Consider the following 72,002-nt stretch of genomic DNA (forward strand, 5'->3'; position numbering starts at 1 on the left):
TTGTACACAGTAAAAACAAATTCAATAGGATGTTTTGAATAAAAATGAGTGGGATAAAAGAGACTAGAGAACTGTAAATACATGTCTAGATCTCAACCTCATTTACTCTATTTTAGTTCTGTATTATTGGGATTATCACTCGTTAGCACAGACGGGATATTAACATGTTAGATTAGTGTACATCACAAATAGTCCTAGACTAAAGGATTTAGTTTTTTCATTCACCAGAAGGATATTAAGAGAGGAATTCAGGAAGGGAGAAGAATGAATCTTTGCCATTTAGGGTTGTATTTTTTAAAGACAACAGACTAGAAGTCTTTGACAGATTAACTAAACATGAGAGTAGAAGACCCCTTTATGAGAGGAATTATTCCTTTGATTAGAGAATTAGAGATTACTTCAATCATTTTTAAATGATTTAATAGACCAACATTATTTAATCTCTGCAGCAATATTTCATGATCGACTGTGTCAAGCCTTTGATAAATTGATAAAAAGGGGAGTGCAGTAATCACCTTTATCTAGAGATTACGCAATATTGTTTAAGACTTTCAAAACCTCTGTTGTGGTGATGTTTCTTATGAAACTTTAATTACTAGAAAAGATTTGTTTGCAATCTGATAACATGTCAACGGTTCACTGATAAGGATTTCTAACATTTTTGATAGGACACAAAGCTTTGGAATTGGACTGTAATTATCTAATATAGTGGAATTTCCCTCTTTTAATAAAGGAACAACAAAAGCCAATTCACAAATTTCTGGTATAACACCAGTGTCTAGTGAAAGATTAAAAAGATAAGTTAAAGGAGATGAAATAATATCAGCTGCTAATTTCAGGAATACAGATTCCACACAATCAGGGCCTTGTGATTTGTTTATATCGAGCAATTTGAATGCTCTATAAACATCAGAACTCTTAATGTGTTAAAAACTGAACTCCTCATCTTGAATGGCTTTCTGCATTATTAAAATCAGTGTCTAGTAAATCTAATGATAATTATTCACCTTTTTTACTAGGCCTTGATCTGATGCATAAATTGAACATTTAATGATGGGTTTTGCAGTTGTGTGTGCCCAGTTGTCTGTCTCCAGTTTCCAAATCGGACAGTGATGGTGGCATCCCTCATCCTGAACTCGCTAACATACCTGGCACATTATGGGCTACATAAGGTTGAAGCACGAGAAGTAACATGTACACTGTATTAAGCTAAAGTGAAGTATAGTCATCCTGTGTTCTGCAAAACAATACCCTCTGTCCTCAGAAAAGAATGAAGGGACATGCCCAATTATTCTAGCATTATTACAGCAAGCTGTGATAAAAACTGTGATAAGTTCTGCAATACAACACACCCAGTAACCAATGTTTAAGGCTGGAAGAGGATGGCATTTTACACAAAATTTGCAAAATCAACGAACTAGTAATCCCAGTAACTGCATTAGTGCCTGATGTCCCTACTGTAACCTCTTCCATTCCACATGATAATTATTATTTTTCTGTTGTTGTCCTGCGTTCAGCTCTTTTTCCAGTGGGCCTGCATGTGAGAGTTCTCAAGGCCGTTACTCCCCTTAACATTCCAAGATCAGTAGTACACCTGGGTGCGTCTCCCTCAGGGGCTGCGGACTCCCTGCAGTGTACTCCTCTGTGGTCAGAGACTCCCTCGCACGCTCCCAAGGCCGACAGGACATGAGTGGGGTCATCCTCTGCCCCATAAAGCACAACAAATGTTAAGCTTCCTGGACGTTATCAAGTATGGTCTTCAGTAGATCACTGTTTGCTCTCTTCATGACAAAATCCTGAGATCTGGGTGTTCTAACCTCTCCCCAAGGGTCATCCCCACGATACGCAAAGTATCTGGGTCGAAGACAAACATTGTTAACACACCCCCTGAGAAAGGATGTGTTGGAGTTTTTATTTTTTGCTTTTTCCATTTTTCTATTTTTAAATTTTTACATTTTCTATTACAATATAAAGTGTGATTAAGAGACAGGGTGATCACTGTCATGATTAATCAAACTGAGAAAATTGTTTTGTATTCATGTTTATTAGTCTATACTTGTATCAGCTATATGTGCTTAATCAGCTGTGTACTCTACATCACAATGACAACCACAAGCAAGTGCTGAACCAAACGCATGCTCACGCTTACAAACAATGTCTTGATTTTTGTGGTTAGGGAAAGAGACAGAATCTTTTACTCCTTTCTAGCCAATGGGAGAGGAGATGTTTGTTTCTGGTCTCCAGAGAGAGTGGTTTCAGGATTTGGTCATTGGTAGAAGGCTGACGTGGTCATACATTGATCACTAGTTAGTGTAAATGAAGGGACTGGATTGTGAGATTACTCTCCCTAGCTAGATGGGGCTTAGTAAGCCCCAGAGGGGGAGAATATATGGAAAATATCTGAAGTGCAAACAATATGTGTAACTGATATTTGGATATGTTAATGAAGTGAATTCAATATGTAACCAACATTTAGAATTATTACTTGAGCATTATCGTATAATCAATATTGGTTAAAAAACATCATCTATATGTACAATCAACGGTTAGAAGCATAATCTAAATCCATAGAACAATGTTTGATCAGGTTCTATTCTGAGTGGATTTGAGTGGAATGAACTCTGTGTTTCAGTGCACAACAATTGTTCTTCTGTATTAGCTGTCTCCTGTCTCCACAGCAATAAAAACTGGCAGTAGATATTCGCATGCGTGAGTAAATAACTTTGAGGCAGATACAAATTAGGGAGTTAGGAGAGGGCCTGGGGAAAGGAGGTAGATATCAGCGGGGATAACCGATAGAGACAGACAGATGCTCATTGAGGCCTAAGAAGGGAGTCAAGGTCAAGACACACAAGCCTGTGTGAAACCTTTTTTTGTAAAAGAAACCTTGTCCTCATGAAACCTTTTCAAGAAAAACAACTAACTGTGCATGTTCCACAAATTTAACATAACACATAGACATGAATATTTAATTGTGGCAAAAGAAGATTGGTCTATTTCAACGAGGAAAGGCAAAACCCCACCTACAGAGACTATGCTTTGGAGATAGGTATATAAAGACATGTTTGTGTTTGCATAATCCGGACACTCTGCAGACTGTCACACTTTATTGATTTTCAATAAAGTTTATTTCCTTTTTGACATCTACTAAACTCTCTGTCTCTGAAGTTTTTGACCTAGGCTAAAAGGCTGATTTTATTCACGACACTCGCAGGCCACAATGGGTTCTAAAATTTGACAGAGGGGCCGGGCCAGGAACAGACGGATGGAGTGTTTGTGTGAACTAATATAAATGACATGTAAAAGCCATTACATGAAAGGATTTGGCCTTTAACAGGTAGCAAAGCATGAATATGCAAGGCTCATTGTACCAATTGTTTCCCAAATGCATTAATTTGAGAACACAGTAGAGAAACTCACGTCCAGTTTCAGTGGGAACAGTGTTGTTGATCTCCCTTTTTTGCAGTGCATCAAACTCTGGAGTTAGTTTTGTTGTGGCAATTCTCAGGAGAGATCCGAGGTGTTGGTCAGTTACCTGGATCTGTGAGGGGCTTTGTCGATGTTCATGACGCTGAATGTCTGCTCACATACGTAGGTCGAGCCAAACCACGTCAGCATCTTCTGTGCCGTCCTCTGGAGGTTTGGAAACGTCTCTTCATTAAGTGAAGCATAAAAGTCATTCAGTTTAAGAGAGTTGAACTTCTCCTTTAAGATGGAGTCAGACTGAAGATCGCTCAGTTCCAATTGCAGCTCCTGTGGTGCTGTTTCAGGGTCTTGTGACAGGGGACAGGACACCAGCTGAACCGAGGGCAGAATTCTCTGTGCAGGTCGCCCAGTGATCTGTATTTCTTCACGTTTCGGGACGCCTCTTTCTGCATGGCTAGTGTGGGGAAATGAGAGAGAGATTTGTTTGAAATTTGACTGGAGAATAAAGTCAGCTTGGATTTGAAGGCTCTAACATTTGTGTACATGTCGTGCACAAACTGCTCTTTCCCCTGTAGCTTGACGTTCAGCTCGTTCGTGTGTGAAAATATGTCCACAGCAAACACAAAGTCACAAAGCCAGTTGTTGTCGCTTAACTCAGGAAATTCGTCGGATTTCCCCGTTAACTCCAAAAATGCGATAATTTCCTCTTTGAGCTCCCACACTTGTTGAAGCACTTTGCCCAAACTTAACCAGCGGACCCGATAGTGGTAGAGGAGTCCTGGTGATCCGCATCAGTTTCCTCCAGGAACGTAAGAAACTGACAATGCTGAAGTCCCCTTGCTCGTATAAAGTTAACAAGTTTTACGACTGGATTCACGACATGATTAAGCTGCAATATAGACTTACACAGAGATTCCTGATGAATGAGGCAGTGAAGGAAAATAACATCCTGCTCAGGGTTTTCCTCCTTCACTTTGTCCTGGATTCTTTTCAACAGCCCAATGTTTTTTCCAGTTAAATTTGCGGATCCATCCGTGGTGACATTGGCAAGTTTACTCCAAGGTATCTTCATAATCTCGAGGATAGCAGACACCTGGTTATACAAGTCCTCTCCCCGCCTTTTTCCTTTCAGGGACTCCATGGTCAAAAACTCCTCCATTATCTCAAAACTGTCGTTAATCCCTCGGATAAAATTAGGAGCTGAGCAGTGTTTTATGTCGTTACTTTCATCCAGTGCTAGTGAATATAACTTAAAGGACTCCGCCTTTTTGTTTAATTCACTGGCGCTATCCTCGTCAATTAGTTCCACACGGCGAGTCACAGCCCTGTGTCCTGTGTGATGAACTGATTTTTTCAAAATGTCCTTTGCCTATTTGACTATTATATTTGTTTGAGGCAGCTGCATTGTGGTCGTGAAACCAGCTAACGTTACGCTCCATGTAATGTTAGAGATAGACTGCAACGTGTTAGCATCGTTATCAAATACCTGTGTTATAAACTACCTCCTAATGGACCACCATGCATCGCCATTCAGCCCGTGTCCTGTCAGCTAAATGTAGCCTCATGTCACTAATAATTATTCACATGTTCATGCTTTTAATAAATCTTTTTATCCTGCCACCAGATCAGTGAATTTAAACTAATGCTTGCATTCAGAGTATAAGGGGTGTGTGTGCGTTTAGGAGTGCACCTCAGCACTTGTTATTAGCACTGTTTTATTAGTCCTTGTCAGACAGTGTTTGATAACTAAAATATCAGTCCGTAGTCAAGAAGCAAGCGAGGGTCAGGCGATCATGCAAACAAAACAAACGGGGCAAGACAGAAATCGTGGTCGGGGACGTAAGCAAAGGTCAAAGTCATTTATCGAATAAACACAGCAGGTAACGCTTGGAGAACGACAGAGAAACTAGTCTGCTGAACATTTACTTCTCAAAGTGTCTCTGTATCCGTGGTGAGTGGATAAGGTGATTGGCTGCAGGTGTGTGAGATCAGAACTCCGGGGAGGTGAGCACATGCGTGTGTGGGAAGTGTAGTCCTCAGCGGCCACGTTAGAAGTGGATGTTTCTTCTCGGGAAACCGAGTCCTGGCTGGGCTGAGATATGACAATAAGTTGGGTTGTCATACCTGTCTACTGGGTAAACTTCCAAACAAAGGCTTCTCCTCATCTACCAATAATCTCTCTGTACAAAATACAAGCACAGAAAAACAACAAATGTATATCAATGTTCTTTACCAAAAAGTAAAACATTTTTACTAACTACCCCTTAACACAGGTCAGTGAATATTGCAAATCTTATATATGAATTCTTAGTCTGTAAGAAATGGGTGCAGACTGACCTATAGACTGGATGGTGTAAGAACAGCTGCCCCAGCACATGATAGGCACACGGGGGTCCTGCTCATTAGGGTGCACCTTAAGGCCAACTTTATAAGTTGCGGTCCCAAATGTCATCAGCATCTCCCTTATGGAGCTTGAATAAGGGTTGCTATCAAAACACATCACAGGTCAGTGTTAAAGACACGCTCAGATACGCAGTTGTGAAAGGAAACCGTGGGTATGCTTACACTGGTGTGTGGTCCAGCCTGAAACTCTCAGGAGGAGGAGAGTCCTCCACAGTCTCTGTCTCACCAGTCTCATCTAAAAGACAAACACCACAATATGACTGCATGTGCACGCATACACACACAAATAAGGAGCACACGCACTATATATGATGAGACTCACTTGTTGGCTTGGCTCTCTTATGAGCAGAGTGCAAGGCTCTGATCTGCTGGCATGTTGTATTCAGCCAATGAGCCAGACCTGGCTGCTCACTATTGCTGTAACTACAAACATGCATGCATTTTACTATTTAACCAGAGAAAATGTCACCTCAATGGGACAACAGGCAAATTTACTGTAATAAACTGAGTCAGTGTGACTAAATATCTTGCAACAGCAGTGGATTAGCCATCTTACATAAGCAGAAACTCTATACTCTGATCTCAACATGGCAAGACATGCAATTCAGCTACAGATGATATCAATTCCCTTGCTATAAAATATATAAATAAATAAGAGGAATAATGGAATGGGGTATGCACTGTTACAGTGTCATTCTGTACCCTTCCATGGCATTTCATAGGCAAGTTTGCATTGGTTACAGAGCCACTACAACTAATTCGCCAATGCAATGGTTAAAATATTAAGCGGTCCGGATTCAGAGCAACTCCACTTAGAATAATCACAAGCACAAGTTTGTATGCGAGTACCTGCAGGTGGTCTCAGTGAGGGGCAGGAGAGGAATGAGTGTTACTGCGACACTTACAGAGTGGACACAAGTACTCCCCATTCTCTACATCGTAACTGGTTTGCTCATGCAGCCACTGCGCATCCTGACTCTGGAGTGTCTCAAAGTATCTGTAAGAGAAAATAACTGCAAGATTAAGAGACCATTATTTGACAACCTGTCAAATTTCCATGAGCTTTATATGTACCGTGCAATCACAGAAATGACCGAACTGGTCACATCTATTAAGCAGTGACAAGCAAACGGATCCACTGAGCTGTTAAGCTTGACATGGATGTAGGATTGACGTGGGAACACCATATACTGCTTGTAAAGCTCTCCGAGGTAACCTTATTCTTCAGGAGTGTAAACTGTTGGACAGCACTCCCCTCCATTGAAGAACGGGAACATATGAAAAGTATTTTTGATTGGGAAGCGCACAGCACACGGCGGAATCTGACGTCCTCAACAACCGAGCATTGCTGATTACCAAGCGTAACAAGTTCCATCACCTGATTTCTTTAGCTTTTGATACTCTCTGGCTGCTCCTAAGGCCATACAGACTTCATATGAATCCATAATGAACTTTTTCACACTATCTGTTGTTACCCAGATGAGGATGGGTTCCTTCTGAGTCGGGTTCCTCTCAAGGTTTCTTCCTCTTAAAACATCTTAGGGAGTTTTTCCTCACCACCGTCGCCACTCAATGGCTTGCTCAGTTGGGATAAATTCACACCTTTAATATCTGTATACCGTGTTGATATTTCTGTAAAGCTGCTTTGAGACAATGTCTATTGTAAAAAGCGCTATACAAATAAAATTGAATTGAACTGTACTTACTCCTAAGGTCAGATCAGGTTAACGTTCTTTGCTTCCCCATGAGGCACAATAAGTTTACAGACTTTGAAAGTAACACTGGCTTGATCTAAGACAGTGAAAAATAGTCAAGTGCACATAGCAAGCTTTGTTTCATGCTTTGTGTCGATGATCAGCTCACTGTATTGGGTCAAAAAAATATATATATCTGCAGATCGCATATTTAAGCCAAACACATCCAATTTGGATCTACATCTTATCGATCACCACACATCCATGAAGACTTTCCTGTACATCACAGATTAGGTTTTTGACTTTTCGGTCACAAAACATCCCGACTGATTGATTAATATTAGCTAATTTATTGTGATTGCTCATATAGAGGTCATATTATTTTCTAGACAAACTATTTACTGTTAGCTGCTGATTCTATTGCCTATATCCACAAACATTTGAAAGCAGCAAAACTTTTTATTTGGTTTTAAGTAGAAGGCTGTCTAGAAGTAACATTTTGCCCAACTCCTCAGCTCTGCCAGCAGTGAGAGTGCATGATGTGGCCACAGATGCCAATATGGCTACCAAAGGACAGGTCAGGGTGCATGAAGAGGGGATCATAGCTCTCTGTAACACACATGTATCCTCCAGAAATAAGCACACTGGCTACTCAAACCTATCCACTTACTTAACTTGAACACTGTAAACCATAACCTTACCTGGATTGTGAGGGGGTCTTTTGCGGTTCTTGGACATGACCGTAGAGCGTTGGACAAAGGCAGCGAGCACCATGGCAGTGCCATCCGGTAGGATCTCCTGCGCTTCGTGACACAGGACACACATCTCCATCTGCCTCCTCTCTCCTCCTCTGGCACGCCAACGACGAGGTCCCACACACACCAGAGCACCGTCACATGAACTGGGGCTGTACCAAGCAGAGACGGATGGTTACAAGTACACTATAACCTTAATTTTATGTTAAGGTCCCTCTGAATTTGTTAAAATAATCAGTGTTGAATAAATGGATTCATCTTTTTTTACTCACCAGGAAATTGCTAAAAATGGCCTAGGATCCTCTCTACTCATTTACCCCAACAGAAAATGCTCGAAATGAATATGCAAGATAAAGAGTTTAAGGATGGGAATTTACTTATGTTATGTGAAGACCACCATTATATGCAAGAACTTTTAGGACAAAGAACAGACAACTGCTCAGCAAAGTCAAGGAACTGTTGATGCATGCATTTACTGACATAAATGTACTGACTGGATATTGAGAATACAATACAAGTTGACTTATTAAGAACGCTGCGTCACTACGAGCATGCTTAGGTACCTATGCTCTGCTGATGTAGAGGCTGAGGCGTCCAGATCCTCTGAATCCTGCGTGAGCAGATCTATGTACTTATTGATAAAATGACTCTGGCTCTCTAATGTTTGAGCCATGGTCTTTTTCCAGCACAGTTCAGCTTTCCTTTTTCTCTATGCTTTGTCTTTGTCCCACACAGTCTGCAACACACACACACACACACACACACACACACACACACACACACACACACACACACACACACACACACACACACACACACACACACACACACACACACACACACACACACACACACACACACACACACACGTAGATTTAAGCTCTTCAACACTTTAAAGGGTAATGGTTAATATGTCAGTGGAATAGAAAGTTGCTCAAAGTGTGACCTCCTTGTGACAGTGCCCTGTTCCTTCACAGGGAGGTGCAGCAGCTGTGCACTCACGCATCGTTTTAATGCTAACCACCATCTGTGTAGAAAAAGATACATAATTTAGGAAAATACTTTTACAAGAAAACGATACAGCAGTGCAGTTAGAACTACATGCACACACAAAGTCAGCAAAACTAAGCAGATGTTCAATAGAACACATTTGTGCACTAAGAAGTATACACACACACCATACCATTAAATACTGAAGATGCATTACAATTTTACTAACATTTAATTTGCCTGTTTCTCTTCAAAGTACATACTGCAATACATCATTAGCCTTGGCCTACACCATGGCCTTCATATGTACATGTTCTGCCTGGTGCAGGTGTCCTGACAGTTTTCACTATATGGAAAATAAAATGCACACATCACAGTGCATGGAAGTTCAGTTTGTGTAGTAAGCAATCCTTACATGTCATTTAAATATTCATGTTGACATACAGCTTTTAAGTAACACGCACAATAATCCACATCAACAAACCCCTAGGGCCACCGACAGATGATCAGCAGCAAAACCGCTTTGTGACAGTGAAGCATTTGTGCTTCACCGTGGTGAGAGGTGCTGCTTTGCCTACCGGCCACACCACCTTGAGCGGTGTTGCACTGCTTGGATTTCAAACAGGTCTCGATGATGCAGCACTGCTTTAAACTTCATGGTAAAAACGCTCATCTTTTGTATGTTGCGCCTACCTTCAGTGAGCGAATTGTAAAACATGCTAGGCTGCCACCTGGTGGACATATTAGGTGCACGCATAGAGAGAGTAAGGCAAATTGCAAACATAATCAAGATGTAATTTCACTTTAAGGATCCAGCGAATCATGTCTTTGTGCACTTCCAAGTGAGGCGCGCGCTGCAAGGCCTCTAACAGAGCCAGGATGCTTGGAGTGTTGCCGGGGGCTTCACCGGGACCTGTGATACAAGAACCACAGATCTAACTACAGGCTTGAGGTTTTGAGATTGTGTGAGATGATGTACAAAACTTACGGGAGATTTTGAGGGTGAAGTTGAAAGTAACTTCATCGTCATCCCCAATGTTCTCTAGCTGTTGCTGCTCCTCCAGCAGAGCCATGCCTAACAAGTGCAGCACCTGTAGCAACACACACATACAGAACTGTGAACACTACTCAGTCATTAAAAAGTGATGCTCATGAACACAGCATAGCAAGTGGAATTTTGTTGAATTTACTACACTATCATGTCATTTTAACAAAACATCCAAACATTTACCCTCTGCAGCATGGACTCAGACCAGTGTCCTCCCTGGGCTCCATAGCCCACTGCAGCACAGCTCCCAGCATGCCAAGCAGCACGTCACACTGCAGAATGTTTCCCAAGCTGGCAAACAGTGGGCAGAATGGAGGCAGGGCTACGACACACACAGACACTCACACTTCAGCAATCTGCATTCAACTGACCAATCATTTTCAGATATGACTACAATCACTGAAGAAATAGCTTACCTGGGTCCTCTCCATTCTGTCTCTTAAGCTTTCGCTGAGCTTCCTCTGCCTGTATCCAAAATAAACTACATCAAAATTTAGAAAAACCATTAGTGCTCATGTGACTAAAGAGAATTACTAAATCTGCCAAAAGCAGCACATCACCTTAAGGACATCCTCAGCACTAACAGCCAAATCAAATGCAAATGGATAAGTGCATATATTGAGCTTCCAAAGAGCATTTCCTCATTAGACCACTAGGCACTCAAACTGGTCATTTATGTGCTTTTCTTTATCAATCACACAATCTGACAGAGGCTCTACACTTAAGAGAAGGAACTAAAGAATGAAGTAATATGTGAGTTGCAGACAGTTTTAGTTACTGCATAGCAGGAGCTCGGGTACATGCTTTAAGTAGTGAATTATTATTTACAAAAACTGTTTTCAGAATTGTAATGCTGTTCTCTCCAGGGAAGGGGTCACAATGTTAACTGATGTCTGCCCCAGAGACAATAACAGCACCGAGACTCTTCCCATAATGTCTAACCTGAAATCTTCCTGTAATGCTGCAGACCGAGGGGTCCTGGTCCATGCCACCATGGAGGACATTTTAAGCTCATTGTAAAACACTGATTTTGAGTTTCTTGAAGCATTTGTGTGTTCATTTGGAAGTATGCTTGGCTCTTTATCTTGTTGAAAGCCAAGTCTGAACCTCCTGGCAAGGGCAAGCTAAAGGTTCTGGGCTAAAATGTGATTGCTCCTCCCTCCCTCCCTCTCCCTCTCCCCCTCCCTCTGCTTCAGCAGTTCAACCCCAGATACCAGGCAAAAATTACTTCATGTATACAGAGATCCCCAAACTATACACTGAAACCAGACCTCATTTCAGAACATCTCGAAGAAAAAACATTTTATGCCTACATATTTATTATATATCTATTTTGTAATTGCTTTTTTTATATTATGTGACTGTTTTTTATAATGCTCATGTTTAAATAAAGGATTTAAAAGTATTATTTATTTATACACAAAGTGGTATCGAGTATCGTGTATTTTTGCTGGTATCGACTACTAGATTTTTGGTATCGTGACATCCCAGGATTGGACATTCTATGTTTGAGTTATAACAACTTCCTTTTTCATGGTGAAACTTCTAAATTTGTGAGAGCGCCACGCCCACGGCAAGCAGCAAAAATTCAAAAGCTTCGCAATTTAGCATCGTCAATGCCTGTAGATGAGACTGACCGAACGTGATGCCGATCTGATGAAAGCTCTAGGAGGAGTACGTTATAGTACGAGGCCTGGAAATGGCAAAAAAACGGAGGAAAAAATTAAGAGAAAAATCAAAATGCTGACTTCCTGTTGAGTTTAGGGTATGGGCTCAAGAGACCAGGGAGTCAGCCATTTTAAGTGTTGTCTCAATTGCAAAATCCTTCCAGTGCACTGGAACGTTCACTCCCTAAAAAATCCCCACAACGCACCACAAAAACCAGGGAGTATCGATACTCACTGTGTTCCCTTACTGGAAATGACCTCATGTCTCTCAGCTAATGTCCCTCTCTAGTGTCTGGTTTAGACACTAGAGCTATACTGAGAGCTATTGTAAATGCACTGTAGCACTTGTCTGTCCTGCAGACTTCATAGTTGAAAATGTGAACTGCTTGCTCCCAAAACTTCTTTAGTGCAGATTAGGGCTGCACAATTAATCGAATATCGATCGCGATTACGATTTTGACTGCCCACGATTAAATGAACATGATCGACTGCGATATTGACATTTAAATTCCGTCCTCCGCTCACAGAAAACTCCACTGCAGATCAAATCAAGCGGCTCCTACACTACAGCCAATCACCATAGAGTGGCGCAGGGATGACGTAATTTTGTAGTGCCAAAACCCCGAAACGGAATTAGCATTTCAGCCCTCGAGTTGCTAGCTTCGCTTCGAGCTCCAGAGCGAGGGGAAATCATGAAATTAGCACGATGCTAAATAGCACTTCAGAGGTTGTCGGGGACATTAAACCTAATCACGCTGAGTGGGAAAAAAAAACTTTGCAGATAAACTCAGGGCTCTATGGTGCAACCATTTCACTCGCATTGTGACTGAAAAGTACTTTGTGTGACTGTGAATAAATATTTATTCACACCGGTGTGAGTGACCTGTTCGGAGTTGTATAATACAATCGGAATAAAAACTACAGGTTGTCCAAAATACATCTACACCGCGCAACAGTTCCTTTCACACTGCTTTTCATCTCCTCAGTCCACTGTACAAGTGTGGAAATACTGCAAAGAAGCCATTATGATGAAGTGAGTAACTCTACATCATCTGCTTCTCTCAACTCTCCGATCTCACAACCGCCATCTTTTATTGATCCCGCAAAATGACCTGAACTTTCACCTGCTCGTGTAGACACAGCGGCTTCGGGCGGAGTAAATTAATAATAACATTACAAGGTGGGTTCAAATCAAACTTCTTTATTAAATAATTCCTCACCAATCACAATCAAGAGTAGAACTGTTCCGTCTGTAAACATACAGTACACTGCAGCTCTCCTTCACTAACTCTAATTCACTCCATTTAAACTCACGGTTGCCAGATATCACTAGAAAAGTCAACTCCAGTTTCTATGTTTTGATTTATCCCCCCAAAACACAATATTATCAGCATACATGGACACTGTACTGGGGAACCGATCTAAAACTGAAACAAAAATAAAACTACTAAAATGTAAAGACAGAAAATGTGCTTAGTTATAAATAAATCATTTAATATATAAAAAAATAGATATTATAATAACTTCATAAAATATAAATAAAATGAGAAATGAAATAATGTTTAATTACTATGGGTTGCATTTAATATCAATTTGACCTTAACCTTAGATCACTACTTCCTTAGAAAGCTATCAGCCTTTTTCCTAATATGGATCATTTTTGTTAGTCTACTCTTAATTAGGACTCTTTATTGTTCAAGATATTTTAAAATAAATATTTTATGCTGTATATTTATCAATTAATCAACAGTATTTCTCATTGCTATTATTTTATTCAGTTAACAGTGACCATGAGCAGAGAGATTACATTTACCTGTTTATCTGGATCAGTTTCAGCTGTAAAAATCCTGATCGGAGCATCAGTAATGAACACCATTAAACTAAAGCGCTTTGCTTCGCTTAACAAATTGTTAGTGCTGCCAAGCTGCTGTGGTGCAAGTGGAATAAAACACTTTGGGATGTGCTGTTAACTCCACGTTGAGCTGAAGAACATGCCACCCCATCAGTAAATATATTTTCCTAGAACAACTCTGTGGTGTTTTATTCAGTTGTTGATTTTGTTTGTGTGTTGATTTTGATGTATGTTTTGGATCGTTGTCCTGCTGGAAGATCCAACCACGGCCCATTTTAATCTTACTGGCAGAGTCAGTCAGGTTTTCATTTAATATCTGTTGATATTTGATAGAGTCCATGATGCCAGGAAGTGATGGACTTTTAACAGCTTGACCACACCACATCATGGCTCATGTGAAAGTAGACACTTAAGACTTTAAGAATTAGCAGTTATTTCAAGTATTTCTTCTTTGACCTAGACTACCTGGGGCAATACATTCAGAATTATTATTTTTTTAAATTATCTAAACTTTTTTTTTTAACTTTTAACACAAATGTTATCTCTTCACAGCAAATGTTGATATAAACCCCACTCCTGGTCTCAAAGATGCCCAGAGTACTTGTCCATGAACACCGAAAATATGAGGAAGTTATCTCTAACTACTACAATGGTGTGTAAGGTTATCCAAACACAGGTAAAAACCTCTCCAAATGGCGCCAAATCTCTCCAAATGGCACAAAGCTTATAAAAATGGCACAAAGCCTTTAAATATTGCAGACTTCTAGAAATAGAAGGAAAAAAAATGTTAAAGGCACAAAATAACCTCCAAGTGGCACCAAATGTCTCCAAACCAAAGAAAAGAAGAGCCACTCAGAAATAACTACCCCAGAAGCTGTGACACATCCGGGCTTTTTCGGGAGCACGCGGCCGCTATAAGACACCAATAAATCACATGCTGAGTGAAAACCAGTAGACAACTAGCGATCAGAAAAAAACTGCCAAACACGCAAAAACCTGCCTGCTGTATAAAGTTTTGCAGGAAGGCCGCTAGAGCAGAGAAGCCATTTCCTGATAGTTTCTCTGCACGGCCCTGTAGCGCTGTGCTGATTGGCCTGTACCGCTGACACACAACTCAAGACGCACACGTAAAGGGTTGTGCTGAAGACACATCTGATTTTCTCAGCCTCTGAGTGGTCAATCATGTCGAGTTTGGGCTTGTTTGAAAGCTAGAAGAATCTACAATTGGTCCAAGTGGGTGTTAATCAAGTTAGAATGCCCGATTATAATTTAGGAGGCGGGTTGTTCAGCATAGCCAAAGCAGATTAGCTTCTTTTAGATGGTGTCTCAGTTCAGTTTATGGCTAATAACTAAATTGCAGAGGTGTGGGATATCAAAACACTTAATCCATTTTGAAGAGGACATTTGTGACTAAATCTGGAACTTTGCATTTGCTTTCGTCAATAAATGCACAGTTCCATATTTAGTCACAAATGTAGTAAACACAAGTAACGTTGTTTTACTGTCAAAAAAGCTTTATTCCTGCTCTCCGATTTATCTCTGTCTCAATGTTTTCATGGAGAGGTGTGAATTGTTTGCCCAGCAGGGAGTTCAAACTCCGCCCCTTTCCCATACCCCTGCTCACTAGCAGTTAAGCACAAAGTCATGAAACTGCACACACAAAAAGCCACCAGTGTCCTGACTAATCTTATACCAGAACTGCGGTGATACAATAATTCATTTATCTATACTAATTGAAAATGTCCGATAAGTTGTTTTCCATTCCGCCGGTGGAATGAACGCTAGTGTCGGGGCGAAAGGGGTTAATATCTGTTGATATTTGATAGTCCATGATGCCAGGAAGTGATGGACTTTTGACAGCTTGACCACACGGCATCGCTCTTATGCCAGTTGACTTTTGCAGATGAAGCTTTTCCATAACATTCCAGAGCGTATTTTACCACCTTAACATCACCTCTAATTAAAACTGTGATATCATCCGCATATGCAGATAATTTGGTGGGTTGTTGACAGTTTAGAGTGTCGATTTGTAGACCTGTTAATTCTTTCCTAAGCTTAAAGAAATGGAGAGAGAGAGAGAGAGAGAGAGACTTGTTTCTGTCAGGCTCTCATAGTGACTCAGGCCTCAGCTGGTGTCCTTCGTGCTGAAATCAGTCACCAGCGTGCAGTTCACTGAATCTTCCTTACAGCATAAACATGATACACCATGTAACCAAAAGTATATGGACGCCTGACCATAACACCCACATGTGCTTCTTCCCTGAACTGTTGCCACACAGCTGAAATCACACAGCTGTATAGAACATCTCTGTACGCTGTAGCGTTACAATTTCCCTTCACGGGAACTAATAGACCCAAACCGGTTCCAGCATCACAACACCCCTGTACACAAACCCAGCTCCATGAAGACACAGTGTGTTACGGTTCATGCAGAAGAACTTTACTGGCCAGAAGAGTGGACTCTATTGTAAGAGCAAAGGGGAAATACATCTGGAAGGGGATGTTCAACACGCGTATACTGTACGGGTGTGATGGTCAGGTGTCCACAAACTTTTAGCCATATAGTGTGTTCTTGAAGAAAAAGGAAGCTGGGTTCCAATGTTCAGACTTGATGACAGAATTTTAATAGAGCTGTGATGGTTTAGCCCGAGACGGGACTGAAAACACTCAATCCACCCTCGCACAGAAAGTGATTTGGGTTAAAAGAAAAAAAAAAGACACTTCCAGCAGGGTTTACTGACTGTTTGGTAAACAGCTCCCCAGTACAATACGTTATAATAATGCAGATACAATGAGGGCCTCAGAAACCATAAACTAGGCTTTTATCACAAAACACAGCACTGAAGCACTAAATCTCGATTCGAACCCCAGACCCCAACTCCAGAGAAGCGAGGTCAACATGATAACCACTAACCCACCACGCCCCTATAACAATAACAGGTGGTCATGGTAACACGTCACACAACCCCATCCTTGATTATCGGCTACTATAGGAACGATAACATATTAGAACAAGTGCATTTACATACGAGGGTGAATCAAAGAAATGAAAACCTTATAAAAACCATATATAAAATTTATATATAATATATATTTTTATGTATATATATATATATATATATATATATATATATATATATATATATATATATATATATATATATATATATTTTTTTTTTTCTTTACAAACTTTTCTCAGCACTATAACTCTATAACTCTGACTTTCCACCAGATCTCTTCCCTTTAGCACACAAACACTTTGTACTCGATCAGCCTGACTCCCCTGGAGGTGTCCATCATGGAACATCCTGCCAGACCTGAACGTCAGCACGTCTCAGAGCCACGGACGGGAGAAAAGGAAAGACACATGACGGTGTGGAGAGAAGACGAAACGCTGAGTGACTCAGAGAGAGCCTCATCGATCCACTGATCACGTCATACCACTTATTATTATTATTACTGATGTGCCGAAGCTCGGTTTCCATTTTTAATCCCTTATAAGATTAGAGGTATAATCTGCTTATAATCACGTATACGATCTGATCATAATATACATCATGCATGTTATTGTTTTACACACACACCCCTTCGTTGCCAGAGATCTAATTAAAGACTGAGATTGAACGTGTCCCTCCTTCTGATAGCGTAAAATTACATGTTACAGATTTGGAATTGCATTCTCGCTGTGATGTCTCTCACTCTTTACTGGTAGGAAGAGCGAGAGAGAGAGAGAGAGAGAGAGAGAGTGTGTGTCAGAGAGCGAGCGAGTCAGAGTCAGAGATAGAGAGAGCAAATTTAATAATAATAATAATAATAATTATTATTATTATTATTATTATTATTATTATTATTATTAATAATAATAATAATTTAAAAAACGGAGCAGATCCAATAGGGCTTCGCAGCAGCAGTGCTTTACCTCAAAGTGATTTGTAACACACACATGGTGGAAATGGTGTAGCAAAAGTCATGCAACCATTGTGGGGGTAGGGGGGGCTCTGAATTTGTACCTGATGCATCATCTTTTATAATTGTGATTAATGGTCCATTAGAGAAGAAAAAATTCAGTTCCATTCTTTGATTACTTATTTGGCATCCAGTGAATATTCACAGTTTAAGGCCATGTGGAACAATTTCCAAAATGCATTTAAATGGGGTAAATTGTGTACATTGAACCGAGAGTACTAGACATGTTTGCTAAAAGCAACACAAAGGCTTTATTCACACTGCAGGAATTTTATATTGTGTGTTTAGATTTTTTCTTTTAGACAGACTGTTCAACTGCAAATTTGTTCTGGTGAATGACAGGCATTCAAAATCTTTCTGCAGAACTCTGTTGAAGATTCTGTACATCAGAGTTTCATCTGAACTTCAACAAAACATTTCACATGTATAGAGTTTTGTCTACGTTCATCAAGTAATCACATTTATAAGTTTATTTATTAATCACGACAGTTCTACTGTGCACGTCTATTACACAACTATCAGTGCTGTTCTGCTGGATATCGGCTCATTTCTGGAGCAGAACAAACTAAAGTTCATTAGACTTACCTCTGATCAATGCGGGTCATCACATGTTGGATTTCGGGTATTTCACTGCCTCTCGGTGTTGTACAACTGCAGGAGCCGTGGGAGGTGTTGATCAAGCCCTTCAAACAATGCCTTCTTTAAGTCAGGTGACACAAGCCTGCACAACTCGAACATAACCTGTTGAAGAGAACCAAATTTAAAATAGTCAAGAGACAAATCTCCACCATTCTGAAGGCATAAAGTACGTATTCATGTGTAAGCAAACATTTGTTTTATCTATGGAAAATAAATGAACATTAGAACAGATTTACTTGTCTCTGACTGAACAAAGCAGGCCATATTAAACTGGGTTAAATATACAAATCCACACAGTTCACCAGTCCAATAGAATCTGTACAACACATTAGCAATACTTCTGCTCTGTTTAGACCCAGAAAATATAAAATACTTACTTTAGTATGAAATTTCTGTCGAGTGTCTACCATGGGGTCGGGATTTACGGTCTGTGAACACGTGCAGGAAAAGCAACCCACACGTGCAACCCTGACCGAGTGAGAACGACTCAAACGATTCAAGAAGAGGATTCTGAATCGGCTCATTTAAAGAATCATTACCAAAGCAGCTTATCCTACTTCGATGGTTTGATAACAACAGCCCGTCTTACAGAGTGCTGCAGGAATGAGTCGTGAAACCCAGAAACGAGTCAGCATATTAGCACTTCCGTCAATGGGGTTTTGGGTTAAATGCCGGAAATAAGGTCTGTGGTGAACACAAACTCAAGATGTTTTTACGTTTATCTCGACACACAGCCTAGTGAGAGACTTTTATTATTTTAAGGTACATTTCCTGAAGAAAATGTGAGTGGTGCTTGCCGTGGCAAAATTCGGATCGGGTGCCAATACTTTTGAGAACTGCCCGTGAAGGGCGCCAATAGTTTTGAGAGCCCGACGCATAGGGCGCCAATAGATTTGACAGCCGGACGCATAGGGCGCCAATAGATTTGAGAGCCAGCCGCGTAGGGTGCCAACAGATTTGAGAGCTGGACGCGTAGGGTGCCGATAGATTTGAGAGGCGGAGATCTAAAAATAGTAGTGCTACACAAGCTTGATCGCAGTCGTGTTGATTAAGGAAAGCTACAAGGTTACAGATGTGAGGTTCTGACCTTTACGGTACAGTGAGGATGAGCAGAACATCTACACAGCATGGAACTGTGAATAGACTCAGTGTCTGTGGACTCGTGTACACACAGTTTGGTGAGATTATGCTACAGGAACAGTCAAAATACACCATGGCCTTGAATGTTTTGGCCCCGTCGTAAACACTGAACAATCACAACTACTCTGTTGAGAGCGAGAAATGACCTCACAAAGTGGTGTGTGTTGACGTCCATTTTATATAGTTACTGTTTCTGATAGAAAATCAATCTCCCTCGTGCTCTCAATACTGCACTGTAACAGTGTGGGACAGAGACCCAAACAGCAAGGTGAAAATGATCTCTCTGCAAAACATGCGTAAAAGTCGTTTAAACAGATTACACAGTGTCTCTTTCTCCTGCAAGGGGTATGTCAACTTCAGACCAGAACTATATACCCACCCAGCTACCAACACACACGCACACACGCGTGCACACACACTAATTCAGCCACTTAAAAACAGCAAGGACTTTTATAAACAATTAAAAATAGACTATAATATGAACATTTTAACAAATTAATAATAGCGCAAAAACACACCAGTTAAAACAGTGTAAATACCCTCCTTTATCAAAAGTCTGCTCTTGCGCCCACACTCTCGATCTGATGCCAGCTGGAGCCGTCTCTTCATGGTCCCCTCGACCTCCATCTCTGCAGCTTTAGCCGTGAAGAGGTTTCTATGAACTGCAGCTTTGGAATAAAGCAACACATATCGTAAGGTCATTATGAATCTTAAGCATTAATTACACTTATACCATGGTCAGTGTGAATACTGGATCCTGATTGGCTGGAAGGTGTGCATTATAACTGTTTATTATTATTAAAGTCCATGGGTGTTGATTTTTTGTTCTTCTGTTTTTCTTTCGTCTTTGTAATTCACTCACAATCTGTTTAAAGACCCTCTCAGCGGGGATATGACACTGATTATTAATCAATTTACACCTTGTTTTCCAGATTTTATAGTTAGCGGTGCATATAACAAACCAGTAAGAGTATTTTATTTTTTTTTGGATAAAAAAAAAAAAAACACTGTCCTTATAAAACCTTTCTAAAAAGCAACTAACTGCGCATGCTCCACAAATCTAAGATATCATATAGACATGAATAATTAATTGCGGCAAAGAAGACTGGTCTGTTTTTAATGAGAAAAGGTAAAATCCCACCTAAAATGAGTTCGCTGTGAAGAAAGGTATAAAAGGGGCTTGTGTGTGTTTGTATATTTTAGAGTTTCTGCAGAGTGAATCACTTTATTGTTTCAATAAAGTTTGATAATTTTTTGGCATCTACAAACCCTCTGTCTCTGAAGTTTTATTTTAACTTAGGCCGGAAAGATTGTTTCCATGACATTCTGAGGGCTGAAAAGTGCTTCTTCTAGCCAGAGACCCCAGTAATTGTAAGGATATATTCCACAACCCCCCTACAGGCCATAAGACAATAGTCATTCTAGTTAAAGTATATGAAACAGACCAGCCTTATAGCATACACACATCACCTATTGATGATGTGAAAAGATCTAGGGAGAGGTTTCAGACAGCACTAGACTGCTCAGTGAGGCGATATAACAGCTGCACTGCTGCCACCTAGTGGATACTAATGTCCACCAACTCATTTAAAATGTCAATAAACTATCATTTGTACGTTTATAATTACATAAACTGTTCACATACCACTGAACATAAGTATTAGTACTTAGTGTGTATGTAGTCTACTATAACTGTACCATACATTTCTGTCTAAAAAAAACATTCGGAGTACACTCCACTTTGCCCACTTTTTAGTGGATTTTAGGATTATGTTCTTAAAACAGCTTTGCCTTTCATTAATAATAATAATAATAATAATAATAATAATAATAATAATAATAATAAAATAAATAGGCTTGTTTTTAAGCATGACGCTTCCAAATTCACTCTGTTTAAATAATTACTTTAAATAGAAAACTTATTTTCCCTGTACTTTAGAGACATTGTACTGTTCGTGAAGAACAAACACGATCTCATGATGGAAATCATCAACTTTTGCATTGAGATTATACGAGGGGAGATCTTATATAATGATTTTTTTTTAATCGCATGTATTTTAGAAAAAAAAAAAAGTTGTGTGTGTGTAATTTAATTATTTACAGCCAAAGCCTCTGAGAAAATACGTTCCAAACACATATGTGGTGCCGACAGAGAAGAAGTGCTATGATTTAACGTGGGAAATCCAACATGACTTGACAAACAGCATCATTCCTGCAAAAATAACCTACATGAAACATGACATAAGCAAATGACTTTAACGTCCATGTCACGTGAATTTTTAAGATTTTTATCTAACAATGCAGGTAGGCTGCATGATTATGGCCAAAATGATAATCACGATTATTTTGATCAATATTGAGATCTCGATTATTGATCTCGATTATTGATTGATTTTAGGGACAACATATTTTTATTGCACTTTCACATTTAAATAAACAGACCGCTGCTTTCACCTCCATGTTGTGCTACATTCCTGATCATTTACAAATCTGTAACAGTGTTTACAGGAGGAGAGACGCAAGACAACTTCTTTTAGGAGCACTTGTGATCCTAATTACAAAAATTTAGGAGCACAGTTGAAGTTTAGGGGTTTTTTTGTTTGTTTTTTAAACATTTTTTTTTTTTTAGAGATAGTAACATTAATGTGCCACAATATAAGTAAGCATGAGAAAACTTGAGCTGGTCAATTATGACAGAATTTAGGAACATAGTGTGATCCATGACACATTAATTTACCTTCTGATAAACTAAATCTAATATTTTCAGTTCATTTTACAGACTGTATGCACAAAACAACCGTTAACCTGTTCCACCTTGTAAACAAATACAATACACCTCAATGTTCAGTGTTTGAAGTCCGCTCCTCTTAAATATATTTAAAGCTGCACTATTAGACATTTCCACTGTCATGGTTCTGGCCTGGAGTCAGCTCTCGAACCGCTCTGTGTGTATTGTGTATTTATCTGAATAATCTCATATAGGATGTGATTGGGTGAGTTCATTTACCCGTCAGATGCAGAGCGCTTTAGTTTAATGGTGTTCATTACTGATGCTCCGATAAGGATATTTACAGCCGATACCGGTCCAGATACCGATTTTTTCTTGTTTAAGCTTTAAATCAGGAAGTCATAAACAGTTAAATGTTATCTCTCTGCTCATGGTCACTGTTAACTGAATTAAAATAATAGCAATGAGAAATACTGTTGGTTAATTGATAAATAAACAAACATAAAATATTTATTTTTAAATATCTTAAACAATAAAGAGTCCTAATTAAGAGTAGACTAACACAAAAATGATCCATATTAGGAAAAAGGCTGATCGCTTTCTAAGGAAATAGCAAACCAAGATTAATGTCAAACAGGATAGCTCAATACACACACACTTTTATTTCACATTATTTAAAAGGAATTTAAGTGTTATTTACCATAATTATGAACACAAGTTGTTGAGTTGACAATCATTTTAAAATTCCGTTGCTCCATTTAGATTTTCTCCAGTAGAATACAGCCTTTTAAACCAGGAAAAATTACTCATTTTAAGTCGTATAACATTTGTAATAAGTAAAAACCGGTGTAATTACCAGTCTTTCCTCCCCTCAAGGGAGTTTTAGGAAACTATCAGCTTTTAATCGTCTGTAGGTTACTGTATTTGTCTGTGTTTGAGAGCCATCTGGAGGAAGATGCCATTTTGAATTGAAACTCATGCTATCTTCTAAATGTCAAAGAGGAAAATGTAGCGCCGATGTTCATCTCACTACCCAAACTGAACTGGTATTCTTCTACTGAAAATAGTACCGTGTCTTATGTTGAAAATTTTTATTGTACTTTTATTTGACTTTTGTTTTTTAAACTATATCAGTCCATATAATATGAAATAATATAATTTACATTTTAAGATAAACGTGTGCGCGGGTTGATACAGCGCGAGGGAGGTTTTTTCAAACTGCGCTTTCCTCAGGAGTATACAGTCACAGTAAGGATGTTTAAGCAAAATCTGATATTTATTTTTATAGTTCTTTTTAGAATTGTGTTCTTGTTTTTAAACTAATGCTAGTTAAATAGTTTGTAATAAGTAACGAGCAAATGCCAGCCGGATTTAGTCAGATAATTAGCCTTATCTAAATTATAATAATCGAATTGTTCAACAAGTTTTGTACATGAAAAAAGAATTAAAAGTGCTTTGAGTATGGAAATATTTATTTATTTATTTAGCCCCCCACCATGCTTAACATGATGGTTCTACATAATGTTTTTTTTTTTTGGTCTTAACACACACAAAATTTGTATTCAATCTTCTTAATGTATTCCCAAGACGAGCTTAACTCTTCTTGATGCAAAAAAGCAAAACAAAAACTATTTAATCGACACGTTTTTGTTAACATGAAAAAGCGCTAACCGTCACTGCACGAGGCAGTCAGCACTGTGTGATGCGTGCTTATGTTTGACCTTCACAAATTGGGACAAGTTTGCATTCATTGTTGTTATTTTAGTGTATATATATTCATAGATAAACTTTTGTGTTCACTTATAGTTTTGTGGGAAAAAAAATTAAATGACCATGTCCGGACGTCGGTCCAGATCCAGATCCCGTGCGCAAGGACCGCCTCCGCAAGAACCACCTGCGCAGGACCCGATCAAGCAACTCCTAAATAACGCCACTGTTTTGTTCGGGTAACATCTGAACTTATTCACTCTTATTCTCTGTCTCTCTCGCATTCATTACGCACCTGTTTGACTGACTGTGTTTAACGTGCAGCGCAGCACAAACAGTAAGACAACTAACTCAAGCACGCTTAGCTGCGCTGAATGCTCCAGCAGATGACCAAGATTAGAGTGGAGGGAGCCAAAGTGACTCTTGAGCAGAATGTACTACACTGAAATACTTCAAGCTGCTTTCACACCTTACCAGCCCCTGCCCCGGTCAGAGTAACTCTTCTGCACTGTAGCTTTGTAGATAGAAGTTGTTTTAGTTTGAGATGGCGTCGTAACCCTCAGGTTCGAGTTTAAAGCAGAAGAAGCGTTACAGGAACTTGTCATTAATCTCTCACTAGCTGCGTTTACATGGACAACAATAATCCACTCTTGATCCGATTAAGACCATACTCTAATTAAGAAACTACCATGTAAACAGCAATTTTTTACCTTAATCTAATTAAGGTCATAATCGAAGTAAGCAATAATCTAATTAAGACAGGTGGAGTATTCCTGTTTTAGTCGCATTATGGACGTGTAGTAGTGACATATAAACACCTTAATCACACTATGAACGTTGTGTGAGAGTTTTCAACGCATTTTGCGACAGGACACGATCACACACGGCAGTTTTACGGCAAACAAGAGAGCTCGGCTGTGTCCCAAATCACATACTTTCCTACTACAGGCCTGTAGTGGGGAAAAATACATGTATCTCGGCTACTATATAGACAGTAAATATGCGATTTGGGACGCAGCCCACGGCTTCAAGCAGTTGTGTATTAGCAGGTACAGCATGACAAATAATTAACTGCACTTAAAGCGTTCGTAAAAAAATTAAAAATTAAATAAAAACATGCAAAACTGTATACGGTTCCATAACGAAGACGAACTGTGTGTTGATACGTGAAATTCTGGAGGGACGTCGGACGGCGTGGCGCGGTGACGTAATGATGCGGGCTGTTAATCTAATTATGTTCTAAAACATGTAAAACAGGAACATGACAGGAGTATTCTAAAAGCGACGCATGTAAACACCTTAATCACATTATTATCTTACTCAGAGTAAGGTCAATAATTAGATTACTGCTGTCCATGTAAACGTAGTCACTGTGACCCGAAAGCTACTTGTTGGATGTTTAATGTAAGATTAGAAAGTTCAGCTGGTTTATCTCCTCTCAGGTATGTGTAAAACAGAACCTTGCTGTGTCCTTGCAGCGTGTGATTTCTATTTCGTCTGTGTCTTTTCAGATGAAGGACGTGGAAGACGTCACCAAGTTGTGTGAAGAGCTTGTGATGTTTGTTTGTGTTTCTTGATATTGCTGTACTGAATGAATTAAAAGACTTTTACTCTGTAACACTGACTTCTTGACTGACTGTGCCGATGATGCCAAACACGCCACGCTGAACTCCTGAGCCTGAACGAACACACACACACACACTCCCCTCAGTATATACGCTTCTGGTGCACACTATTTTGGATTAACTACGTGTTGTTGGAGATTAAGTGTTTAATGTTTACAGCCTAAATTGTTGCCATGGAGACAATACCTGAAATACAGAGCTTGCCGGTCAGCAGGAAGTTCCAGAGAGAGTTACATGGCACCTTGGAAGTGTTTCCAAAGTCCACAAAGAACACCTGTACACACACACACACACACACGTACACTCAATGTGCAGTTTTCCTGTAACCACTCCATTCTCCATAACGGAGGCGCTTTAATAGTGTGTGTGTACAGATGTTACCTCCACATTACTCCCCATGACATGCAGTATTTTGGCTCTGTAGTAGTTCCCAGGTTTGGTGTGAGTTTCAGAGAAAGGGGCGAGACACAGAAGATTTGGATAAAGTGAGACAGGAAGTGGGCAGAGCGCCCGTGTATTAACGGCCACTGTCAGCCACCTCTGTTTCTCCAGACTCCAGACTTTCTCCACACACACACACACACACACACACACACACACACACACACACACACACACACACACACACAGGAGCCACTGCTTTTTTTTTTTATTTGTGCACTGAAAGTGAAAGAGGCGGAACAGACACCTCGGTGATATTGACGGTGAAGACAGGGTTAGACGGAAGATTCTCCAACTCAATGGAGCTGCTCAGAACCCCGACAGGACTCACTGACTGATTCTGAAAATCCACATTCACCCTGAGAGAGAGACACACACACACAGTGAGTGAGAGAGACACAGAGAGAGAGACCTGTAACAGAACAGCACTAATGTACAGAACATCATCTAAACATCACACTGTCTAGGGGATGTGGTCACATGACTACTCTCACTTAAAATGTAACTATCTTAAAATGTAAACATCTGATGATGCTCGCTGCAGTGTGTGTACCGTGTATATCTGAGGTGTGAGATACACTACCCCCCTGCCCAAGTCTCCACCTCTCCAGCGGGTTAAACGTTGAGATGGAGAGGAAGTCTCTGCTGCGTGAGGAGGAGAGACAGAGAGACCTCTGGGAGAACGCCAGAACCTCTCATTGACGAGCGGTAGAACTCTACATAGGCCCTGATACACACAGACCCACAATACATATTTATAGAAAATCACAATTAAACACACACACACACACACACACACCTGGAGCTGTCAAAGGAGATGGATTTGACTTAACCACAGTGTCTAAAGAGAGACTGGAGCTGTCTATAGTAGAGGAATGCAAATGGAGGGAGATTACACACCTGAGAGAGAGAGAGAAATATTCATAATAATAATAATATTAATAATATTAATAATAATAATAATTCCCTAGTTAAATGGAAGCTGACTGAATACCACTACGGTGGTCCTGGGGTCGTTTCCATAGAGTTCCTTGGAGGCGAGCTCCTCGTCCACAGTTCCCTGGAGGAAGCAGTTCGGATAAAATGCGCCTGCAATCGCCACCTGAACAACGGAAACATCACTGATACTTAATAATAATTATTATTTATTTTCTGCAGGAGTAAGTTACACTTCTTGGACTTTGTCGTCATGGTGACAATTTTAAACTCTGCATTTGCAATTTTACTTTGGATGCTTGTGCTTCTAAGGCTGTGAATTATGACTAATATTTATATTTACTGTATATCAGGGGCGCCCACACTTTTTTGACTTGCGAGCTACTTTTAACATGACCAATCAAAAAGATCTACCTACACTAAAAATGCGAAACATATTTATTTATATAAACACACTGCGTATACTTATATATATATATATATATATATATATATATATATATATATATATATATATATATATATATATACACACACACACACACACACACACACACACTATATGTTCATGTATCTTGCATAACTGCATGAACCCTTATGGCGCGATACAATTCAGTACATTTTTGGTCATTACCTTACTCTGACGACGTGCACTGAATAGAATCAGCCAGGGTTGCATAGTCCGGACAGTAGCTGCTGGTAGCCAGCCTCAAGCAGGCCTCCAAATGATGATCAGTCATTGTGGAACGGTAATTGGACATAATGATCTTCATGAGGGAAAAGGCTGACTCACATAAATAAGTAGAGCCAAATAATGCAGTCAAGGAGGTGGCACATTTCCTCATGTTTGGGTAATTTTCCCCTGTGAGTAAGTTCTAGAACTGTCCATGAGCCCTGGACTTCGGCTGAATGTCAGTCTGTAGTTTCAAAATCTCATCCTCCACTTCAGACGAGTTCAGGTGAAACAGCGCTGCAATTTTCGATGTGAGTGAATCAACCTCAACATTGTCCCTAAACGGGTAGCACATGAATGTGGCGAATGCCTCCAGTAAAGCAAAGTCTTGAAAGCGTCTGTCAAACTCTGACCGACAGCTGTCAATCTGCTCCGTGTAGCGTGCAATGTTAAACTGCGCACAAGCCGCAATTCCGCTGCGTCTCCAGATCTGACGCGAGGTTTTGGAAGTTCCCAAAAACATGGTGCTGCAGCTTTGAAAACAGAAGTTGCATTTTCCGTTTAAAGGCATTGACTGCCTTTAATTTTTGTCTTTTCCTTGCAGCTCCAAATTAAGTTGGTCAGATCGGTTAAAAATGCTCGGTTAAAAAAAGTCCAGCAGCCACTGATCATCATTGACCTGGGTGTATTCTGCATGTTTAACAGCAAAAAGAAACTCGCTTATCTCCGGACAGAGCTCTCGAAATCTCTGCAGGAATTTACCCCTACTAAGCCATCTCACATCAGTGTGTAGCAGGAGCTGATTGGTCGCAGTGTGCCTTCTCCAGATGCGCACGGAACAGCCGTCTTTGAAGTGATCCAGCACGTATAGAACAGGCGATCTTTGTTGCCACATCCATGATCTCTTTCATGTTTAGCATTCTTGCGCATAAGGCTTGTTGGTGTATTATGCAGTGGTAGTTAAGGAAGTCAGGGAAAGCATCATCTTCCCTGCACTTGGCAATGAATCCATTTGCGCTGCTCAACCATTGACTGATATCAATTTGCACACTGGTAGCTGGGTTTTGTCAATGAAGTCTTTAAAAGACTGAAAAATGTCCTCTCCCCGCGATTTCGCTCGCTAGCCTTTAGCACTGGCGCGCTTGATCGCACACGCGTGGTGAGAGAAAAGACGAGATCTCAGACTGGCTGCCCTGTACGGCAACTAACATCTTTTTTTTTAATGGCAATCTACCTGCACTTGGGCACCCCTGCTGTATATATTTTGACCTGAAGAAAAAAGCCTCTTTATACACATATGCTGTTAAACTACACCTGCTCTACTCGTGTGTGTGTGTGTGTGTGTGTGTTACCTGCACTATGAATTTCTGTGCGTGCGTGCTGGTGTAGTCAGAGGGAGAAGTTTCGCTGAATTGTGACACTCAATTCTTCAGATCCTCAAAACAACTCGGCCACCTCTAACACACACCCACCAGAAATGATAGTTAGGGATCTGTGTCGAGAAGTGTGTGTATAGATGTGTGCGAGTGAGTGAGCGAGTGAGTGAGTGAGCGAGTGAGTGAGTGAGCGAGTGAGTGAGTGAGCGAGTGAGTGAGTGAGCGAGCGAGTGAGTGAGCGAGCGAGTGAGTGAGCGAGCGAGTGAGTGAGTGAGTGAGTGAGTGAGTGAGAGTCATAACCTCTTGTATCCGTTTGATCTGAATGCAGTTCTCTTTGCCCCACTCCAGCTCATCCTAAAACACACATCAGTACCACTTTATTTATTTCTATAATCCAACACGTTATAATTTAACATAACTGTCACGATCTCCTGCCTCCCATACGCCGTGTACCAGTTTAATCTATTTCCTTATTTGGTCAGTGCTTCCTGTTCTTATTACGATGTCCTCTCTCTGACTGGTTCCTATTTCTTAAATTGTGCACTCTATCTGTACACTACACACTTGACCATCGAACATCTGGATATTTGAAGAGCACACACACACACGCGCGCGCACACACACACACACCCTGCGTGAAGTTGGCCCCCCCCCACCAACACAAAACATCGGCAGAATAGCTTGTGCCGTAAAAATTTTCGTTTGTGCTGCTTCAGTTCTGGAGATATTAAAAGAATATTTATAGGTCATTCTGGGGTTACTTAAACCCCCACATGCTCCAAATTCACCCCAAATGGTCTCAATAATAATAATAATAATAATAATAATAATAATAATAATAATAATAATAATAATAATAATAAATAATGATAGAGAAACTCTATAAAAAACAGAATAGTAGCATATGCAGGACAGTAGAACTGTAATGATATTAAGAAGTTGGAAGTACAGTAAACCGCTTTTCAAGTAGTATAAATATATATAAACTAAGAAACATAGTGCAAATATGAAAATAAATTATAAACGAGAAATACAGGAAAAAAAAGGAAAATATAACTTACTCATGATTCAGATGGTGAAGATTCTCGTCTCGCAAGGAAAGCCTTAATTTTTAGAGAACCATGAAGAAAGCCAGTTATAAGGGTGGCTGCCCCCCCCCCCTCGAGATAACGATAAGACCAAGGTCCCTCCCGGTTGTTTAGTCGTCTTGTTTACGTCATTTTTTTAACCTAGGGAAATAGGAATCCTGGTTTTTGAAAACCTAGGTAAAAGAGAATCCTGGTTTTTGAAAACCTAGGTAAAAGAGAATCCTGGTTTTTGAAAACCTAGGTAAATGGGAATCTTGGTTTTTGACAACCTAGGTAACTAGAAACCCTGGGTTTTTGTTTCCTGGGTTGTTGGAAATGCCTGGGTTCTGATTTTATGTGTAAAGTAAACCCCCTGGTTTCAATTCCATGGGTAAGTGAAATAGGCCTTTTCTGGAAACCTATGGGTTATCTAGTGTGTAAATACAGTATAAATACTGGAGCTTAAGCTCAGGATATTGGGATCACTTCTGAGAATTCTCATCGGTGTGGATCTCGTGTGGTGGAATGAAACAATAAAGCTGGATCCTTGCTTCTTCTCACTCACGGCTGGTGTATTTTTTTCTATCTCCAACTGGTCTCAGAGGTAGATGTGAGTATTGGCTTCTAAGTTGAATTTTAAATGTTTTTGGGTAATAGGCTAAATTCGAACCAACAACATTCATGGGACAATTCACATTCACAGTTCCAGTGTAACCGAACTCGACCACCTTCTACAGGTAGTCTCAGGTTCGGTACCGCAGTGCACTTCCCAGTCCACATTACGACGGTCACATTTTTGGACTTTTGGAGCTACACTGCAGAATTTTTCTGTCTAAAAATGAACAAATTTCAGGTTTTGGAGTTCTTCTTTGATAAATGACAAGATGGTAATATCGTAAAATAGTCCACTTTGTATTAAAACCAGACATCTGATGCTCACTGTGGTTTATTTAATCTTCAACAAACTGCAAATGTAAATAATTGTTCAGTGTGCGTCCCCTTGTGGTCAACTCTTTCATAGGGGCTTGTACAAGTCAGAACAATGAGCCCATTCTTATCATCTCATCACTTACTATCTCTATACATGATCATATGGACAAAAATAACTTGTTTACAGATCTTGGTGTAAACATGTAAGCAAGCAATGTATGGCAAGTTAATGTTCCTCATACCTTCACCTGAAACCAGGCATCCTGTGTGCACAGACGAATATCACAGGCTGTGATTAGATCCACTCCTGCGAAAGAAGAAATCAGATCCACAAAAAAAACTTAGTAATTCAGTCTCCTGCAGCTAAAAGCCCCAGTAAAAGATAACTCTCTGATGGTTAAAGCTTTGCAGGAAAAGTGACAGCAAACAAAATGGATGGAACTTTCCAGAGTTGTGGTGAGTGTATGAGATGATGGTACTTAACACTCCCAACAGACCTGCTTCCACACACACGCCATGCACTGCCACCACCACGGGCTTTGGACACTGCAGACACATCAAACACAAAGTTCAGTTTATATACCACAATGTATTACTCTAATAGGTTATTGATTGTGCAAATACTACATGCATGTAGATCCCCTACATGCTTTATGTTTAATTTATGTAAGGAATAACTATGCGGTTATAGGAAAGTAGTCAACGATCCAATGAAGTGGAGTGACCGATACCACCCCAAGGTAGAACTGCACATTCTGAAGTGTTTTATTCCCCTTATACCACAGCACGTTGTCAACAAGTGCATTTCTTTATTAATTAAAGAAGATCATGTCATACACATTAATCTATTTTAAAGGCTGACCGACAGTGGATCTTACAGATGCTGATAACAAAGTCGGGTAGCACCTACTAATAACCAATTACTACTGAATGAAAATATAACACTCAGTGGAGAAATTAAGTTCACTTTATTACAAAAATAAACAGTACTGACCGTACCATGAAAATGTACTGCACTTTTTCTAATGAAATAAACATATATACACTAATTTTATATATACATACATACACACACACACACACACACACACACACACACACACACACACACACACACACTATGAATAAATATTAAAGTAAATAAAAAGATGTACAGTATTTCCCAAAAAAAGTGAGTACACCCCTCACATTTTTGTAAATATTTGATGATATCTTTTCATGTGACAACACTGAAGAAATGACACACAAGCTGTACACTCACTACTTTACATTGTAGCAAAGTAACAGTGTAAATTTGCTGTCCCCTCAAAATAACTCAACACACAGCCATTAATGTCTAAACCGCTGGCAACAAAAGTGAGTACATCCCCAAGTAAAAATGTCCAAATCGGGCCCAATTAGCCATTTTCCCTCCCCGGTGTCATGTGACTTGTTAGTGTTACAAGGTCTCAGGTGTGAATGGGGAGCAGTTGTGTTAAATTTGGTGTCATCGCTCTCACACTCCCTCATACTGGTCACTGGAAGTTCAGCATGGCACCTCATGGCAAAGAACTCTCTGAGGATGTGAAAAAAAGAATTGTTGCTCTACATAAAGATGGCCTAGGCTTTAAGAAGATTGCCAAGACCCTGACACTGAGCTGCAGCACAGTGGCCAAGACCATACAGCGGTTTAACAAGACAGGTTCCACTCAGAACAGGCCTCGACATGGTCGACCAAAGAAGTTGAGTGCACGTGCTCAGCGTTATATCCAGAGGTTGTCTTTGGGAAATAGTGCTGCCAGCATTGCTGCAAAGGTTGAAGGGGTGGGGGGTCAGCCTGGGCTTTGGACACTGCAGACACAAACACAAAATCATGTTTATATACGACAATGTATTACTCGAATAGGTTATTGATTGTGCAAATACTATATGCATGTAGAACCCCTACATGCTTTGCGTTTAATTTATGCAAGGAATAAACATGCGGTTAAACGAGCTTCATTTTGGTAAAATGTTAATATGATGATGTGTTTGACCTTATATACAGCCACAATACCAACTGTAACAGTGTTGACAGGTTTTTATATCCTGAAAAGTAACAGTGTGTCATGAGGTTTCCACTTGAGAGTGACATGTACAGTGTCCTCCACTAATATTGGCACCCTTGGTAAATATGAGCAAAGAAGAAAACCTTTTGTTCAAAAAAAATTCACAAAAATACTCTGCTCTCATGGATAAACAATTGCAAACACTACAAGTTTATAAAAAAATATTTGTTAAATGAGTGTACAACAATTATTGGCACCCCTATGAATCCATGAGAAATGTATTTGAAGTATATTCCTCTTGATATTTTACTTTTTTGTACACTTGGGAAACTAGGAACAGGACATTGTTCAACCATGACTTCCTGTTTCACAGGGATAGGTAACGCATAAGCCAAATTCTCTTACTCATTCAGAACAATAAGTGAGGCCAAGATATATTCAGTGGTGCTTGAAGGTTTATGAACCCTTCAGAATTATATATTATATATTATATATATATGAATAAAGATGACCCAAAACATCAGATGTTTACACAAGTCCTAAAAGTAGACCAAGAGATCCCAGTTAAACAAACGAGACAAAATGATAATATTCGGTCACAGACAGATTGTGCACAAATGGAGGAAATTCAAGACCATCATTACCCTCTCCAGAAGATATCAACCAACAAAGATCACTCCAAGAGCAAGACAAGTAGTAGTCTGTAAGGTCATAAAGGAGCCAGGGTAACATCTATGCAACTAAAGGCCTCTCTCTCACTGTAGTGAAGGTAAGGGTTCTGTTTAGTTTGACTTACCTAGGGCTGCTCCTATCACACAAACCACTGAAGTGAATAGCATGGAGGTGGTATTTGAAGTTAACGCAGGCTGTGGAGTGATCGTCAATAAAGATCAACATTCAAAGATGGGGGGGGGGGGGGGGGGGGGTGATACGGAAATCATTTGTTGCCTCAGCTGGTAAATACAGTAGCAAATGTACCAGGACATAAGTTGGCTAACGTATTGGAGAGACAATCCGAGGTGTTCAAAGAAGAGTTGGGTCCACTGCTGGAGAGAGAACTCCAGAGGCTGGTGGAAGACAAGATCATTGAACCAATGCAGTTTGCAGAGTGGGCAGCTCCCATTGTTCCAGTCAGGAAACTGATGGTTCTATCCCAATTTGTAGGATTATAAATTCGCTGTAATTCCAGCTCTAGTGTGGAGCAGTATCCAATTCCCAAGGTAGAAGATTTATTTGCTGAGTCGGCAGGAGGAAAAATTCTCCAAACTGGACATGATCCATGCGCATCAGAAGATAATGCTGCACAAAAATTCCAATAAGTATGTTACAATCAACATGCACAAGGGATTATGTACTTACAACAGGCCACCATTTGGAGTTGCTTCAAGTCCAGCGATCTTCCAGTGCACAATAGAAGGGATTCTGCAAGACATCACACGCGTCACAGTTTATCTGGATGGCATTTTAGTCTCAGGGGCTAATGAACATCTGCAGAACTTGGATGAGGTACTGAGTAGGATAGAAAAGAGTGGACTGAGACAAAGAAGGAGCAAGTGCGAGTTCATGGGAGAAGTAGAGGTATTTTTAGGTCACAAAATTAATGCCACAGGATTACAGTCGAAAGACAGGTCCTATATTATGCTTGAGGAAGCTGGCATTGTAGCCGTGAAATCAGCTAACATTATGCTCCATGTAATGTTTGCGATATCCAGTTATTTGTTAAACGCTAACGCATTGCAGTGTTATAAACTACCTCCTAATGGACCACCATGCATCGCCATTCAGCCCGTGTCCTGTCAGCTAAATGTAGCCTCATGTCACTAATAATTATACACATGTTCATGCTTTTAATAAATCTTTTTATCCTGACACCATATCAGTGAATTTAAACTAATGCTTGCATTCAGAGTATAAGGGGTGTGTGTGCATTTAGGAGTGCACCTTAGCACTTATTAGTCATGGTCAGACAGTGTTTGAACTAAAATATCTCTCTCTCTCTCTCTCTCTCTCTCTCTCTCTCTCTCTCTCTCTCTCTCTCTCTCTCTGCCAGTATCAGCCAGAGGAGGATGTCCTCCAGGAGTTTTTAATTGAATATTTTTTTTAATTCTCTCTCTTTTTTTAAAATAAAAACCACACCATGGTACTGAGCATCGTGTAGTTTTGGTGGTATCGGTAACAATGACTAGATTTTTGGTATTGTGACATCCCTAATATAGAAAATAAATAGGATCAACTCTGCATACAGGGAAGCTTTTTTACAGTGGCTACTTTTGCCACTCCCAGATATGTAATATTGGATTATTTTCTGCAATAAATAAATGACCAAGTATAATATGTGTCACGTTTGTTTAAATGGGTTCTCTTTGTGTAGTTTTAGGACTTGTCTGAAATTCTTGTGTATATTTATGTAGAAATATAGAAAACTCTAAAGGGTTCACAATCTTTCAAGCACCACTGTAGCTGTGATGTGCAGCAAAAGGTTGTTGAGCTTCACAAAATGGGAAGTGTCTATAAGAAATTAGCACAAGCATTGAAAATGCTCATTTCCACCATCAGGGCAATAATTAAGAAGTTCCAGTCAACTGGAAATGTTATGAATCAACCTGGAATTGGACGTGTGTCTATATTGTCTCAACACACTGAAGAAGATGGTTCAAGTGGCTAAAAATCTCCAAGGATCACAGCTGGAGAATTGCAGGAGTTAGTTGTGTCTCGGGGTCAGAAAGTCTCCAAAACTACAATCTGAAGTCACCTACATCACCACAAGCTGTTTGGAAGGGTTTCAAGAAAAAAGTCTCTACTCTCATCCAAAAACACTCGGGTGTCTTCCGTTGGCCAGACACTACTGGAACTTCAAATGGGATCGGGTTCTATGGTCAGATGAAACCAAATTAGAGCTTTTTGGTAATAAACACCAGAGGTGGTTTTGAAGCACACAGATAGGTAGCCATATGGAAAAGTACCTCATGCCCACGGTTAAATATGGTGGTGGATCTTTAATGTTTTGGGAATGTTTTTTCTGCCAGAGGACCTGGACATATTGTTAGGATACATGGCATCATGGACTATCAAATATCAACAGATACTAAATAAAAACCTGACTGCCTCTGACAGAAAGATTAAAATGGGCCGTGGTTGGATCTTCCAGCAGGACAGTGATCCAAAACATACATCAAAATCAACACACAAACGGATTACTGACCACAAAATCATCGTCATTTAACACTAATGAGCAGAATAAAAAATATTAACATGGATATCCGAGTCTGATAATAAAATTAACTTCTACTTGCAGTCAAATTTTATAGTGTTTAGGACATTTAACACCCTTCCGTCCAAAAGAAACCAAAAGGGGGTACAAACTTTTACACTCCACTGTATTTGGTTGAAACTGCGCTTATAGAACAACTGAACAGCAACGTTTCCATACAGGTTTTAGTGAAGTGTTTAACAATAGCAACTTGACTTGAAATGGATGATGTTTCATTAGCGTGGCCTGTGCCCAAATCCTGCACGACTGCGTATCTAGGTACACTACACACGGTCTGAACGAATGGAGTGTCTACCGCACCTAGTGCACTAGAGATAGAGATTCCATACAAGGTGATTTGGGACGGAGCCAGTGCACAGAAACCGTTTCCCTGCGAGAGGCGCAGGTGGAGCTCTGGCTGTGTGACTGATTTGTGCACCTGTGACTACAGAACTACAAGTCTCCACACGGAGCGCTGTTGAAGAGAAAAACACTCCTAAAGAACAAATCACTGCGCCAGCGAGACATCAACCCTTTAACTAGACGTTCATCCCAATTCCACACAAATACCGCGGAACTATTTAGGGCTGAGAGACAGTTCAAAAAGCACTGAAAATAAAGTGTTAGTAACGAGGCCGCGTTGCTGGTCACGCGCGGTGTAGACGCGCTGATACAGAGTGTAGCGCGAGTAAGATCTGTAATGTCTAATTCAAACATTATGATCAAAAGTAAAATAATGTCTAAAGACACCGAGATACAGAAACCACAAGGTGCAGTGAAAGTGAGATTTTATTATTCATTCAGGACTGGACTTTAATTCTGTGCATCCATAAAAAATAATAATGCTATCTATCTAACTATTTATAAATGTTTATATATTTATCTTATATAGTTAGTTTACATTTATATTATATAAGTACTTATGCATTATTTTTGTATGGATTCACAAAAAGCACCGAATTAAACTACAGTCCTAAATTAATTATATATATATATATATATATATATATATATATATATATATATATATATATATATATATATAGTGTGTGTGTGTGTGTGTGTATTGGGTTCTTTTCTGTTTTGGACAAACATCTGTGTAAAGTTTTAGTCTGAATTTATATTTGTAACACTCAGTTTGTGAAATAAACAAAAAAGTCATTGAAAGTCTGCCCCGCCCCCATCAGATTAATCGAAAAAATAATCGACCAATTAATCGATTGTGAAAATAATCGTTAGTTGCAGCTCTAATAATAAGCTGCATCATGAAATTGATTTTTTAACAAAAGAAATCTTGATTATTTTCAAAATAGAGTTGTCTTTGAGAAGAAGAATGGAGTGTAATATAGTGTGAATCATAAAAATTCTATTTCATTTCTATTTGTTTACAGGAAGACTTCAGCAATAAAAGCAGCATTTTGCTGTAGTTGTTAAGGGGCCGTTTACACCACAACGTTTTCAAATAAAAACCGAAAACTTCTGACTCGGTTTGGCTGTTCGTTTCCATGACGACGGCGTTTCGGGGTCTGAGAACTTTGGAAAACGGGTTTCAAATGGCAAGTTTTTGAAAACGATGCCGTTATCATCTCCGGTAAATCATGTAAATTATTATCCAGAAAAACCACAGCTCCTCCGTTTCTTGTATTTGTTTACAGCGCGGTCTTTCCCTCATCAATATGGCGGACATGTTGACGTGATGCTTACGTGCGCATGCGCGTAGTATTTCTTTACAAAGTGACCTCGCCAGCTACACACACAGACACATTTTGTCCTTTTTGTGTTTATTTCTTGAGAAATAGAAGAGAAAAGCTCGAATTTGCAGTGAATGCCCAATATAAACGCAACTTTAAATCAGTTTAGCAGTTTATACATTAAAAACATTACAGAAATATAAAGTTATTTTAGCTACTAAATTACTTATCCACTTTTACACTCACTGTTGTTTATTTTAGTTGCTATAAGCAGGGAGCAAACAATGGATTTTAGGATAAAGTAAGGTTATACTTAAATAGTGCCGCTAAAACAGAATTACAAATCTCTCCTCATGAGTTAAATAGGGCACTACGTAGGGTGTAGACCGTCATTATTTCATCCCTAATGTAGTGCACTTAAACCGGAAATGACATCAATTTGGGACTCGGCCACACAGCTTCCGTTTAACTTACCTCGGGTTTAAAAACAGAACGGTTTTAATTCCTCAAACACAGACAAAATAACCAGCTTTTACGTTTAAACTGGATCAAATCTAGCTGTAAAACTTTGTCAGAAATAATTTAATCTGGAGATGATTAGTTCGATGTAATAACTCAACTGCTCAGGAGATACCCGAGATAACTTTTATAGGTATTAAAACTGGTTACTGTTTGATTGATGACAAACTCCATATTTTTATACCTCGGAGCTCTGTGTTACCATGGTAATTTATAAACAATTACTAACAACATTACCTTTATAAATGCAAGTTTACATTTTATTCGATACTTGGCCATTGTTACGTCCTCAGTTGTATTTCTGTTTGTACTATGTTCCATTCGTGTGTCTATGTCAGGGGAGGGATGGGTGTCTTGTCTCCTCTTTTAAGCCCAGTCCACTGCAATGCGTTATGTTCCGGCTTGCCATTGGACGATCACATCTCGTACATGCCTGCTCCCGCCTTGTGCTTGGGGATGAGTTGGCTGTACATTTCCGGACGTGTACTTAAGCCTCGTCAGTCTCCATCCCCTGGGCAGATCGGTGCCGTTGCTTTGTAAAAGATTGCTCCTTTTCTATTTTGAAACCTAACTGTTCAGTCCGAACAATACTTATTGAAAAGCACACTCTGCATTGTCCTTACTCCTTTAAGATAAGCATTGGTGGTTCAGTGGTCGAATTCTGACCTACCACACGCGAGGCCGGGATTCCATTCCCGGCCACTCACGACTGAGTTTTGAATATTGAGCCTTCACCCAAAGAACTCTACAAGCCTTATCAATTCTGTCCAAAAAAAGGGTAGCAGACACAGTCCATGTTGCTCAAATATACAAGAGCCTTTGGATGCTCCTTGTCAATTTTGAAACCAAATTGCTGAGTCAGCACAATACTTACCTGGAAAGCACCCTCTGTGAAGTCCGGGTTATATTCCAGGCCAATGCACAACTGAGTTTTGGAGACGTTTGTGTTGCTTGAGCCTTCACCCAAAGCCCTTCACAAGCCTTATCAATTCTGCCCAAAACTAGGGTAATGGACAAACTCCATGCTGCTGAAATATGGAAGAAATTTTCCTTTAGAATTTTAAACCAAATTGCTGAGGCAGCACAATACTCAGCTTTAAATCACACTCTGCGAAGTCCATGGATTTTTAAGATAAGCATTGGTGGTTCAGTGGTAGAATTCTCACCTGCCACACGGGGGCCAGTCACACGTAGGTGTAGAGCGCTGACTAGCCAATAGAAAGTGAGGAAAATCCAGGAGGAGGGTCGGACGAACCTAACGTAAAAACATCGGTTCAAATATTTATATTATTTTATCTGTTACATATCGTATCTATGTATTTTTTTTAAAGCGGAATTGTCAACATTTACTATTCCGATGCTCTTTCAGTGTGTAAAATTAACTGTTAAAGAAGAATGTGAAATTAACAGTTTGTCAAAATTAAAATAACTATCTAAATAATATATGCAGGGTGTGTTATAGTAAGTTATTGAAAATGTATTCCAAATAAGGACTAAGATTTTAAAACATTTACAAATACAAGCTAGATAAAACATATTTACAAATACACAGGACAATTTTGTTTTGTTTTTTTAAATACAATGTTGTCTATACACAATTCCACAATGGTAGAGAGAGAGAGAGCGAGAGAGAACACAGAACACAGAAGACGGAGAATGAGATTCATGGACAACAGTATTACACAGGATTTGTAACTATTTACCAAAATCCAACCTTGTGCTTGGCTTGCTATCAGACATGTCATGCACAGACCTTAAATACTGTGTTTCACAACAAATTTATTTTCTCTTCAACAATCCACCTCTGCCTCTCAGCCTCATAGAATGAGGACTGCTGAAACTCTGCCCATGTCATCTCTGCAATCATTCCCTGTACTTGACACAGGGAGAGCACTTTAGAAGGACAGTAAATGTATTTGCCTGCCGCTCCAGGGAAACCAGTGTGGATATGAGGGCTATTGGGTCCTTGTTTTAGTGGCTGGTGGCAGAACCTGCACAGATGATGCTGGCTCAAATATAGCCTATTACCCCAAAACACTTAAAATTCAACATAGAAGCCAACACTCACATCTACCTCTGAGCCCAGTTGGAGATAGAAAAAAAGACACCAGCCGTGAGTGAGAAGAAGCAAGGGTCCAGCTTTATTGTTCCGTTCCACCACACGAGATCCACACCGATGAGAATTCTCAGAAGTGATCTGATACTCTGAGCTTAAGCTCCAGTATTTATACTGTACTTACACAGTAAATAACCCATATGTTTCAAGAAGACTATGATCTCACTACCAATAGGGTTAAAAAAGCTTGACTCAGCTACCCTTATAAATGGCTCATCATAGTTTTCTCTTAAAATTAAGGCCTTCCTTGCGAGATAAGAATCTTCACCATCTGAATTATGAGCAAGTTACATTTTCCTGTATTTCTAGTTTATAACTTATTTTCATATTTGCTCTATATCTCTATTTTATATATAGTTATACTGCTTGAAAAATGGTGTACTGTACTTCCTACTTCATAAAATCATTATATTACCCTTCTACTGTCCTACATATCCTACTATTCTGTATTTTATAAAGAGTTTTCTATTATTATAAGATATTACCCTTATAATATCTTAATACTCCTTTTTATTATTCTCATAAAGTTATAATGTTATGTGTGTGTGTGTGTGTGTGTGTGTGTGTGTGTGTGTGTTATGTCTTACATGCCCGCCCTTGACTGTACGAGAGTGTGTGTGTGTAAGTGTGTGTGTGTGTGTGTGTGTGTGTGTCTGTGTTAGCACTCCTCAGCTCTTATACTTCTTTTTGACTCTTCGACTAATAAACCATAGTGTAGTACTCTTAAAGATCTTTAAAGTGTAAATCCAATTTGTCAATATCTGCCTAATACTGCTTCTGTGTGTCTAGGTGCCTATCGTCAGTCCTTCTTCTCCCCTTTACTGGATCTGGGTCTGGACACTCATTATCAGCTTGCGCATCTCACTGCTGAAATCATGGTGCTACTTAACTTTCTTCGCAGCACCCCCTCTGGAAATGGAAATGCGGGGCTCCCCCCCTCTCCGATACAGAATCTGCCCCGTGAACATGTGTATTGATGCCTCCACACAGCCAAAACCCCTCTCCAGCTTTCAGTCTGAGGGAGATGTCATCTTCTCTGATCTGGGCCCCGACCCTTCTTCCCTCTTCTCACCTGTCAGTCCGCCCTACTCTCAGTGGTCCTGTCACTTCACCTTCGCTGACTATCCCATGTCCCCAGGACGCACCCCATTTTCTTCCCCCCACCGCTCTCCTCAAGATTACGCACCCACCAGTCCTGTGAATTATCAATAAAATTACATATTACTTTACTAAGTCTCCCTCATGTTTATTTTATGACATTTTTTATCCACAACATTTCCCCACTCTGAGGCTATAAAGCCTCATACACTACCTGAGGCTATGAAGCCTCATACAATACCTTAATTAAGCATGGAGGAACTGATTCTGCCGCACCCCATGGCCGTCCCCCGCTAGCTGTCGGAGGATTACTCTAACGAAGCCATAATCCCTGCGCCCGTCCCCGTTCTCAAATGGGTCCCTTAAATTAACCACTTCTACGCAACACTGATCCGAGACATGTGTAGATGTACCTCGTCATAACTCTTAACCCTTAACTTACTTCTCCTTTTATATATATATATATCTCATTTTGAATCTAACTACTTTGATTATACCCTACATCGATTATAAGTGTGATTAACTGAGTTTCCCTAATCATTCATTACTAATACTACTGCCGTACGTATGAGTGGCCACTACAGTAACTAACTACTTGATCTACACGTCCCTATCTTTCTCAACTAGGCCTGTCAGCCCACAGTTTTGTATTTGTCGGGACCTGCAGGTTCTTGCTCCCCCTCAAAAACCAAACCCCAGTCTTTTGCAGTCAGGGGTGGGCGAAAAAACCTCCTACGAGGGAAAAATTCCCACCCTGCCAGCACTATGTGCTCGGCAGCACCATTATACTTTTCTGTGCCTGATTGCGTCACATCACAAACATTTTATAACATTTTATAACAATACTTGACAGTCTGTTGTATGCAGTATCTGTATCTCTCTGTATGCTGGTTGTCTTCAGCTCAAGCACTTTACGTACTGTAGAGAGCCACCCTTTGGGGAGAGGTTAGGCTAGCACGTACACCCAGGGTATGGATCTTCACATCTTCTCATCCTGTCTGCCACAGAGCAGACCCCCCGTTGACTCTTCGTACCGGACCTTCACGTGTTCCCCACCATCTCGTCATTGGAGGATTGAGCATCCTCCAGGGGTTGCATGGTCTAGTACGCTGCTGCCCTGTAGTCAGCCTTCTCTCGCGGCTCCGGGACTCCCACCTCCGGGTGAACACCTCCGAACACCTCCGAACACCTCCGAACACCTCCCCCCGTTGAAGCGGTGACGCCTCACACATAACACTGATAACACTGCACTTAGCTGTGTTCCTGTGAATATATAGCTCCATACATAATAGTTAGTGGTCTTATATATGTTTTTCGATTCATCTGCAATTACTCCAGCGGCCGTCCATCATCAGGAACAGACACAGACATGGGTCGACCCGTAAGCATTTCATGCGTTGTTAGATGCATATTGCTGTTAGTCTGCATGTGATAGGTCATTAGTGCAAGAGGTAGAGCATCTACTGAAATACGTTTAGTATCAGCACAAATTGTATCCAACACAAATCAGGGTATGCCAGACCTATCCCTGGTCAAGGAAAGAAAAAAAAAAAAAAAAAAAAAATCTTGAGCACACTTCAGGTGACCCTCCATCGTTGCCTGCAAGTACAGAGATCATTCCTCTACCTTCCCCCTCGCACACTGGCTAAGATCATGGGCAGCTGTAATACATACAGCAAGAAGTGCAGTCAGAATTCAATTAAACTATTTGTTCGATAAGTGGCGTTCCAATTTTTTCCTAGAACCTCATTGCATTCAAGCAACTCCAAACAGACGACACAATCCATGGGCCTAAACGTCAGTATTTATATTATTTTTTATTTATTTTTTATTATATATATATTTTTTAACAATTCTACCCTTAACCAGGTTGCATTCTTTGGTGATAGACTTCAATTCAGCCAATTGGGCAGAACAGGGTGTTCATAATGTTTGTGAAATTTCAGATCCGAAACTTTTAAGCTCAAGGAAATACGAATTTCGGCTGGGTAATCGTGTGTGTTCTCAGTGTCTGGCTCCACAGAATTCAGAATTAATTACACCATTACAACACTACCGCTGGTGAGTTAGACACACTAACAGGTTTAAGAATTTAAGAATTTTAGTTCGGGTGGCACATCGATTAACCCCATATCCCCATATCATGTTCTTTCAAAATAGAAATGACCCGGTGTGATGAACGTAAGATCGATGTGTGAGAGAGCAATTTTCCCAATGATCCGCACTAAGAGAGCATCTCCAGCCTGGCAATCCTTGTGCCACCAAATCCGATGTTTTCAATACATAAACTTCAGCCCTGTAAGCGCCCCATTCTCCTGAGCCGGGACCCCCCCAGCAGCACCCCCCCTTTTCAGTCACATGTAAGATACAGTCTTTGTTGTAGTTTGTCAGCCATAGTACAAGTGCAGAACATAATCCATTTAATGTCAGGCTTGTCCAAAGAACACCCGGATCTCAGGATGTTGTCCTGTAGTGAACAATCAGTGATCCACTGCAGACCATACTTGATAACGTCCAGGAACATTTGTTGTGCTTTTATGGGGCGGAGGATGACCCCAATCATGTCCTGACGGCCTTGGGAGCGTGCAAGGGAGTCTATGACCACAGAGGAGTACACCACAGGGGAGCCCACAGCCCCCGAAGGAGACGCTTCCAGGTGTACTACCGATCTAGGAATTGTTAAGAGGAATAATTGCCTTGAGCTCTCACATGCAGTCATTTGGAAAAAGCGCTTATTCATAATAATATCATGTGGAATGGAATTACAGTTATAGGTTACAATTGGGACATCTTATATATATATATATACATATATATATATATTCTATATACATCATACTATAAATAATGGTTACTGGGTGGGTTGGTTGTATCGCAAAACTTGTCGCATTTGTTATCACAGCTTGCTGTAATAATGCTAGACTAAGTGGGCATGTCCCTTCATCCTTTTTCTGAGGATCGAAGATATTGTTTACAGGACAATAGTACTGGAGACTGGAGACAGACAACTGGGAACACACAACTGCAAAACCCATCATTAAATGTTCAATTTATGCATCAGATCTAGTCCTTAAAACAGTGAATATTTATCGTGATTTACTATACCCTGATTTTAATAAAGCAGGAAGCTATTAAAAACAATTCGATATGAGGAGTTCAGTTTTTAACGTGTTAAGACTTGTGATGTTTACAGATCACTCAAGTTCGATATAAACACATCACAAGGCCCTGATTGTGTGGAGTCTGTATTTCTAAATGACTTAGCAGTTGATATTATTTCATCTCTTTCAATGTATCATTTTAATCTTTCATTAGACAAAGGGGTTATACTAGAAATTTGGAAATCAGTTTTCTTATTTATTTATTTATTTATTTATTATATTAAATCAGGGACATCCAACTATATTAGATCATTACAATCCAATAACACGGCCTCCTCGCCTATGTCCCTTGTAGAAAGCTTTTTCAGTGAACCGTTCACATGTTATCAGTCTGCAAGAAGTCTAAGGTCACACAAACATATCAGCACAACTGTTGTTTTGAAAGTCTTAAAACAATGTCACGGTTCCCTCTGCACTTCCCTGTCTGTTGATTTAGAAGAGGCTCTCAACACCGTGAATCAGGAAATATTGCTGCGGAGATTAAATAATGTTGGTCTATCAAATCATTTAAATAAATTTACTAAAATAATCTCCACTGCTCTAATCAACCGATTAACACCTCTCTTAAAGTGGTTTTCCACTCTCATGCATAGTTATCCCTGTAAAATAGTTCTAGTCCGTGTAATATTTTTTTTTTTTTTTTTTTTAAAGTACAAACCCAATTGACAAAGATACATTCTTATCCCTTCCTGTTTTTCATTTACCAGAAAGATATTGAGAAAGGAAAACAAAATTCCTTTAGTCTAAAAATGTGTGGTGCACACTACCCGAACATATTAATATTCCATCTGTGCTAACGAGTGATAATCCCAATAAGATAGAACTAAAATAGAGTAAATGAGGTTGAGATCTAGATATGCATTTACAGTCCTCTAACCACTTTTATCCCACTAATTTACATTCAAAACAACCTAGTGAATTTGGTTCTATGTGTACAGCACTAGTCTGTAGTCTAAATGGTATACATGCATGTACATGCATTTTGTTTCTTATTAATTTATAACTGTATCAAAATACTGTACTCAAAATATCACTCAGATCCTTCATACATGACATTTAAATGTTGCTCACTTTGGAGGAATGTGAATATGTATTAAATTTTATTTTAGACTAAGTTAATCATCTGTGAGCTTTGTTTCAATTTACCACCACGTTACCCTGGCTGAACGCACAATTGTAAGAAGCATAAGATTCGCCCTATAATTTTATCCATTTCATTTAAACTGTATTTGACCATATTAAGGTAGTGTTAAATCTACTCATATCACAAACCACATTTCCCATCCTTCACTGCGGCCCACAAACATGGCTGCTGCCATGGACCGCAATTCCCAGATCACACACACATAAAAATACCACACCTGCATCCAGTTCACAGCTCTCAGTTTTTATCAGTTCTCAGCTGCTGTATAACATATTATCAATTCAATTCACTTCACAGGTTCTCGAGTTTGTGACCACTGCTTTGTATTATTTAAATATTGTAACTCGTATACTTTGTATGACATATCCATAGCACACCGTATAGCACATATGTATATATATACACACCCACACATATATATTTGCATAACTACTCTATTCTATTCACCAATCTACGGTTCAGGAAAAAAACACTTCAAACTACACTATTGTAAAGGGACCGTAATTAAACTACCTCCCAAACTCATATCAGCACAACATGTCGGCAAAAGTAAGTAATCAAATCATCACCTTATTCTAATGTTACTGATTCAGATATCACATCTGTAACAGGCGTACAACACATTATAAAGAATTTAAAATGTGCAGACTACTACTGCCATCTGATCTTACTAATTACTTATCATTGGACATATACACAGCATTTAAAGAGAAAACATGCAGAAATTATTCAGCATTATACAACATGAATACCACACGCCAGAAGAATTCGCACTTACACTGCTTAAGATATTGTATAGACACGTACCCGTATAGGAATCACCGATACACAAATTAGTTATGGTTACTCCAGCTCTAGTTAGCGAGTCAGTTCATGAAGGTAGACTGCTCTCTAAAACCAAATGTTTAGGCTCAACATTATCTCAACAGGGAGGATGTGACCTAGCCTGATACGGACCACATTGTGATCAGCCAGAGACTGTTACCTCGGGTCGGTTTTACTTTTCAGGGTTTTTTATTAATATCACTCAAAACGAACAGGTTCACATGTCAGCTGATCAATTTTATCATTCACACCGCACAACACATAAACTATTATTAAAGTTCTCTCCAGACTGATAACATAAAGACATACTGATTGATTTAAAAATTTTTTACAGGAATATATCCACGTATATATATACACTGAATCACTTTGACTTTAATGTAGGGCGTGAGATAACTAAAAGGGGAAAAAACAGAAATCTCTCGCCCGCGCGCTCTCCCTCTCTCGCGCGCTCGGTGGTTTAGATAACCGTCACCATGGAACTCAAAACACTTTCATTCAGTTTCCAAACAGGGAAACACAAACAGGGAATTCAAATTAAAATGAAAAGAATGATTTGGAGCTCCGGCGCGCATGATTCTGACCAGCCACAACCTATATATAAACTTCCAACTAGTTTTTCCACATTATTTAAAAGGTATTTAAGTGTTATGTACTTAATTACCATAATTGTAAACACAATTTTTTTATAATTTACTAACTTCAAGTTGTATAACAATAGTTACTAAAATGCTATACCTAACATCTTTGCAGGGATTTCTAGACAAGGCACTGAATGAAACGAGCAATATAGACAAATTATTATTATTATTATTATTATTATTATTATTATTATTATTATTTCTCTGCTCACACATCATAAAAGAGAAATCCTTTATTATAACTTAATTTATGGAATATAAATGAAAGGTCCAAATGGACTTTCTCCTCCACATTTGGAGCGTCGGACTCATTCATTTCTCAACAATGGCTTCTGGGGCCTGAAAATGCACACTTTTTTTCCGCCTTCAGTCTTCCTTTTTCCCTGGATCACACAATCTGTGAATATGTTTTTATATATTACAGGTCTATTAGTTCTGATTTACACAACGGGCAATCAGGCAGATGTCTAAAATATTTACAATGTTCTTGAATGCTCCCCCATTTTTAAAACACTCATACAGCAGTTATTGATACCAAATTAATTATACACACAGTCACACCCGACTCACCGAAAGTCTGTAGCAGATTCAAAACATTTAAAAAAAATTAAATAAAATCTCACACTGTTCTGAGTTACTCAGCTCAATCTGAAGTGCGCACACACACACATTTTTCTTCTTTTCCTTTTTTTCTTTCCACACAGACGGCAGGCCTGCTTGAGCAGATAAGAACAGATAGGAACACACACATACACCCCTTTCTATCAACAACGCCGGCAAGCTCACATACACACATTGTATTCCACATTATTACACTTATTTATGTTACTACATGAAGTTTTCAAAGTATAAAGCACCTCCATACGAGCTCCATATGCATGGAGCTTACAGTCATACAAATTAAATCCAACTTTCTCCAAAGGAAAAAAAATTATTTTCTCTAAATCTTATCCAACTTATCCAATACTTTAGGTATGGAGCTCATGTTCAGAGCACTAATAAATACATTTTCCCTGTCTCCAAAACTTACACGCTCTCACACCGCACTCATATTATAAGCACATATATTATAAGCACATATATTTTAAGCACACACATTTGTTAGTACACATTCCATTCATACACCGGGCATGCTGTATTGCACGACCCGGACCTGGGCCCAGGATTTATTCCCCTCTCTATCCAGCCCTGGAATCTAATTTATCTATCTTTTATCTAATCTTTTTCCAGCGGTATTAGGGGTCCCCACCAATGCAGCCGCCACTAGTCTGCTAGTCTAGTCTAGTAGCCGGTATCTGGGGTCTGAGGCCCCATTTTCCACCTGCTTTCTATCCCCGCCCTGGAGTATTTCTCTATTTCTCTTCTCTTTTTTTCTACCTTCTTTCTACCTTTTTTCCCTTCCTCCAGCGGTATTGCAGGACTTTCACTCACACAACACATATACCATATCCTTACACAGTCTTATGAACCTTATACAATTACAATAAGTACAATCTTCTACAATCTACACTTCTCTTAGCTCTTCTCACTCACTCAAGGTTCTTTTGGAGACCCACTTAGTCTTTCTTCCCACCCCGGGGCTTCTCAGCCGTAGCAACAGACCACTAAAACAGAGCTTCGAAATAACAGGCGTCTGCAATGCCTTTTCCTATACGGCCTGTCTTTTGCTTAGAGAGCGAAGTCCCACGGGAGAGATTCCAGACAAATAGATCTTAGCCCAGTCCAATCTGGGGTGCCAAATGTTGGCTCAAATTTATCCTATTACCCAAAAACATTTAAAGTTCAACTTAGAAGCCAATACTCACATCTACCTCTGAGACCAGTTGGAGATAGAAAAAATACACCAGCCGTGAGTGAGAAGAAGCAAGGGTCCAGCTTTATTGTTCCGTTCCACCCCACGAGATCCACACCGATGAGAATTCTCAGAAGTGATCCCAATACCCTGAGCTTAAGCTCCAGTATTTATACTGTATTTACACACTAGATAACCCATATGTTTCAAAAAGACTATGATCTCACTACCAATAGGGTTAAAAAAGAGCTCATTTACCTTACTCTTATGTTCCAGAAAAGGGCTATTTCACTTACACATAGAATTGAAACCAGGGGTTTTAATTTACACATAAAATCAGAACCCAGGCATTTCTAATAACCCAGAAAATTAAAACCCAGAGTTTCTAGTTACTCAGAGGATCAGAAACCAGAATTTTCAGTTACCTAGGGCGTCAGAAACCAGAATTCTCAGTTACCTTAGGGCCTCAGAAACCATAATTCTCAGTTACCTTAGGGCCTCAGAAACTTCACTTTTCAATTACCTAGAGGATAGAAGATGACGTAGACAAGGCTAAACAACCGGGAGGGACCTTGGTCTTATCGTTATCTCGGGGGGCAGTTTGACCCAGCCACCCTTATAACTGGCTCCTCATGGTTCTTTCTTAAAATTAAGGCCTTCCTTGTGAGCCAAGATCCCTCACCATTTGAGTCATGAGTAAGTTTACATTTTCCTGTATTTCTAGTTTCTAATTTATTTTCATATTTGCACTATATTTCTTATTTTATATATATTTATACTACTTGAAAAGCGGTTTACTGTACTTCCAACTTTTTAATATCATTACAGTTCTACTGTCCTGCATATCCTACTATTCTGTTTTTTTTTTTATAGAGTTTCTCTATTACTATAAGATATTATTAAAGTTATTCATGTGTGTGTATGAGAAAGAGAGAGTGTGTGTGTATGTTGTGTCTACTTGCCGCCCTTGACTGTACGAGTGTGTGTGTGTGTGTGTGTGTGTGTGTGTGTGTGTGTGTATTAGCCCTCCTCAGCTCAGCTCGTATACCTCTTTTTGACTTTTTTGACTATTACTGCTCTTAAAGATCTTTAAAGTGTAATTCCAATTTGTCAATGTCCGCCTAATCCCGCTTCTATGTGTCTAGGTGCCCGTCTTTTCTTCTTCTCCCTTTTGCTGGATGCTAGGTCTCCCTTATGTTTATTTTATGACATTTTTTTATCCACAACAAGAGTTATAGACACTTGTCTCAATGTTTATGGCAGTGTACCTAGTTCTGAGGATTCCAGAAGTAATGGAGCCAATGTAACATGAAATTTGGCTTTGTTTAAGGGGAGAGAGAGTTCCAACAATCAAACCGCTGCGTAATTTGAGCTGTGAGAAAGCCACACACACACGCAAACGCACACACACACACGTACACGCACACCTGTGGTTTGTAAAATGAGGTCAAATCATCTCTCTCTTAAAGGAATATAATTCATAGCTTGTGTTCTTTCAGAATAGACAATACAAATATATGATAGTATAATAGTATATCAGCGATCGGCAAACAGGCATAAACGGGGCAAAGCAGGAGTCAGAGTCGCGTCACAGAACTCAGGGTCAAAACACAAAACAAGAAACATGAAATAGTACTATGGACTGGGAGCGGAAAAACCAGCAGGGACTAAATGAACTGATCTATAGTTTAAACTAATTCTATTAAGGAATATAACATTAACAACGTATCTAACTATACTATATCTACTCTAATACTCGGCGAGGTGTACAGGGACGCGAGTGGTATACATCCCCAATATAATCAACCCTATAGAACCCAATAGAACCATTTCCTGCACTCTTATCAATGCACTTTTTAATGCACTTTTTTCTTCTAGGCTTCAGAGTGTTCCATTCTTTCAGCATTCAGTAATAGGCCGAACATAGGGTATTCAAGGGGCTCAAAGATGACCACATCAAAATATTTTTATTTTACTCATTTATTTATTTAAAGTTATATTGTGCCTTGTTGGTAGCCTATGCCAGCTGGAATGAAAAAAAAAAAAAAAGTTCAGTGTTAAATGAATATTTTGAAATTGTATTTTTTGTAATTGATTTTTTTCTTTGAAAAGCAAGACAAAATAGTAAAAAACACATTTTGACTATTTAATTTATGCAATGGTGAAAAAATTGCAAAATAAATGGGAAAAACATGAAAAAACATGTTCGGTTTCGGCTTTCGGCCAAGAATTTTCATTTTGGTGCATCCCTTTATATATATATATATATATATATATATATATATATATATATATATATATATATATATATATATATATATATATATATATAGTGTATGTGTATTCAATAATGCTAATTGGTATTCATTCAGCTTCATGACTCACTGTTAGTGAAGTCTAATGTTTATTGAACAGCTAAAACACAAAGATCAATGACAAATACACAAACTAAATCCATGTGACTCACTCAGATGACTCATTTCCACCTGATATCACAGTAAAGTACAAAATTACTTTTATCACTCTTGCAAAGAAATCAGATTATTCAAGTTTATGGGGGAAGTTCTCAATATCTTCACCTATCTCAGTTATGTGAAGAAGAATTCATCATGCAAGCAAGGCAACTTTATGTAAACATATAAACAAAGACAGCAGCATGAAGAATAGTAACTGAAATGTGAGCAAATTTGGGGAAACAGCAAGAAGGAAACAACAATACCCACCGGTATGAATTCTAATTAGTATCACTCTCTGATCCTAAATGAGGTTATAATATTTTGAAGGTAAAAAAGTTTCCTCTTACCTCCCAAAAACATGACAGTGGGTGGATTGGGTAACATAGATTGTGTCTAATTGTGTGTGTGTGAGAGAGTGAGAGAGAGAGAGAGCGACAGATTCTGGCATCCCGTACAGTCCGTATTCCTGTCTCAGTCCCAGCATTCCTGGGATAGGCTCCAAATCCACCATGAAACTGATCATAATAAAGTGTTAACCGAAGTTTATTTATTTATAGAAGCACATTTAGAAACAGAAGTTGAAACCCAAATGCTGTAGAAGTAGTATAAAACAGAATTATAAGCATACATTTAATAGTACCAAATACCAATGGAGAAATGAAAATTCTACACCCTCAGACCAAATTAAAAGATAATGAATAGAAGTGGGTCTTCAGAGAAGTGCTGAACATAGCAATAGAGGGGGAAGATCTAATATGCAAAGGGAGACTATTCCAGAACCTGGGAGGAGCTAATGAGAAAGCCCGGTCACCTTTGGTTTTAAAACGTGAACGAGAGATTGAAAGGATAGTTGGCTGGATGATCGAAGAGATCTTGAGGTAGTATATGGTGTAAGGAGATCACATATGTACTGGGAAGCAAATCCATGCAAAGCTTTAAAAACAAATAGCAAAATTTTTAAATCAGTGCAGAAATTTACCAGTGTAAAGATGTGATGACTGGAGTAATATGCTCACGTTTTCTGGTGCCAGTCAATAATATATCTGTCACATTTTGTACCATTTGCAAGAAATGTAGAGCAGTTTTAGCCAATCCAAAATAGAGGGAATTACATTCGTCTAGCCTTGATGTTATAAATGCATGAATAACCATTTCCAGGTCCTTCATAGAAAGCATTTTCCTGCGTAACAGTGCTATAAGTTGTGTTTCTGAATGACATGACCAAGAGGAAGCATATATAGAGCAAACAAAAAAGGTCCCAGAATGAAACCCTGAGGAACACCATATGAGATTTGAGCATGAAGTGAGAAACAATTTATTTAATTCCTACATTAACAGAAAAAGTCCTCCCCTTAAGGTAAGAGGCAAACCACTTCAACACATGTCCCTGAAACCCAGCCACATGATTATGTCTCTTTAAAAGGATGTCATGATCTACTGTATCAAAGGCTGCACTTAAATCCAGCAGGATTAAAATACAGCAGGAACCAGAGTCAAGTGAGAATAAAATGTTATTGGTAACCTTTAACAAAGCAGATTAAGCACTATGTAGTTCTCTAAAACCAGACTGAAATTTAATATTTTTTTATGTTGAAAGTACTCATTTAGAAGAGATCTGAGAATAAAGAACATTTTCCAAGACTTTTGAAATAAATGATCATTTGGAGATGGGTCTGTAATTATTCACATCATGTTGGACGGCACTTTATGCATCACCTTTGGTCTTTGTGACCTAAGGGGTGCAACTGAGTCCAAGGTAGCAATGCAAGTACTGTTAAAAAGACCAACCAATTCATCAGGATTGACACAAGAAGATATACTAGAATATTGTACCCGTTTTGCATGTTATAGCAGCTGTCCCCAACCTTTTTTGCACCATGGACCGGTTTAATATCAGACAATATTTTCACGGACCGGCCTTTAAGATGTGGCTGATAAATACAACAAAATAAAATGACACGACCGGCATAAAACTGGGGTATTTTTAAAAAAATATATAATAATAAATGTGAATCCAATGTGAAATCGCAAATTTATTAGCAGCGTCCTCATAACTTCACGCCAACAATATAACATGAGTAACATCCTCTCTGCCCCTAACGCTCTCTGGTCGCTATGGTAATGTTTCAAGATGCCTTCAAAATAAGATACACCACAAAAACAAATATAAAGTACGACTCACCATAACGCTGAATCAGTGGGAGCCCTGAGCCTGTTTCTCTGTAACAAGACGGTCCCATCTAGGGCTAATGGGAGACAATGACACCCGGAGTGTGTTGCTTATGTCCAGTCTACTCCGTAATTTTGTTTTGGTTGCTGTCACTGCAGAAAGGATGTCGGAAATGGCAACAGGGTTTTCAGTACTGTTGTGGCGAGCTCAGGGTATTCTGCCATGACTTTAATCCAGAACACTGCAGAGTTGTTGTCTCGAACATACTTTTAAGGCCGCAGTCATTTGCGATCTCCAGCAGCAGATCTTCTTATTTATATTTCAAGTAGGACTCCAGGTATTGTCTGTTAAATGCAGCTTTCTTTTTCTTGGAAGTCATAGGCTCTTCTTCTGTCTCCTCACTGGGCCTTTACCCCTTCGCAAAGAAACTTTCCAGAGACGTTTGTTTTCAACTCATTTTGCTAGCTTGTGGGTTTATTTTTTAGCAGTAATGTATCACGTGACCGAGACAAGCATCTTGACATGCATCAAGAGTTAGAAATAGACGGATGTAACGGAGAGAATCCGGTCATTTTTCAAAGTAAAACATCGTTTTCAGAGAATAAATAAAATGGAAATAATGTAAGTTATTTATTATTTCTGTGTGGCCCGGTACCAAATGACCCACAGACCGGTATCAGGGGTTGGGTACTGAATGTGTCAACATTTTATTTCACTAAATATATTTCCAATGAGGGTATTCACATGAAATTTTCACCAGACATCAGTAATAACTCAAGAAATCTGGAAATATAAAGAATTCACAACATTAAAGTCCATAAATGAAATAGTGTGTAATCACTGAGCACACAGCTCTCACTCGTAATGGTATCTTTTGTTCCCAGCACAAACACACACGTTCTCATATATAGTATGGACATGTGCATTCCACACACACACACACACACACACACACACACACACACACTTAAAAGTAGCACCGATGTTCATCTCACTACCCAAATTGAACTAGTATTCTTCCACTGAAAATAGTTCCTTGTCTTATGTTGGAAAAAATTATTTGACTTTTGTTTTTTAAATATCAGTCCATAAAATATGGAATAATGACCAAAACAAAGAATAAAAAAAAACAGAAACTATAAATAATATATAATTTACATTTTAAAATAAATGTGACAAACGTGGTGCGGATTATAACATGTTGTGAGAAGACACACACGTAGAGTTTTTTTTTTTTTTTTCAAATTGCGCTTTCCCTCAGGACTGTACAGTTCACGGCAAGAATCTGTAAGCGAAATATGTTTATTTCAATAGTTATGTTTAGAACTGTGTTCTTGTTTTTAAACTAATGCTGTTTAGTTTGTAGTAAGTAACGAGCAAATGCCAGACAATTTTAGTCAGATAATTAGCCCTTGCACCCTAATCTAAATTATAATAAGCGAAGAAAAATTTTGTTCAACAAGTTTTGTACAGGAAAGAGTATTAAAAGTGCTTTGAATATGGAAATTCCATGAATTACGTTAAATAAAACAACTTTTGGTCGTAAACGTCTCGTTTTTTTTGCCCCAAATAACAAGTATTGTTTTGTCTTAACACACACAAAATTTGTATTCAATCTTTGTATTCCCAAGACGAGCTTAACTCTTCTTTATGCAAACCACCACTGAAGGTTTCAAATCTACATCCTTAGTCTATCTGACCAGGTCATGGACATTCCAGTCTCATCAATGTCCACACCTTTTCCTACTCAGGCTCTTTTTGTAACTTTTCTTTCACATTTTTTGGATAATGTGTGACAATGCAAATGTACTGGAAAGGGAACAACAACAACAAAAAGAAACATTTACAAATGTACACTCGGATTCTTAATAAAGCTTCTCTTTTTTCCATAGTAAGGTAATTATAATTTCAAATAAAGGAATAATTATTCTAAAAATGGACATTATACTTGAATAAGTTTCACATGCTACTCATGAGATACCAGTGATCATGACCCCTTCTGCTCTCCGGATCTACCTGATCCATTCTGATGCCCTACTTCTGCTTGGAGTTCTCATCACTTGGAAATCACTCACTGTTGCTGAGGATGGCCTCACATGGACATCCTAAAGATACAGGTGCATCTCAAAAAATTTAAATATCATGGAAAAAATCTTTTTTTCCATAATGTAATTCAAAAAGTGGAACTTTCATATATTCTACATTCATTACACATAAAGTGAAGTATTTCAAGCCTTTTGTTTTTTTAAATCTTGATGATTATAGTTTACAGCTCATGGAAATAAAAATCCAGTATCTCAAAATATTAGAATAATATTGAATTGAATTTAAATTGAATAAAATTTTAATAGAGGGAAAATGTAATGTTTATAATAAGAGTAACAAAATAGTACCAAGAGTGTTTTATATAAACAGTAAAAACACAGTAAATCAAAGCTTTAAAATTCACACAGTACCATGTGTCATAAAAACGGTGTTTTACAGTACTCGAGAAGGCGGTGTGACCGTCTTTGACACTCGAATTTGTAATTTCATGTGACAGGAGAAAACTACTCCACAAATACCGAAAAATACCATCAGTAATCACGATTGTATCAGTATAATCCTTTAGAAATACAACTTGAAGGATTATGGTGGTGTCTTTGCTTTGATTCAAAATATTTTAATGATTTCCCCTGTACTCATCAATACGTGTAGCTAATATTTGGATATGTTAATAAAGTACAATCACTATGTATAACCAACATTTACATTTATTACTTAAAAGCATAATCTATATCTATAATCAATATTTAGAAGCATAATCTAAAACCATAGAACACTTTTTATTCAAGCTATAATCTAAGTGTGTACTGAGTTAGAGTAAATCTGTGTCTTACAGCACAGTAATTGTTTTTCTGTATCATCCTGTACCTTTCTGCACAGCAAAACATTGGCATTAGACATTCGCTGAAAGTGCTTTGAAGCTTGCAAACCAGTGTCAGGCTGAGCTAAGGCCTAAAGTATCGAACTGGGGTGAAAGACAGAAAATCATTAAGGTAGGAAGTGAATGGGGTGAGAGCCAGAAATTCATTAAAGTTTAGACTTGAATTTGGGACAGAGCAAAAGAAAAACAAAAGCAAAAAAAAAAAAAAAACAAAAAAAACCTTGTCCTTATAAAACCTTTCTAAAAAGCAACTAACTGAGACAATAGTCATTCTAGTTAAAGGATATGAAACAGACCAGCCTTATAGCATACACACATCACCTATTGATGATGTGAAAAGATCTAGGGAGAGGTTTCAGACATTTGTACGTTTATAATTACTTAAACTGTTCACATACTACTGAACATACGTATTAGTACTTAGTGTGTATGTAGTCTATATACACATTATATACATCTATATATACTATAACTGTACCATACATTTCTGTCTAAAAAAACATTCAGAGTACACTCCACTTTGCCCACTTTTTAGTGGATTTTAGGATTATGTTATTAAAACAGCTTTGTCTTTCATTAATAAATAAATAATTTTAAAAAACATCAGTCTAAAATTGTGAAATAAATAAATAAATAAATAAATAAAATAAAATAAAATAAAATAAAAAACAATATTGTTTGCTACGGAGCCCCTAAAGGGACATGGTGGTGAAAAAAATATGGGATGGGAAAAAAAAAAAAAATTCAAAGCTTGTGCGTTCTCTCGCAAAACGTTTGCGTTCCCTGAGAAAGTTTTGCGTTCCCTCACAAAGATAGCCTACCTGTTTTTTCCCACCACCACCATGTCCCTTTAGCGGCTCCGTAGTTTGCAGTCAGTGCGTAGCATTTTTTAATTGTCTTCATGGCAACACTGCGCATGCTCGGTTTGAATTACAGCAGATTCTAACGGACACACTGAGCTGCAGCTGTAAACTGAACCACCATTCTCCTACACACAACAGGACGTGAGAAGCGGATTCTAGAATGTTGTGAGTTGAGTGAGTTTGTTTTTAAGCATGACACTTCCAAATTCACTCTGTTTAAATAATTACTTTAAATAGAAACATATTTCCCCTGTACTTTAGAGACATTGTACTGTTCATGAAGAACAAACACGATCTCACCATGGAAATCATCAACTTTTACGTTGAGATTATACTGGGGGGGAATCCTAAAAATAACTCTTTCAGCTATTAGGCTACTATACAGAAGGATTTTTTTAAAAAATTGCATGTATTTAAAAAAAAAAAATTACGTTGTGTGTGTAATTTAATTATTTTCAGCCAAAGCCTCCAAGAAAATACACCCTAAAGAGGTGTGTGTTGCCAACAGAGAAGAAGCACTACGATCGTCCAAACAAAAGTGAATTGAAAAAAACACATCGTGTTGGAAGCAAGTGTTTTGACCATATATTGGTCATATCTTTGAAAAGTCCTTTTCCTCTCACTCAGGTATTTCTTCTACCAGAAGGAGTGGGGGAGGTTTCATTTCCCTGGAGAAAACCCACATAAAAAGCTACGCTTGTCCACCCAGGTACCGTTAGTCTTTTGGTTTCTTTTTTTCTTTTTTTTTTTTTTTTTTTAAATATTCAGCACCATCATGTAATATAAACACATCTTTAAATAGCTGTGTATTTGCACTATGTATAAAAATAAATGTAGAACATCATGTGACTAATACACTTGTTTTTTCAATCTTCACAAAAAATTTGCATACTAGCCTCCGCCTGTAAGTTACATCCAGATGATTCATGTTTGTATGAAGGAATTTTTTTTAATCGCATGCATTTCATAAAAATTACATTTTGTGTGTGTAATTTAATTATCTATAGCCAAAGAGAAAATACATCCCAAACACGCATGTGGTGCCGACAGAGAAGAAGTGCTATGATTTAACGTGGGAAATCCGACATGACTTGACAAACGGCATCATTCCTGCAAAAATAACCTACATGAAACATGACATAAGCAAATGACTTTAACGTCCATGTCACATGAATTTTTAAGATTTTTATCTAATAATGCATGTTTTCCCTGTCCTGTGAGTTTTATGAAGAGAGTGTGAGAAAAACCTAAGTGATTTTTAATTGTGTTTGCTAGTCCAATATTGTTATTGGCTAGTCTTTAATGTTCGGTTCTACAACTATCAATGTTAAAAACACTAGATGTTACATTAAATGGAATAAAGACAAAAGTGTACCTTCTCCAGTGGTATCGCAGGGCACAATCACATACACACACACAGTGGTATCGCAGGGATGAAACCCATCAGCTCTTCTACCCGCTCACACGTCTTAGTCACATGTTCTAATGTTAGTGGTCAAGATGAAAATGAGTGTATTAGTCCAAAGGTCGCCCTGAGCTCAATGGGTGAGCCAGACAATCATATATATATATATATATATATATATATATATATATATATATATATATATATATATATATATATATATATATATAATAAAAATGTAATGCATATATTAACTCTGAGTGCACACATTGTCCAGAGATATAAAGCTTTCACATTTTACAGGACCAGGAGACGGGATCTGAAGCTGATCCGGATACCTTTGGCGTAATGTCACAGGAGAAGGTGCGCTTTTTAAAATTTATTTTAATTGAGCTATTTCAGTAAATATAAATTAATTATTTGGTATTAACATCTGTCTCGAGTGATCCGATCACAAGTGGACAGCCAAAACACATTGGTGTTTATACCTGGCATTTTGAACATGTCTCCAGCAGGCACATGAGATCAGATTTCATGCGTCATTTCGGCTAGAGGAAGGGTGTCGTGCACATTTATTACACCGGCCTTCCATTTAAAATGTTTTGATCGCGTGGTTTCTTAACAAAACTTGTAAATAAATGGGAGATGACATCGCAAAGAGAAGTGGCTGCTTTCAGCTCTGCTGTTACCGCGTCACCGTTCTCCATTATCCCAGAGGAGGAGAACTCACAATCACAATGATCACGTATTTATTTTCCAGCGATGGTAATGAAGCAGCCGATTAGGCGGTCATTCGTAACTCTCCAAGACACATTCAGATGCTTTTTTGAGGCCACTCTACGAATGTTATGCGGCCGTATGCGTCCCAGATCATGGTGTGAGACACGTCGGACACCTCGTTCGCCCCTGTACGTCACGCTGACCACTTGCGCTCGAATCACCCAGAACACACGTTAATCCCAGGTGTAATTTGATGTTTTGTAGGCTCTGGATGTGGACCTTGTTGCTGATCCTGAATTCCCTGCTGTGATTGGTATGCTATCTTGCTTTGCAAATAACATGCTCGCACACGACAAACGGCAAAATAGTACCTTTTTATCAAGGATGTGTTTCTTTTTTTTTTTTTTTTAGAAATCTAACATTTGCTGATCTGGCTCTTCGTTTTTACAGATAACGTTATTGACTTTGTGAGTGAGACCGAACAGGCCTCGGATATCACATCAGACATGGTGATGATCGTTTACTCCCACTAGTGTTGATGCAACTTAAACTTTATTTTTTATTTCTTTATATTTGCATGCTGTGTGTTTGTGTTGAATAAAAATTTTAGATTCAAGTCAGTATGGCGGAGACTGAACATCTTACTGCTGACACGGCATCTTCTGGTGAGCTCTTACATTTGATTATGAACCACAGATCCATCAGCAGGTGTATATACGCTTTGATGTGGCTTTTTAATACAGATGACGGTCATGTGCTCTGCAGACTTGCAGAAACCAGCTGATGAAGAGGAGTTAAAAACTTAAATGGTCACGCATCTGTCCCTTAAAATCGAGGACACGTCTGAAGATGACATCATCTTCGTGACGGAGTGGCAGGTTTCCCCGGCCGAGGTGAGCGAGCCCGGTAGTAAAGAGTAGCTGCGGCTAGACTACTTCATCAGTCGGTGCTCTTTTTTTTAAATGTATTTTATTTAGACGTATTCAGAACAGTTTGTTCAGAAGCGACGGTAAAGAAAATTCATTACAGTTTCGTTTTGGTTTAATAAAAGGTTGAGTTTAAAAGTGCATGTGTTACGTGTTGTGATGAGGAAAACTATCGAAACATCATTTTGTTTAGTAGTGTCTCGTACTTTTCCTTCATTTTATATAGCACAAAATAGTGGACCCGGTTCTTGTTCTTTACAGGTCCAAATCAGAATTTCGGTAAAAAATAAACAAGGTGCAAGTTTCACTGGTACTTTTGAGATTAAACAATGCACACACAAAACATGTTTCATTCCCTTTTTTTTATTGCCATTTATAAATCATATGTAAAACGGATATAAATTACACAATAATTATTACAGTCAGGCTTTTCATGTGCCAGTGTTTTATCTTCCTATTGTTCATTTGCATCTCAGGATTGTTTTTTTATTCCCATACAAGACAAGTGACAAAACACTTCAAATTGAAATACATGGATTAATTTATAAATTGTTTCAAATATAAAATGACATCGTAAAATATTTCATTCTGACTGTGGGCATTTTGTAGTGTAAAGGCTTTATATAAAGCACTTTTCTTATGTACAATACCTCAAAATGCAGTGCAATAAAGTAGTAAAATTAAATGATAAACAACGTAATAGAATGCACAGGACAAATGAAAAGTTTGTGTGAGTTTGTGCCCAGGAGAAGAACCTGACGTGGTCTGCTGCTGTTGTAGCTCTTCCACCTCAAGGTCTGGTGTTTTGTGCATGCGGAGATGCTTTTCAGCTCACCACAGTGTTTTGTGTTTTGTTTACATATTTGGACAAGCAAATATTTGCTCATCTTTGAAACAGTGCCTATTAATAAAGTTGATACACTATCAAATGACAAATAAAATTGGCATTTTGTAATAATATTTGCAATTTAAATTAACATTAAAAAAAAAAAACTAAAATCAGTCATATGTAAAAAGTTAGTTCACACCTTTAAATCCGTAAAGTGTCAGGTGTTCAGGATTGGGTGCCAGTAATTAGAACCTGCTTATTTAAACCCCTCTCATATCTAGTATCTGGTGTTCCCTGTTATTGAGCTGTGTGGTGTCATCATGCCAAGATGTAAAGTGTTCTGTAAGGCCTTCAGTAAAAAAAATAAAAAAAGAAAGAAAAGGTTGTGTATGTCTACGAGTCTGGCAAAGAATTTAAAAAAATTTCCAGGTCCAGGACTGACCGTCCCAGCAAATTCAGCCCAAGATCAGACAGTCTGATGCAAAAAGAACTCTCCAAGAACCCTAAAATTTCATCTGAGGATCTGCTAGTGAGTCTCACAGCTGTTGGTGTGAAAGTGCATGCTTCTACAATCAGAAAGAGATTGCACAGATTTGACCTGCATGGGAGGTGTGGCCAGAAAAAGCCTTTGCAAGACTACAGTTTGTCAGTGAGCATATAGACAAAGACCAGACCTTTTGGAATAGTGTGCGCTGAACAGACTAATCAAAGATAGAGGTGTTTGGGCACAGTAACAGCAGACATGTTTGGTGCAGACCAAAGACAGCTTTTCAGGAGAAACACCTCATACCAACTGTGAAGCACGGTGGTGGAAATGTTATGCTTTGGGGTTGCTTCACTGCCTCAGGGACTGGACAGCTTGCATTCATTGATTCAACTATGAATTCTGCATCATATCAAAGAGTGCATGAAGATACTGTGAGGTCATCTGTCCGAAAGTTGAACTGAAAGTTGAACTTTTCAACAGGACAATGATTCTAAGCACACGAGCAAATCCGCCAAGGAACGGCTCAAGAAGAATAAATGGAGGATTATGGAATGGCCGAGTCAAAGCCTGGATTTAAATCCCATTGAGATGCTGTGTAGGGATTTGAAACGGGCAGTACATGCAAGAAAACCCTCAAACATCTTACAACTGAAAGAATATTGCATGGAAAAGTGGTCAAGAATTCCAGCAAGCCTGGTGGACAATTACGCAAAACACCTACAAGAAGTTATTTCTGCTAAAGGGGGCTGTTACAGCCATTTTGCCATTTTTATTATGGAATTGGAATTTGGGGTTGAATGGTGTAGCAAGGAACTAGCGTGATCTGTTATTTGGGATTGTGTTACGTTTTGTGAGGTTTGGTGATGTGTTTGCTCCTGGGTCGTGGGTCATGTGTGATGCAGGAGGTACATGACGTAGGTTAACCTTCTGACAGGGCGAACGGATATGGAGAGCTGGGAAGCACACCTTTTTTGACCACGCTCCTGCACGCCAATTCATAACAAGTAATTTTACGTTAAGTTTAATAGGAAGGTTTAATTTCAACTAGTTTCATTCATCATTTTGTTTCTGTCAAGAAAATAAAGGACTTTTTATCAACGGTATGCGAGGAGAGTGCGTTAATCCAACCTGGTTCCCATGTTTCCCCGGCATCGAAGAAATCGCAGACACAGGGGCAATACTAGCTTCTGAGGCCAAGGGTGTACTTATTTTTACCACAGAAGAATATCACATTTCTATTGATATTTCTGTTGAATGAATGATCGAAAAAGTAAATTTGCCTTGTGATTTTGTTCAAGTATATCAACATCATTAACAGGCACTGTTTCAACATCATTAACAGGCACTGATCAAATGTTTGCTCGTCCAAATGTAAAAAACCCAACAATATCCATGGGGTGTACTTATTTCTTCACATGACTGTGATACAATAGACATTTTATAGTAAAATGTGCATAAATACAGAAGCTCACAAATAGAATTGAAAAATGAACCATGTAAAAAAATAAATAGATAAAAACAATTCAAACAAGGTAACCATGGACACTAGAATATGAACTTTACAATTAAATGTCAAGTTAATAAAGATATTGATTTTACATTTTCAGCCACTTCTTTTAAAAAAATAAAAAAGGTATTGATCTTGAGTAATGAAAACGGTGGCAAGTTCCACAGTTTTGAACAAAGTAGGAACAAAAGGGGGGCCTCTCCGCTGTGCCTGTATTTTACAGAGGGGGTTTTAAGAAGGCTGACATTAGTGGCTCTCGGGTCATGTGCTGAGGTACAGATGGAAAAACATTAAGTGAGGTACACGGGTGCTAAGCCATTTAGAGCTTTAAAACGTCAAAGAATTTTGAAATCTATTCTGGAAGATACTGGAAGCCAGCAGCAGCTCGTGACCATACATTTTAGTGAGGAAGGCTAACGTTAGTCAGGACATAGCCTCAAACAAAATGAAGTCGAGGTAACTCATTGGTAAGACCAGGGGTAGAGTTTGACAAAAACAAAAAAGCCGGTACAGTCTTGGAAGAACACCCTGTGGACAGATGAAAGAATGATGGGAAGAATAGAGCATGGAGAAGGAAAGGAAGGAAGTGCCCATGGTCTGAAGCATACAACCTCATGTTATAATGTGGTAGTGACAGTGGAACTTGTTTGCTTGTATTTATTGATGATTCGACCGCTGACACAAGCGGCGGGAATAATTCTGACGTGTACCAGGGCCACATTACCTGCTCACGTTCAGGCAAATGCTTCAGGATTCATCAGACGGTGCTTCAGAGTGCAGATGAATGACCTGAAGCTTACTCGGAAAGCAACCCAAGACTTCTTTAGGGCAAAGAAGTGCAATGTTTTGCAGAGGCCGTGTCAGTCACCTGCCCTGAATCTAGATCAGTTCACTCAATGAAGACAAAATGCCCCAAGAACAAGAAAGAAGTGAAGACAGCTTCAGTAAAGACCTGGCAGAGCATCACCAGGGAATAAACCCAGCATCTGGTGATGTCTATGGGTGATGGATAGTTTGTCCAATTACTTTTGGACCCTTAAACTTTTTTTTTAAAGCGTTGCTTTTGAGGCAACTGGGAGTTAAAATGTTTAACTTTATTTGTGATTGAGATGTGTACAAATAAGACACCAGTTACAGTTCAGGAAAACTTGTGGTTTTCAGAACGATATTACATCCGTGTGATCTCGTGTGGTTCGTGTGTTGTTTGATGTAGCACCGTGGTCCCGGAGGAACATCATTTCATTTCACTGTACCAGCTGTATATGGTTGAAATGACAATAATACCACTTGAACTTGAACTATATATATATATACATATATATATATATATATATATATATATATATATATATATATATATATATATATATATATATATATATATATATATATATAGTAGGAGATTTGACCACGTGAAGGTTTTTCCAGACTACCACACAAAATAACGTTTAACTGATTTAAATGATGCTAAAAGTGACTGATTTATCTGCTGGAAATGTCCTACACTAGAGTGTATGATCTATCTTATGAATTTAATGATGTGTGATTATCCGGTGAACACGTTAAGACCCTCTTAGGTTATGAATACTTACTTAAATTTGACTTCCTTACACAAACACTCAATCACTGTGGCCCCACCAAAGGAATGGCCCATGACTGCTATTCCACACAAGTATATACAGTTCTGTAAAGAAGCATACCAAGCACTGTACTGTAAATACTGTTGGGGTTTTTTTCATAATTTATGCTCTAATTACTTAAATATGTCAAAGGACACACTCATGTTTTTAGATAAAGACTTTTTTTGTGTAATTAAAAAAAAAAAAAAAAAAAAAACTGGTAAACTGGTCAATTTTGACCAGTCAAATTCAGACAGCAAGACATTTTCCACAGACTTTCCTGAATTGATGTCAATCAGAAGATCCAAAGCTCTGATGCACTCATCTGCCCTTTCTTTCACCTGAAGAAAATTCAATAAAACTAATATATTATAGTATACAGCACCATCCACTAATATTGGCACCCTTGGTAAATATGAGCTGTGAAGGCTGTAAAAAAGCATCTTTATTGTTTAACCTTTTGATCTTTTGTTTTAAAAAAAATCACAAAAATAGTCTACTCTCATGATATCAAACAATTACAAACACAACACAGGTTTATCAAAAAACATCTTTGGTAAATATAGGTATGCAACAATTATTGGCACCCTTTTATTCAATACTTGGTGCTAGCTCCCTTTGCCAAGATAATAGCTCTGAGTCTTCTCCTACAACATATTTTTTACAGTAAGAATAATATGGGGAGTCTCTCACTTGATTGCTTCATAGAAGGAATTCACTCTCGCCTGTTTTTAGTGGTCTGTAGTACATCCACTCTTCCACCAAATTATTGGACACAGGCCGGAACGTTTCCCGCGACTCATGACTGCTCTGTTTTGTTTCAGACTTCTCTTTGTAGTAGAAGGTTGCCAAAGCTGATTCATATCTGATTTTTGAAAAAAAAGTAAAAATTTAAAAAAGGGAAATTGAAAAAGGATGAATGTTTGATTTAATCTGAAATTAATAAATATAATTAATTTATTGATTTAAAATTCAAATTCAATGGGGGAAAAACATCGAATTGACGTTCTAATATTCCTCGGTGAAAGGAGGAGGCAACCTGCTAGCTCAAACGTCATGAGAATCCTATCTGAAAATCACAAGGGACTGCAGACCACAGTTCAGACACTTGTGGACACGTCGACGTTTGTCTCTGTGCGCACCATTTTAAATTTTAACACTAAAGACATTTCAAGACAGGTACATACAGTCCCCCTCTGAACGTATTGGAACGGCAAGGCCAATTCGTTTGTTGACGTTATACACTTGGTTTCAGATCAAAATATGAATACGAGACAATAGCTCAGATTTTGTACTACTAGATATGTTAAACAACCAAAACCGTTTCAGTACATCTAGAGGAGCCTATATATAGCTTCTAGCAAAATATGCTCAGTTTAAAAGAGGCATTCCATGCTGCTGGGATTTTGTAAGACCCTTTTGTTTGACCCTTTTAAAGTTGTAAGACAACTTTAGAAGAAAGTTGTTCAATCATTTTTAAATATGATATGTATGATATGCATGATATGTATACAGTGGCATAGCCAGGAATTCATTTCATGTCATCTTAATAACATTGCAATACCTTTAAGACAATTCTTTATGACGGAAATGATAGTTTGTCATAATAAATATCCTAGTAATACAGGGGGAAAAAATGACGATTTATCTTTTATAAACTTTCTTTGTCCTACTTCCTTACCACATCATTTTATGTTTGAGACAGTAAAATATGGAACTTTAATGTCATGTCACACCCCTCTTCATCTCCCTCCACTGGCTTCCTGTAGCTGCCCGCATCAAGTTCAAGGCCTTGATGCTACAAGACCTTGTCAGGAACAGCACCCTCCTACCTCAACTCTCTCCTGAAGGCCTACGTTCCCTCTTGCAATCTGTGATCAATTAGCGACCGACATTTAGCAGTTCCAACTCAGCGTGGCACAAGGTCCCTTTCCAGAACCTTCACACTAACTGTTCCTCAGTGGTGGAATGAACTTCCAACCTCAATCCGGACCGTAGAATCTCTCACCATCTTCAAAAAACAGCTAAAGACCCACCTCTTCCATGAACACCTAACCAACTCATAATTTAAATAAAAATAAATAAATAAATAATTGCACTTACACCTCTACTCTGCACTTTGCTTCTTCTGGAATTCAATTAATGGATCTTGTATGGTAGCACTTATTGTTCTCTGCTTGATATATCGCTTTGCTTGTATTTTTCTCATTTGTAAGTCGTTTTGGATAAAAGCGTCTGCTAAGTGAATAAATGTAAATGTAATGATGACGGTCTTTTATGAGCAACGGTAAGCACAAAATAAAAAGTTATAACACATTACACATAATTGGTTGATTAGATAACTGCACCAAATACACAGGGGTACCAGTGTTCCTATTAAAGTGGCCAGTATATAAGAATTCATGAAAGAACTGCAGTGCATTAAGGATAATCTTTTTTAAAATGAAGAAACCCCTTTTATATGCAGTTTGTGTCCAAACCTTTGGCCGGCAGTGTCAAAGTCTCTCTCATAATCTAGGTATATCAGCAGACTAGATAAAGAGTGTATGTGTAAGCCTATATACAAACACTATGATCTATACCAGGGGTGGGTAAACCTTTTGACTTGCGGGCCACAATGGGTTCTAAAATTTGACAGAGGGGCCGGGCCAGGAACAGACGGATGGAGTGTTTGTGTGAACTAATATAAATGACATGTTAAAGCCATTACATGAAAGGATTTGGCCTTTAACAGGTAGCAAAGCATGAATATGCAAGGCTCATTGTACCAATTGTTTTCCAAATTCATTAATTTGATAACACAGTAGAGAAACTCGCATCCAGTTTCAGTGGGAACAGTGTTGTTGATCTCCCTTTTTTGGGAGATCTAACGTAGAGATGGAAGGAGTCTCTAGTGTTAACGAGTGGGTTTTCCACCATGGAAAAGGACTTTTTATCCATTTGCCTTATGAACTTCTATAAAGACGGGAAGGGAAAAAAAAAAAGAAAGGCTGATGGAGGAAAATTAAAGTTTGCTAGCACTGCTGTGGTATAAGAGGGAATACAACACTTCAGGACATGCAGTTATTGGAAAAGAATCAACTTTGTGGTTTCAGCAGTAACTCTGCTTCATCGCACAAGCCTGGCCTGCTGTTGGTTATTTTAGTAAAACAGCAATCCCCACCCCACACCCCCATGAAATAATCCTTATTTATTATATAACTAGGAAGAATCCCGAATAATGCCACACTGAATAACATCATGGAAATTCTTGTAGTCCTTGTTTTTCTCGAGACCTCATCCTGAATACAGCATTTATTAGGGAATAATAAATTCGTCCAGGATATTTATTATCCTCTACTAATCCTCTGGACTACATTCGGACTTTTTACAAGAGTTCCCAATATGCCTCTCAGTCCACTTCAAATTGACCGTCCCAGGGCATGCGGACACGGACAGAGAGCACTATTCCAAGTGGACAACAGGAAGCACACTATTTTCCAATTTAACTGCCATTAAACAAAGCTGATCTCATTAAATCTGTGTGTGTGTGTGTGTGTGTGTGTGTGTGTGTGTGTGTGTGTGTGTGTGTGTGTGTGTGTGTGTGTGCGTTATGTGCTTCAGTTTTAATTGGACTCAGCAAAGGTGACTATGATAATCGACTTATAATTCAAATCAAAAACACATGGTTTTTTTCCCCTAGGATAGTGCAAATGTGTCACTAAAAGTCGATTGTGATCAGACTCCTGAGATTCTCCAAAAGATTCATCGGGAACATCTGGTACTACGAGTGATATGCTCAAGCAGAACCAAATCCATGGATTAGTGCTTAGCTTTGTAGTAAGTGACTGAAGTAAACGGAGTATGTGTTTGATGTGTGAGTCGACATATTTCATATTTACTTGTATTACTTCATACATCGACTCCCTCCAACTCTAACAGGAACATTTTTTTTTTTTCTTTACCATAAACAATGATGGAGATTTGCTTTCTAGTTAAATAATCGTTAAGTATTTTAAGACACACTGCTCAGAACACTAAACTGAATACAGGTGTTATACAATCCACTGCAGACATTTTGAGTAACACTAATGAACCGGGATCAGTGGCCTATAAGGAACACTCGCAACACGCTCCAGTGAAACTTATTATCATTGTCAAAACTTGTGATTTGTCTGCAGGTTAAGACACAGAAAGAAACACTTGTGAGCGATATTATTTTCCCTTATGGTAACATTAGAACACCGGAGCCGTTAGTCCTATAGCCAGCTAAATCAGCTACCATAAGCAGAATTATGGCTTTTCTCTACGAACAACAGACCCGGTGCTTTCTTTAGATAAAACCAGAATAAGGATCCATAATACACAGTTACTCACACTAGCAAGCAATGCGCAAATCAGGTCTGAAATCAGGTGACGAATCCAAAAGCTTGGCTCAATCCTCCTGTGTGATCTGCCGTGTCTTCAGGACACCACTCACAACTTTAGTTCTTACCTGCAATAAATCTGAGGCTCAAAAATGGAAACTTATAACCATGGGTTCATTGTAACCCATTATATACATGACTTCCTCTCAATAAATGTGTAATGAGACAGGAAGAAAAATCAAGTAGAGATCACGGTGTGAAATGAGCACACTCTAAAAAAGGACTCTCCAACCTTATGTCGTAGATTTCCTTTTGAATTGCCTTGCAGACATCACCAAATATGAAATTCTCCACTGACTACTGTTATGATGGAGATCGGATGTCTTCAATTGAAGACCGTGCCCAGTGGTGGCGTCTAGCCATATGAACGTTGCCATAGTAACGGTGTCAATTTTAGAAAAAAAACCCCAAACAAACAAACAAAAAAACGATTAACATGGCAGATGAAGGTATTATATTCTCTATTTGTGAACTTTTTCATCTTGTTACATGGTTAACTTGGTTTTCGTTCAAACATTCGCTCACTCATGTTATCAGAGAACTGGGGTTATGTAAGTGACCTAAAGTTGTTTGGGTCTCAACTGGGGGTTGATGATGCCAGCAAAGCCAGGTCAGAAAAGGTAAAAAAAAATTGTTTAATACACATAAAACTTGATGGTAAAACATTTTAAATGTTGATTTATACATGAATTTTTCAATCATAGCATATCCAATAAAAACAGATCAGGCCAAACCCCGACAGAACCTGTCAGACAGGTGGTAGGCAGAGATTCGTATTTGCCACGTAGTCGATTAACTGCAACTGTAACTCAGCATGTGACTTTTACTACTCACACCCACGGTCATACTCTTGATTTAAGCTGCGCATCTGGGTTTGATATTGCTTCAATCTCCTCTTTTGACCCCGGCATCTCTGATCATAAGCTCATCGAATTTACTCTCAGTCTACCGGCTCAAAATTCATGCAGTAAAACGATGATGTCCTAATACAGACTGTATGGGATGCCAGTCTCTCTCTCTCTCTCTCTCTCACACACACACACACACACACACACACACACACACACACGCAATTAGACACAATCTATGTTACCCAATCCACCCACTGCCATGTTTTTGGGAGGTAAGAGGAAATTTTTTTTCCTTCAAAATATTATAACCTCATTTCAGATCAGATACCTTCAAGATCACTGTTCAGCTCTGCTGTGTGGCACATCAATCCTTCAACATGTAGGTGGGGTGCAGTTATGAGGCTTTACCAAAGGTTTTAGAGATTGAGATTTAGTCACAAACACTTTTTAATGCTTTTCATTGGTTAAATATTTGTGAAACCCACAGTTAAATGTAAAGGGTGACCAATAGCATTGTTCTATAAAGAACTTAAAGAAGGAAAAATGACCCAATCTGGAGATTCTAGGTTTCCATGTGACAGTGTGTCACGTATTGGGAAACTCTGGACTCCACTTCCCATCAGCCACTGCACTGCTCTAGTTGTCACATGACCACCTGCACCTGATTCATGTTTTGGTTAATGAGCACTCATGTGTATATATAGTCCTTGTCTGCACCATTAGCTTGTCTTAGACCCCTGTGTTCCATGTTTCGTGATCTTGTTAGTTTATGTTTAGTGTTGCCACTGTATCATGCCAAGTAGTCCTAGATTCATGTTGTTTATGACTCAGTGTTTTGTCAAGTTGTCTTAGTATCTTTGTTCCTCAGTACGTAGCTTCAATAAATGTCATTATCTGCACCTGCTTCTGGCTCAACCTCGAATTGTGACACAGTGATATTATACAGATGGGTGAGAAATTAAAGGGAAAATTAACAGTGTTTTAATAAACAGTGTTAAGCCATCATGTGTTCCCAGAACAGCTTAAATGTGCCTTGGCATTGATTCTAGAAGTCTCTGGAATTGTACTGCTGGAATGGTACACTATTGTTCCAAAAGATCATCATTTGCTGTCTTGATAATGATGATCTCACATAGACATAACACATTGGTCTAAAATCTCCCATAGATGTTCAACTGGGTTGAGATCAGGTCAGGCCATGACATATCCTTCACATCATTAACCGTTCATTGACCCCTTGTGCCCTATGGATGGTGCATTGTCCGTTTGTAACAGGATAGAAATGCTTCATCCTAGGAAAAAAGGTGATCACTCAAAACCAGTTTATATTGATTTGCAATGACCATTTCCTTTAAGGGGATAAGTGGACCCAAACCATGCCAGAAAAATGCCCTCACCCCTAACTCCTTTCTTAAGGGTGTTCCTTTAATTTGCCACCTATCTGTACATCAATTATGAAAAACATGGCTTCATTTTTATTCAATATATACTTATAAATTAATGTGTAAAA

General features: G+C 38.8%; 3 long non-coding RNA genes and 1 pseudogene across 3 annotated transcripts; 2 read left to right on the plus strand and 2 right to left on the minus strand.

Moving 5' to 3' along the window:
* Positions 1 to 2,075: 2,075 nt before the first annotated feature.
* On the minus strand, positions 2,076 to 19,431 carry LOC128629988 (general transcription factor II-I repeat domain-containing protein 2-like; annotated as a pseudogene).
* An 11,526-nt stretch (positions 19,432 to 30,957) lies between these two features.
* Positions 30,958 to 35,214, minus strand: LOC128630059 (uncharacterized). The gene is made up of 3 exons (XR_008394294.1): positions 34,450 to 35,214; positions 31,561 to 32,893; positions 30,958 to 31,370 (listed from the first exon to the last, which is right to left on the minus strand). It is a non-coding gene; the product is annotated as an uncharacterized LOC128630059 (long non-coding RNA).
* A 22,383-nt stretch (positions 35,215 to 57,597) lies between these two features.
* LOC128630080 (uncharacterized) lies at positions 57,598 to 59,511 on the plus strand. Its single transcript, XR_008394320.1, has 3 exons — positions 57,598 to 57,907; positions 58,370 to 58,451; positions 59,451 to 59,511. It is a non-coding gene; the product is annotated as an uncharacterized LOC128630080 (long non-coding RNA).
* A 437-nt stretch (positions 59,512 to 59,948) lies between these two features.
* LOC128630081 (uncharacterized) lies at positions 59,949 to 60,530 on the plus strand. Its single transcript, XR_008394321.1, has 3 exons — positions 59,949 to 60,180; positions 60,318 to 60,376; positions 60,478 to 60,530. It is a non-coding gene; the product is annotated as an uncharacterized LOC128630081 (long non-coding RNA).
* Positions 60,531 to 72,002: the final 11,472 nt, after the last annotated feature.

Source organism: Ictalurus punctatus, unplaced genomic scaffold, assembly GCF_001660625.3.
Source record: "Ictalurus punctatus breed USDA103 unplaced genomic scaffold, Coco_2.0 Super-Scaffold_100046, whole genome shotgun sequence".
Lineage (NCBI taxonomy): Eukaryota > Metazoa > Chordata > Actinopteri > Siluriformes > Ictaluridae > Ictalurus > Ictalurus punctatus.